The sequence below is a fragment of the Macaca mulatta genome, chromosome 12 (assembly GCF_049350105.2).
Source record: "Macaca mulatta isolate MMU2019108-1 chromosome 12, T2T-MMU8v2.0, whole genome shotgun sequence".
Lineage (NCBI taxonomy): Eukaryota > Metazoa > Chordata > Mammalia > Primates > Cercopithecidae > Macaca > Macaca mulatta.
Genome location: NC_133417.1, coordinates 105,910,264 through 105,970,265, shown reverse-complemented (window position 1 = coordinate 105,970,265; position 60,002 = coordinate 105,910,264). Strand labels below are relative to the sequence as shown.

At 43.6% G+C, this 60,002-nt stretch overlaps 2 protein-coding genes, 1 long non-coding RNA gene and 1 pseudogene across 6 annotated transcripts; 2 read left to right on the top strand and 2 right to left on the bottom strand.

Annotated features, from left to right (window-relative positions):
- Positions 1-1,167: 1,167 nt before the first annotated feature.
- On the top strand, positions 1,168-14,255 carry CLK1 (CDC like kinase 1). Of its 3 annotated transcripts, none has more exon segments than NM_001261781.2 (13): positions 1,168-1,300; positions 3,557-3,717; positions 3,952-4,180; positions 5,206-5,296; positions 5,681-5,747; positions 7,308-7,424; positions 7,513-7,679; positions 8,445-8,539; positions 8,623-8,752; positions 10,625-10,707; positions 11,039-11,118; positions 11,433-11,523; positions 11,967-12,334. In NM_001261781.2, coding segments are annotated over 12 exon segments (1,455 nt in total). In that variant the 5' UTR covers positions 1,168-1,300; the 3' UTR covers positions 12,111-12,334.
- Positions 14,256-20,954: 6,699 nt separating this feature from the next.
- Positions 20,955-42,918, top strand: LOC144333453 (uncharacterized). The gene is made up of 2 exons (XR_013402109.1): positions 20,955-21,049; positions 42,015-42,918. It is a non-coding gene; the product is annotated as an uncharacterized LOC144333453 (long non-coding RNA).
- On the bottom strand, positions 22,930-36,395 carry LOC100429990 (protein bicaudal D homolog 2 pseudogene; annotated as a pseudogene).
- A 2,631-nt stretch (positions 42,919-45,549) lies between the features above and the next one.
- Positions 45,550-58,032, bottom strand: BZW1 (basic leucine zipper and W2 domains 1). 2 transcript variants are annotated; one of them, XM_015110702.3, is made up of 12 exons: positions 57,844-58,032; positions 56,311-56,384; positions 53,788-53,964; positions 53,544-53,638; positions 52,915-52,980; positions 52,075-52,210; positions 51,239-51,348; positions 50,943-51,113; positions 50,438-50,584; positions 49,222-49,360; positions 48,056-48,178; positions 45,550-47,214 (listed from the first exon to the last, which is right to left on the bottom strand). In XM_015110702.3, the coding sequence occupies exons 2-12, from the start codon at positions 56,372-56,374 to the stop codon at positions 47,183-47,185; spliced, it is 1,260 nt and encodes a 419-aa protein (XP_014966188.1). In that variant the 5' UTR covers positions 56,375-56,384; positions 57,844-58,032; the 3' UTR covers positions 45,550-47,182. The 2 variants fall into 2 exon arrangements, with proteins under 2 accessions (XP_014966188.1, XP_014966187.1); XM_015110701.3 differs by lacking the exon at positions 57,844-58,032 and adding an exon at positions 57,556-57,636.
- Between the last annotated feature and the right edge of the window lie 1,970 nt (positions 58,033-60,002).

Sequence of the window (60,002 nt, the reverse complement as noted above, 5' to 3'; positions counted from 1 at the left end):
GGCAAAACCCCGTCTCTACTAAAAATACAAAAATTAGCGGGTCGTGGTGGCGCGCGCCTGCAGTCCCAGCTACCGGGGAAGCTGAGACAGGAGAATCGCTTGAACTCAGGAGGCGGAGGTTGCCGTGAGCGGAGATCGCACCACTGCACTCCAGCCTGGGTGACAGAGCAAGGCTCCATCTCAAAACAAAAACAAAAAACAAAACAAAAAAACCCACCACCACCACATTCCGCGGGAACAAGGGCCAGAACCGCCTCGTTATGGGAACATCTTAACATCCTGCAGGGCAGCAAGCCAGTAAGCGTTATGGCCCAGGCCCCTCCCGCCCTTACCTAAAAGTATCCCACTGGTGGGCACCGGCATTAGGCTGGTCCCCCACTTCTGTAGATCTTAGGCTGGACATAAAGCCTGCATTTGCTGTAGAGCCGCCACTCTGTTTCTTTAACGCTGGCCTTCCCTTCAAAAACTTATCAAGGAGTTTTATTCTTAGAATGTGTACTCAGTTACAGCCATAAAAGCATCATAGGAGGTACGCTGGCTACCCACGGTGGGCCTAATGCAGGCACCATGAGGATCAAGGTGCAGAACATTGATTTCTGTTGGCTCACACTGAGCTGACACGTTCACTGATCCCATTAGTAATCTGAAGCCATCTGACGCTAGTGGTATAACATTTACTTATTTTTTAGAGACAGGGGTCTCCCTATGCTGCCCAGGCTGGTCTCGAAATCCTGGGCTCAAGCGATTCGCTCTCCTCGGCCTCCCAAAGTGCTAGGGTTACGCGCCAGACACATCGCGCCGTGAAGTATTATTTTTAAAGTAATTGTTTTAGTGGTCGCAATCAGGGCACGTGCTATTGTGTATCCTGAGTCCCTCACTTTTCCTTGTTCACAAGTTATTCCTTGTTCTAGCGTTCAAAAACAATTTTCAGTGAGTGGGGACGACACTCTCCCCCAAAACTGCAATGTTTTCTCGGTATCGGGAGATTAGAGACAACACAGCAAGCATCTACAACTTCCTTTCATCACCCACCTCTGGCTCCCGCCCCGGCGCCTGCGCCCACCGTGGTCACGCGTCCGCCAACGCTCCGGACGCCCGCCCCTTCCGCCTGCTCGCCCCGTGCATGCCCCGCCCCGCGGCGGAGACGCGCTCGTTGCGTCATCGGTGTTTTCGAGGCGAGTCCCGACGCAGCAGCTGTCAGCTCCATTTTGTTGTCGGTGCTCGTCGCAGTCAGCTGGGTGATTCCCGTGATTGCGTTACAAGCTTTGTCTCCTTCGACTTGGAGTCTTTGTCCAGGACGGTAAGACGCAGGAGGGAGCGGACTAGGTGACAGGGCCGTTCCTGTGAGCCTCGCGGGCGCCTGGCGATGCCACCACTTCCCGCTTGTTTGCTGCCCGCCGTCCCTGGCGCGACGACTGCCTGCTCCCTTCACTCCCAGGCTGCATAATGGCGGCGCGCCCCTCTTTCCTGCGCGGCCGAGCCCGTCGCCGCCGGATCCGGCCTGCGGGAGTAGTTACGGTGTTTGCTAGGCCGGCCGCCCTTTTGGAGTGTTCGCCCTCCGCTGAGGGAGCGGCGCCGCCTGACGTGGGAGGGTCGGGTGGGCGCCATGTTGTGGGCCGCCTCGGCCGAGCTGTAAGATGGCGGCTGGGCGGAGGCCGGCCTTGGCACTGTGGCCGGAAAGGCGAGGCTCCCTGTTGGGGGTGGGGTTTGCTGGGGTTCCGGAATGTGCTTGAAGCACGCAGCTGTGGGGAAATGTCGTCTGGAGCAAGTGGAGGAAGAGACGGAACCCGTAGGGGGTTACAGTTAATGTCTAGTGGTTAAAGGGTCGGCGTAAACGTCGCGAGTGGCTTTGTCCTCAGTGGTGTTAACAAAAACGAGACTTGGGAACCTAAGGAAAGAGAAATGCCGGGGTGTATTTGAAGGAGCGTTGTGACAAAAGTCTGGTGACCGAGCATTTTATGCGATGGCGTTTCAGCGTACTCCTCTTGGGTTAGCAGTTGGAGCTTTTGTTTCTTGGAGTGTCGCTCTGTCGCGCAGGCTAGAGTGTAGTGGCGCGATCTCGGGTCACTGCAGCCTCCGCCTCGCGGGTTCAAGCGATTCTCCTGCTGCCTCAGCCTCTCGAGTATCTGGGATTGCAGGCCCGCGCCACCACGTCCGGTTAATGTTTGTATTTTTAGTAGAGACGGAGTTTCATCGTATTAGACTGGCCTCAAACTCTTGACCTCAGGTGATCCATCCGCCTCGGCCTCCCAAAGTGCTGGGATTACAGGGGTGAGCCACCGCGCCCCGCCTCCCTTTTTTTTGGGGTGGGGGGAGAAGGTCTCGCCCCTGTCGCCCAGGCCGGAGTGCAAGTGGTGCAATGAGGGCTCACTGCAGCCTTGAAATCCGGGCTCAGGTGATCTTCCCACCTCAGCCTCCTGAGTAGTTGGGACTACAGGCGCGCGCTACCACCCCCCGGTTAATTTTTTATTTTTTGTAGAGTCAGGGTCTCGCTATGTTGCTCTGGCTGACCTCGAATTCCTGGGCTCAAGCAATCATCCTGCTTCAGCCTCCCAAAGTGCTGGGGTTACAGGCATAAGCCACGGCCCCCGACCCGGTTGGAGGGCTTTAGAAATTGTACTCAGGCTGGTCCAATGGTAATGGGTTATTGTAACTTAGTAGTTACTAGTGTCACAAAAATTAGTATACAACCCCTACAGCTAAATTTGACAGGCTTTAAAAAAAAAAAAAAAAATTGTAGCCAAAGACGCAGAGGGGTTCCACTTGGAAGAAAGAACGGCAGTTGATGAATTTCTATATAATGTCTTTTTCAAGTTGTTAGGTTAGAGATTTTCGATTTTGTTCGAAGGATTTCTGAAAAGAAGGTGGTTCTTACCATTCCCAAATTGATTGTGTTAACATTGCGTTTAGGATAAATTATGTCGTATGTGATTGGGAGTGGTACTGGAAAGATGGTGTTTTGTTGTTATATTCTGATGCCATCGTTGCCTTCGTGTGTAATTGAAGTCCTTGGTAGTTTCATTTATTCGTGTACAGAAATACTCTATAATGATGATTCTGTGTGATGATTCTGTCAGCAACTCAGATACAATTCTGATTATGTTTGCAGTAATCAGTAATGCGGTGTTGGTGAGGAACATTTATGATTGCATTTGAGTTGGAGACTAGTTTCTGGTACACGTTTAAAAGGGGAGAATGACGTGTGGACTTCTATAGTACATTTGTGCTACTGGTAGGGCAGGGGTAAAATTTACCAAAATTAGTAAATTGTGATTCCTCCCTCTGCTTTTTTCACTTTTTTTACATTCTTCCAATAAATCTGGGCATGATATGGCTAATGCAGAGTGCCTGTGAATAAAGTTCAAACTGCAGATCAAATTGCAGAAAATGGGACAACACAATCATTGGATTTATCAGTGATTTCAGATTGGGTGACAATGATTCTTAAATTTTGATTTTAAAAAAACGAGGTCACGAGGGGACCTTTGTAAATACGAATTTTAAACAGCTCAGTGTGGGATACAATTTAACTAGGAAAAACTTGCCTTTAATGTAGATGAGACACTCAAAGAGAACTTACTGTCCTGATTGGGATGACAAGGATTGGGATTATGGAAAATGGAGGAGCAGCAGCAGTCATAAAAGAAGGAAGAGATCACATAGCAGTGCCCGGGAGAACAAGCGCTGCAAATACACTCACTCTAAAATGTGTGATAGGTAAGGAGGATACTTAAAATATCTGAATATAAAAATAAATTATTAGACAAAACTAGTATCACTTAAAATAAGTACTTGATTACTACCATTCCTTTGTGTTTCTAATGAGAGATGGTTTGTAATGTTTGTAAAATTAAGGTGGTTGTGGGGGAGTCTTAAGTGCTGTGCTGTGTTGAGAATGTGAGGATATTTGGTCTTAGCATAAAACATTGAAAATAATTTTTATTTCTCTAGCCATTATTTGGAAAGCAGGTGTATAAATGAGAAAGATTATCATAGTCGACGCTACATTGATGAGTACAGAAATGACTACAATCAAGAATGTGAACCTGGGCATCGCCATAGAGACCATGAAAGCCGGTATCAGAACCATAGTAGCAAGTCTTCTGGTAGAAGTGGAAGAAGTAGTTATAAAAGCAAACACAGGATTCACCACAGTACTTCACATCGTCGTTCACATGGGGTATGAACGTTTTTAAAACATTTTGGAAATTTTATATCCCATGTGGAACAGGGAAACTTGAATTTTTGTGTTTGATTATTTGAGAAAGTTTTAAGATGAAATCATCTCAGTTTTAACCTACACGATTTTTTCTGTGTTTGTTCATTGGATAGGAAATTCTGGAAGTACAGTACACATTTAGCTCTATAATTTAGTTATTGGTTGGCTCTTAATTGATATTCCAGTGAAATGGTGGGAATTAATTGATTTAATTTAGATTAGTTGAAAATGATTACAAAATATTCTAAAAGGTTTTTTATGGTACTTCAAGAAATCTGATTAGTTTTGATATATTGAAACCTTATCACAAGAGTAGAACAGGCATTTTATTTTTGTATAATTTAGGATTAGGTATGCTTCTTTGTTCTAACAAGGCATGTTTTCTAACCCTTCTTTCACTAAGCAAACCAAAGCAGATTTGAACTGTTACGGGTTATATGTTAATTTGGAGATCAGTTCAGATGACATTAAAAATGCCGTAGTGTTATTCTTACATGCCAAATCTTTTTTTCCCCAAAATTAGCACTTTAATTTTATTTACTGTTATAATATTTGTTTTCTTAGATTAGTTAGGAAATCTTAATTTGGCCACCGTCTACTTTGACAAGTAAATATTACATCCTACAATTTTGCAACATTAAATTAGAACACTAGAAACTAAAAAATTATGTTTCAGTGAATGCTACAACTAAGCATTTTTTTTTTTTAAGAAAAACAATTGTATTATGTTTTGTTGCCTTGCCACTTTGAGTATCTTATCTGAAAATCTGTTCCTTGCCATGTTTTTCTCCTGTTAACATAAACTATGTGCCCTGTGAATTTCTGGGGACTGAATTTGAAATTGCTCCTGCCAACCGTTTGTGGCCTGGCGTGTATCTGAATGCCTGAATATCTCCCCGCTGAATGAATTTCGTATTCTGCCCTGAATTCACTCGGGTATATTGATTGGCTGGATGATCTTGGTGCCGCCCACTTGACGTTTCCAGAAGAGTCACCGAAGGAAAAGAACCAGGAGTGTAGAGGATGATGAGGAGGGTCACCTGATCTGTCAGAGTGGAGACGTACTAAGTGCAAGATGTATAGAATATTTTTCAACACTTATTAACTTTTCAGATAACATAATCTATATATAGATTAAGCTTTCAGGGATTTGGAAATCTTTTTTTCTTTCTCTCTTTTTTTTTTTTTTTTGTTTTATTTTTCCATTTCTTTTGGTGGGGGGGATTGTATTTTTGCTTTCTTTAGAAATGTAATGTTTGTTATACAGAACTTCCAGAACAGTAATCAAATTAATGAAATTAGACCTAATATGTTTTTTGCTGGTGTTGACCAATAAAATAAATATCTAGTGATAAGGAAATTTGTAGCATCAACTAGAATAATCTACATTGATAGCATTTATTGTGATAAGTACATTGTTTCCACTTCTTGATATGACTGAGATTTATTTCTCTCTTTTAGATGAAATTGTTGATACTTTAGGTGAAGGAGCTTTTGGAAAAGTTGTGGAGTGCATCGATCATAAAGCGTAAGTTTCCCATGTTGGGATTACATTTAGGGAAGTTGGCAATATGGGTAATTTGATTTACTTTTAGAAAATGGTCTGTGAGTTAGATACGTATCTTTATACCCTTTTTTACTTGGATATAAGAAACTTCCAGTTAGAGGTACTTATCCCTTCATATGTTTTAAACAGCTACTAATAGTATGTATAGTTTCTAATTTTAGGCTGAGAACACACTTTGTATTATTTTGAAAGTATTTTTTTGTTGTCCTACTAGACACTGTTGTTAGGCCACACTTTTTTCCCCCGCCATATTAGTGGTTCTCAGCCTTGGTTTTTTGAGAGGTTTGCCTACCCCCAGACCTTTTCAGGGTAGTTACCTGGGAATCTATATATTTAGAAACTGCCATAATTCATTCTGGTAACAGCCAGAGATAACTTAGTGTCCCAAGTTTAATTATGTATGTTTATCAAACTACTGATTGAATTTTTTTTGTTTTTTTTTCTCTCAAGACAGAGTCTTGCTCTGTCACCCAGGGTGGATGGAGTGCAGTGGCACAATCTCAGCTCACTGCACCCTCTGCCTCCTGGGTTCAGGTGGTTCCCCTACCTCAGCCTCCTGAGTAGGTGGAACTACAGACACATGCCACCCTGCCTAGCTATTTTTTGTTTTAGTAGAGACAGAGTTTGACTATGTTCGCCAGGCTGGTCTTGATCTCCTGACCTCAGGTGATCTGCCCACCTCAGCCTCCCAAAGTGCTGGGATTACAGGCATGAGTGCCCGGCTCCAGCCATGAAATTTCTTAAGATGGTATAGAATTTTTTCCGTTGCCTTTTTTTTTTTTTTAAGTTCCCTGTTTGTTGTTGTTATTCCTCTTCCTGAATGGCAAAGCAGTTTTGAGGAGGCTTCCTACTATTGATTGGTAAGGACATGAGAGCTAGAGTTCTTTTTTTGTTTTTGTTTTTTTTTCTTTTCCCTGAGATGGAGTGTTGGTCTGTCATCCAGGTTGGGGTGCAATGGTGCGATCTTGGCTCACTGCAACCTCCACCTTCTGGGTTCAAGTGATTCTCCTGCCTCAGCCTCCCAAGAAACTGGGATTACAGGCACACACCACCATGCCTGGCTAATTTTCGTGTTTTTGGTAGAGACAGGGTTCCACCATGTTAGCCAGGCTGGTCTCAAACTTCTGACCTCAACTGATTCACTACCTTCGGCTTCCCAAGGTGCTGGGATTATAGGCGTGAGCCACTGCACCTGGCCCTAGAGCTCTTTACTTTGTCCCCACTGTATCCTAACTCGTCTGGCAACCTGGACTAAAAGAACATTTGAGATAATGTTTGACAGTGACAGGTACCTAGGAAGAAGTTGTTTAGCTGAAATACCAAAAAATAACTCATGTGAGTGGTGGTTTGAGGAAAGAAATTTGTGTCATTCAGCATGTAATATAATCAGAACTGAACACTAAACCATAAATTAAAAAAAAAATACAGTGGGTCAGAGTAGTAGTAGTACAGTTTGAAGTCAGTGATAACTGTTGAGCATCATGTCTGTCATTCTGAAATTTGCATGCATCTTTCTAACAGGGGAGGTAGACATGTAGCAGTAAAAATAGTTAAAAATGTGGATAGATACTGTGAAGCTGCTCGCTCAGAAATACAAGTTCTGGAACACTTGAATACAACAGACCCCAACAGTACTTTGTAAGTATCAGATTAGAACTTGGGGAGTGGTGTCAGGTATATTTAAATTAGGAGCAACTATACTTAGCTATTTTTCTTGTGTTTATAGCCGCTGTGTCCAGATGTTGGAATGGTTTGAGCATCATGGTCACATTTGCATTGTTTTTGAACTACTGGGACTTAGTACTTACGACTTCATTAAAGAAAATGGTTTTCTACCATTTCGACTGGATCATATCAGAAAGATGGCATATCAGATATGCAAGTCTGTGAATTGTAAGTTCTTGGTGTATCTTTGTTAATTTGCTAGTTTTATCCATTCCACAAAATATATCAAAATGTACATCCTAAGTATGTACAATTTTTATTTGATTAAAAATAAAGGAGGGAGGAAGAGTAGGTATGGAAGAGATTTGATCACAGGCTGTTGATCAGTGGTGTACATTTGATTCAATAAGTAGGATATCCATCATATAACAATATACTGTGTTGCAGACTATAATTTAGACTTTTCTGGTGCATAAAAATAGTAACTTCAAATGCTGGCTAAAAATTAAGGCGTGGTGTATCATAAAAGAAAGCTTCATAAGAGGTAATGAGTTTTAGTTACTGGTGATTTTCTAGCAGACTGGAATGTTGTTGACCATTCTTCTTTGGGCATATGGGAAAGGAATCAGAGGTTTTTTGTTGGGTTTTTTTGTTTTGAGACGGAGTCTCACTTTGCTGCCCAGGCTGAAGTGCAGTGGCGCAGTCTTCACTCACTGGAAACTGCCTCCCTGGTTCAAGTGATTCTCCTACCACAGCGTTCCGAGTAGCTGGGACTACGCCACCATGCTCGGCCAATTTTTGTAATTTTAGTAGAGACAGGGTTTCACTGTAATGGTCTGGGTGGTCTCGAACTCCTGACCTCAAGTGATCCACGTGCCTCGGCCTTCCAAAGTGCTGGGATTACAGGTGTGAGCCACTGCACCTGGCCTATTGTGGGGTTTTGTGGTTTGGTTTGATGTTTTCTGATTACAGCAACTTTCTCTTTATTCTCAGTTTTGCACAGTAATAAGTTGACTCACACAGACTTAAAGCCTGAAAACATCTTATTTGTGCAGTCTGACTACACAGAGGCATATAATCCCAAAATAGTAAGTCTTCCAAAGTATTCATAAAGTGAATATTTTATACCTTAATAGCTTATGCCTTATTAACCATAATATATGATTTTCAGAAACGTGATGAACGCACCTTAATAAATCCAGATATTAAAGTTGTAGACTTTGGAAGTGCAACATACGATGATGAACATCACAGTACGTTGGTATCTACAAGACATTATAGAGCACCTGAAGTTATTTTAGGTGAGTATTAATTGTCCTTTGAGAACCTTTGTATTTCCTTATTGAGAGTTAAAATTTTTTTGCAGTTTTAGGTGTTACTTGTGGGGCTTTATCATTTTTTCTTTAAGGGATAAGTATCATGAAGTGCATTAAGGATTTTAAGCTCTCAATTGTACCAGATAATTAGTTCTGGGAATTTGAGCAAGTGGCTTAACCTTTCTGGAATTGTTTTCACATTTGTAGTTATGTGGTAGGGTTTTTTAATGTAATAGTTAATAGCCGAGTGGGGCGCAGTGGCTCACATCCGTAATTCCGAGCACTTTGGGAGGCCGAGGCAGGCACATCACGAGGTCAGGAGATCGAGACCATCCTGGCTAACACGATGAAACCCCATCTCTACAAAAAAATGTGCTGGGTGTGGTTGTACGCATCAGTAGTTCCAGCTACTCAGGAGGCTGAGGCAGGAGAATTGCTTGAACCACCCAGGAGGCAGAGGTTGCAGTGAGCCAAGATCGTGCCACTGCACTCCAGCCTGGGCAACAGAGCGAGACTCCGTCTCAGAGAATTGTTCAATGCCTATTATATTCCAGACTGTATGTAACACTATGTATTTTATTTATTTTTATCATTTATTTGTTTTTTAGATGGAGACTTGCTCTGTCACCCAGGCTGGAGTACAGTGGTGCGATCTTGGCTCACTGCAACTTCTGTCTCCTGGGTTCAAGCAATTCTCCTGCCTCAGCCTCCTGAGTTGCTGGGATTATAGGCACCCACCACTACGCCCAGCTAATTTTCTTATTTTTGGTAGAGATGGGGTTTCACCACATTGGCCAGGCTGGTCTCAAACTGCTGACCTAGAGCAATCTGCCGGCTTTGGCCTTGCAAAGTGCTGGGATTACAGGCATGAGCCACTGTGCCCGGCCATATATATTGTATTTAACCTTGGATTAAGTTATTGCTTTAGTATCATCCAGCTCAAACATCACATTGCATATATGTGTGTGTGTGTGTATATATATAAATTTGTTGTTGTTGTTGTTGTTGTTTTGGAGACAGAGTCTCCTGTCTTTTTGGAGACAGTCTCGCTCTGTCACCCAGGCTGGAGTGCAGTGGTGCGATCTTGGCTCACTGCAAGCTCTGCCTCCTGGGTTCATGCCATTCTCCCACCTCAGCCTCCTGAGTAGCTGGGACTACAGGCACCTGCCACCACGCCCGGCTAATTTTGTTTTTGTGTTTTTAGTAGAGGCGGGATTTCACCATGTTAGCCAGGATGATTTCAATCTCCTGACCTCGTGCTCCACCCGCCTCGGCCTTCCAAAAGGTTGGGATTACAGGCGTGAGCCACCGTGCCCAGCCAATTCATTATATGTATATATTTTAATAGAGATGAGATCTCACTAGGTTGCCCAGGCTGGTCTTGAACTCCTGAGCTCAAGCAGTTCTCCCATCTTGGCCTCCCAAAGCACTGGGATTACAGGCGTGAGCCACTTGTGCCCAGCCTACATTACATATGCTTTTTTAAAAAAGTATTACTGTTGACCGGGCGCAGTGGCTCATGCCTGTAATCGCAGCACTTTGGGAGGCCGAGGCGGGCGGATCATGGGGTCAGGAGATCGAGACCACGGTGAAACCCCGTCTCTACTAAAAACACAAAAAATTAGCCAGGCGCAGTGGTGGGCACCTGTAGTCCCAGCTACTTGGGAGGCTGAGGCAGGAGAATGGCATGAACCCGGGAGGCAGAGCTTGCATTAAGCCAAGATCACACCACTGCTCTCCAGCCTGGGTGATAGAGGAGACTGTCTAAAAGAAAAAAAAAAGTATTACTCTTAACATTTTAATTTCTTTAACAAATATTGAGGATTTTTTTCCCTTACATTTTGCTTTGCTTTGCAGCCCTAGGGTGGTCCCAACCATGTGATGTCTGGAGTATAGGATGCATTCTTATTGAATACTATCTTGGGTTTACCGTATTTCCAGTAAGTGACAATGATGTATTCAACCTTGCTTTGCACAAGAAAAGTGCCTGTTTATATGAAGAAATAAAGTATACGTACACATTTAGATAGCTGCTTCTCCCATTATAGACTATTAATTGTAGATAATCATAAATTAAAATGAAACTAATTCATATTTCTTTCATAATTGTTTTATTTAAAACACCTTTAAGTATATAAGCAATTATCCGTGTCCATGTAGGAAATCATTGGCAAGTTTGTTCTGCAAGCATTAATGTTAGTTTTTTGCTGTCAGCTTTTAACTATGTTTTGGTGGTCATCTTCCTCAAGTTTGTTTTTATTTTATTTCTAGACACACGATAGTAAGGAGCACTTAGCAATGATGGAAAGGATTCTTGGACCTCTACCAAAACATATGATACAGAAAACCAGGTACGTTTTAAGAGTTAGTGACATCTTTAGTATCATTTGATCACATCTTCTGATTAGAACTTAATTTTAAAAAAATTTTCACTCTACCAAGTCTCAGGAGCTGATTAGAACTTTATAAATAATGAAGTCAGACTAATATTTTTATCGGTTAAATAGTAGATTACCTTGGTGCAAAGCAGCTAACGTTTTTATCCCATGGCTGCCATTTAAGTCTCTAGAAAAGTGATCTGGGAAAGCATAGTGATTGATAACCTTTGCTAGCTGTTTTAAGTTTTCAGTGTTATAAACATGAATGGATATTGACTTATTTTTAGGAAACGTAAATATTTTCACCATGATCGATTAGACTGGGATGAACACAGTTCTGCTGGCAGATATGTTTCAAGGCGCTGCAAACCTCTGAAGGTAAGCCTTTGAGACATTGCTCAAATAGTCGAAACTTTGAGTTTCTTCTGTTTGTCTTTTGAGACAGAGCCTTGCTTCGTTGCCCAGGCTGGAGTAGAGTGGCACGATCTTGGCCCAGCTCATTGCAACCTCTGCATCCCAGGCCCAAGCGAGTCTCAGCTTCCCAAGTAGCTGGGATTACAGATACACGCCACCATGCTTTTTTTTTTTTTTTTTTTTAATAGTAAAGACAGGGTTTTACTATGTTAGCCAGGCTGGTCTTGAACTCCTGCCCTCAAGTGATCCGCCTGCCTTGGCCTCCCAGAGTGCTGGGATTATAGGTGTGAGTGACCATGCCTGGCCTCTTTTCTGTTTTTATGGTGGTTATATATATGTGGTTTACTGTTACACAGTATAGTAAATGGTAGTGGAAAAGGCTGTTGATTTTCTTTTTTTTCTTCCAGGAATTTATGCTTTCTCAGGATGTTGAACATGAGTGTCTCTTTGACCTCATTCAGAAAATGTTGGAGTATGATCCAGCCAAAAGAATTACTCTCAAAGAAGCCTTAAAGCATCCTTTCTTTGACCTTCTGAAGAAAACTCTGTAGATCTGTAATTGGACAGCTCTCTTGAAGAGATCTTATAGACTGTATCAGTCTAATTTTTAAATTTTAAGTTATTTTGTACAGCTTTGTAAATTCTTAACATTTTTGTATTGCCATGTTTATTTTGTTTGGGTAATTTGATTTGTTAAGTACATAGCTAAGTAATGAACATCTTTTTCAGTAATTGTAAAGTGATTTATTCAGAATAAATTTTTTGTGCTTATGAAGTTGATATGTATCAGAACAGTTTGTTCTAAGTACCGTTTTTCTTCCTACCTCAAAGAATGGACGTAGATTTCTGTTTTTGGAGATTTCCTCAGGTCTGGGAAAATTTAGCTTCATTTCCATTTTAGGGATTGTCAAGATTGAGACTTTACTGCCCCGTAAGTTAAATGTAATGAAACCAGGTTATGGGACACACAAAACTAAAGATCAGCCGAGAAGAGTTCTGTCTTTCATCCTACTCAAACTTAGTTTTGCGGTTTGCTGTTAATTGTTGCACAGGATCTGAAGTCATTTGCAGAATCCCACTGTGGTGGAGCCTTCATTCCTTTGCAGCCTAGTCTGAATTTATCAAGTGAGTGTGTGTAATACAGCAAATTTTTGTCTGGTTTCATCTGTTTGATCCATTTGGGATCCTGAGGCTTAGATCTTTACGTAGTTTTTTTGGTTTGGGAGGTTTTCTTCCTTCCTTTCCTTTCCTTTCTTTCCTTCCTTTCCTCCCTCCCTCCCTCCCTCCCCCTCCCTCCCCCCCTCCCCCTCCCTCCCCCTCCCTCCCTCCCCCTCCCTCCCCCTCCCTCCCTCCCTCCCTCCCTCCCTCCCTTCCTTCCTTCCTTCCTTCCTTCCTTCCTTCCTTCCTTCCTTTTCTTCCTTTTCTTTTTTTTCTGTCTTTTCTTTCTTTCAGAAATTTTTAAATGCTGTCGAGGTGTGGGGTGGCTCACGACTATAATCCTAGCATTTTGGTAGGCAGATCGTTTGAGGCCAGGAGTTTGAGACCAACATGGTGAAACCCCATCTCTACTAAAAACAAAAATTAGCCAGGCGTGGTGGCAAGCACTTGTAATCCCAGCTACTTGGTGATGCTGAAGCTCGAGAATAGCTTGAACCCGAGAGGCAGAGTTTGCAGTGCGTCCAGATGGCACCACTGCACTCGGGCTTGGGTAACAATGAGGCTATCAAAAAAAAAATGCAGTTAGGCTTCAGAGATTTTAAGCAGATGGAGTCTCTTGCTCAGGCTAGAGCAATCTCAGCTCACTGCAACATCTGCCTCCCGGGTTCAAGCAATTCTTGAGCCTCAGCCTCCTGAGTAGCCAGGATTACATGTGTGAGCCACCAGGCCTGACTGATTTTTGTGTTTTTTAGTAGAGACCGGGTTTCGCCATGTTTGCCAGGCCAGTCTCAAACTCCTGGCCTCAAGTGATCCACCCGCCTCATCCTCCCAAATGCCGGGATTATAAGCCTCAGTCATGGCACCTGGCCTGAATCCTAAATTTTGTGTTATGTAAATTGACATTGTAAGTGGTGGTGTGGATAGTCATTTGTACCAATGAGAATCAAAAGTACGGTAGTTACATGTTTGACTAAAATGTGTTAGATTGGATTGACTTAAACTAAACCTTAAGGGCCTATATTTTCTTAGTTTTAAAAGGCAGTTCCAGAATTTGAGGCTTGTTCCTCAGGAATGGTGTCCAAAGCAAATTTGCTAACATCCCATTTGTCGAAGAAGTCGCACAGCTCCATCCAGAATCATGGTACTGCAAGGTTGTAGGGCAAAAGAGGTGGAGAATTTGGGCCATCAAGGCAATCAGTTCACCCACCCTACCTATCCCCAGTCTATTAACATAGCCAGAGTGAGCCTGTTAAAACTGTTAAATCACTCATGTCAAAATCTCCAATCATTTCATCCAGCAGTCTGACTACTGGGTATCCACCCAGAGGAAAATAAGTCATTATATGAACAAGATGGGTATAACAGCATGATTTGCATTTGCAGAAATACGGAACCAGCCTAAATGCCCATCAACAAGTGGATAAAGAAAATGTATAGCAGGCACATGTTCTCAAGACCTCCTGAGCGCTGTGTCACCAAAAAAAAAAAAAAAAATGTATACACCAGGGAATACTACTCAGCCATAAAAAAGAACAAAATACGGTATTCATAGCAACCTGGATGGAGTTGGAGACCATTATTCTAAGTAAAGTAACTCAGGAATGGAGAACCAAATATTGTATGTTTTCACTTGCAAGTGGGAGCTAAGCTATGAGGACGGAAAGGCATAAGAATCACGGACTTTTGGGACTTGGGGAAGGGTGGGAGGGAGGTGAGGGATAAACAACTACACATTGGGTACAGTGTACACTGCTTGGATGACAGGTGCACCAAAATCTCAGAAATTACCACTAAATAACTTATCCATGTAACCAAAAACCACCTGTTTCCCCAAAACTATTGAAGAAAAAGAAACAGAAGGGGGAAAAAAATCAATGGCTTCAGATCCTGCTTTTGGGGAGAAAATGAAAATTTAAAAAAAAAAATCCTCTAATGGCTTCCATGTCAGTTTCACCGAAGTATTTACAGTCATCTTTAAAAAGGTCTACAATATAGCCTGTACCACTCCACTTTCCTGACCACGTGTCTACTTTTCCCCCACATGCAGCGCTGTAGCCTCACCAAGTATAGTCCATCCTCTTAGGTATCTACATCTCCTTCCCTTCCCCTCCTGGCATTCAAGAGTTTATTCATTTCAGTGAAGTATCCTCTGACTGCATTACTTAAAATTGCAATACCCTCCCTTGTCAACTCCATTTACATCCTCTTCTCTGCTTCCCCCCACCCCTACTCGTAAGAGTTTTTACTGGGGCGGGGCGCAGTGGCTCTTTCCTGTAATCCCAGCACTTTGGGAGGCTGTGGCAGACTGATTGCTTAAATCCACGAGTTCAAGTCCAGCCTGGGCAACATGGCGAAACCCCCTCCCTACAAAAAACAAAAATTGGCTGGGTGTGGTGGCATGCACCTGTAGTCTCAACTGGTTGGTGAGGCTGAGGTGGGAGGATCGCTTGAGCCTGGTGGAGGTTGCAGTGAGCTGGGACCATGCTACTGCATTCCAGCCTGGGTGACACAGTGGGACCCCATCTCCAAAAATAAAAGTGTTTACTACCCAGATGCAGTGGCTCATGCCTATAATCCCAACACTTTGGGAGCCCCAAAACATTGCTTGAGTCCAGGAGTTCGAAACCAGCTTGGGCAATATAGGGAGATCCTGTCTCTGCAAAAAATTTAAAAATAGTCAAGTGTGGTGGCATGCTTCTGTAGTCTCAGCTACTTGGGACTTGAATTCATGGGTTCAAGCAATTCACCTGGGGGTGGGGGCTCACACCTCTAATCCCAATACTTTGGGATGCCAAGGCAGGCAGATTGCTTGAGTCCAGGAGTTCAAGACCTGACTAGGCAACATGGTGAAACCTCACTTCTATTAACACAAAAATTAGCCAGGCATAGTGGTGCTTACCTGTAGTCTCAGCTACTTGGGAGGCTGAGGTGGGAGGATCACTTGAGCCCAGGAGGCAGAGGTTGCAGTGAGCTTAGATCATGTCATTGGACTCCAGCCTGAGTGACAGAGTGAGAGACCCTGTCTCAAAAAAGCTATTTGGCCAGGCATGGTGGCTCACGCCTCTAATCCCAGCACTTTGGGAGGCTGAGGCAGGCAGGTCACCTGAAGTCAGGAGTTCAAGACCTGTCTGGCCAACATGGTGAAACCCCATCTCTAAAAAAATACAAAAATTAGCCAGGCAGGCATGATGGCAGGTGCCTGTAATCCCAGTTACTCGGGAGAATTGCTTGAACCTGGGAGGCGGAGGTTGCAGTGAGCTGAGATCGCCCCACCGCACTCCAGCCTGGACGGCAGAGTGAGACTCTTGTCTCAAAAAAAAAAAAGCAATTCACCAGCCTCAGCTTCTCCAGTAGCTGGGACTACAGGTGCATACCACTACGCCTGGCTTTGAGAATATGTGTCTTAAAATTATTCCACCTAAGGGGCCAGAAATAGAGCTATTTATACACCAACTCCTGTCAGTCACTGAGTTAGGCTGCTATGGCTTCATACCAGGGGATGTTAATCTTACGCATGGTGCATTCACATTGGGCTCACGCAGGCAAAGAAAGCCTCAGCCAAAAAGACACAAGTGGCTGGGCATGGTGGCTCACATTGTAATCCCAGCACTTTGGGAGGCCAAGGTGGGTGGATCACCTGAGGACATGAGTTCAAGACTAGCCTGGCCAACATTGTGAAACCCCATCTCTACAAAAATACAAAAATTAGCTGGGGATGATGGCAGGTGCCTGTAATCCCAGCTACTCGGTAGGCTGAGTTGGGAGAATCACTTGAACCCAGGAGGCGGATGTTGCAGTGAGCAAAAAAAAAAAAAAAACTCAGGTGCTGGCAGGAGACATTGGACCTGTATGTACTAAGTAAGGCCTAATAAGATCAGGGAGGGAGCCAAAAATGTCTGCTAAGGCCACACCTTGCACTGCTGAGATCCACTCAAGCCCTATGTTAAACTTACCATGTCCTTGGCACTGGTCTTTCTAAAAAAAAAAAAAAATATATATATATATATATATATATATATATGGCTGGGTGTGGTGGCTCATGTCTGTAATCCCAGCACTTTGGGAGGCCAGGTAGGAGGATCACCTGAGGTCAAGAGTTCAAGACAAGCCTGGCCAACATGGTGAAACCCCGTCAAAAATACAAAAATTATCTGGGCATGGTGATGGGTGCCTGTAATCCCAGCTACTCAGGAGGCTGAGGCAGGAGAATCACATGAACCCAGGAGGCAGAGGTTGCAGTGAGCTGAGATCGAGTTACTGTGCTTCAACCTGGTTGACAGAGCAAGACCCTGTCTCCAAAAAAAAAAAAAAAAAAAAAAAAAGATTTTTATAACAGGAGGATGAATGGAATAAGCTATAAAGTCTCCACTGTGGTACTTGGTCCTGAGGTCAATAAAGATAACACCTCTGTACTGTACCACACATTGAAGATTTTCATCTTGCTGGTCTGGAATGCTCGTCCCTGATGAGGTACAATGATATGGCAACATAATATGAAATCCATATTTGAGACCAGGCACAGAGGCTCACATCTGTAATTCTAGCACTTTGGGAGGCCAAGGCAGGTGGATTGTCTGAGCTCAGGAGTTCGAGACCAGACTAGGCAACATGGTGAAACCCTGTCTCTACTAAAATACAAAAAATTAGCCAGATGTGGTGGCACACACCTGTAATCCCAGCTACTTGGGAGGCTGAGGCACGAGAATCGCTTGAATGCAGGAGGCGGAGATTACAGCGAGCCAAGATTGCACCACTACACTCCAGCCTGGGTCACAGCAAGAGACTCTGTCTCAAAAAAAAAAAAAAAAAAGGAAATACATATTTGATCTTTGTCCCCAGTTCAGACCTTTTAAATCCCTTGAAGTTGCCTAGGAGACAAGAGGTGAGATAAGAGGGAGATGAAGGTAAAATCTGGAGATTGACTGAATCACTAATGGCGGATGATTTAATCAGTCATGCCTGCCTAATGGAACCTCCTTCAAACCTGCAAATGATGGGGTGTGGGGAGCTTTTGGGTTGGTGAACACATAGAGGTGCTGGGAGGGTGGGGGATCTGGAGATGGCCTGGAAGCTCCACGCACTTCCATTGTACCTTGCCCTAGGCAGCTCTTCCACCTGGCTGTTCTTGAGTTGTATCCTTTATAATAAACTGGTAATCTAGAAGTAAACTGCTTTCCTGAGTTCTGTGAGCTTTTCTACCAAATTACTGAACCCAAAGAGGAAGTCATGGGAACTACAAACCTCCAATTTATAGCCAGTCAGCTCTCAGCTGCCATTTGTAAATTCTCCCAATACTTTGAATAGTTGACCCCTATGGACCCTTTTCCTTTCTCAGGGATCTTAGCCCCTCGAGTCATCACTGCCTTGGTAACTGCTGGGGTTTTTTAACTTAAGTATTTTACATTTTGTCCAGGTTTTCTAGTTATTTTTAGTGAGAGGGTTTGTTGGAATAAGTGATCCTGCCATAGCTAGAAGCAGAACTCCCAGGCATGCAATACTGAAGGAAGAAAAGTGAGCATAAAAAGAGTCCCTTGGGCTTTGTTAACAAAGACCAACCAAATCAAAACCAAACAGTCTATAGCCCTACCACCCTGAATGCACCTGAACTCAGAAGCTAAGCAAGCTCAGGCCTGGTTAGTACTTGGGTGGGATTCTTACCGGGTGCTGTAAGCTTTTGACCCCTGACTCACTCTTGCCAGGTACAGTGACTTGCACCTATAGTCCCAGCTACTCAGGAGGATCGCTTGAGCCCAAGTATTGGAGTCCAGCTTAGGCAACATAGTGGGACCCTGTCTCTAAAAACAAAAACTTGGCGTTTTATCCTAATAGCAAGACTCTGGTTTTTCATTTTGTATGTCAATTGGCAACTAAGACATTTGTCAATCTACATTCTCACCATAAGCTTTGTTTTCTTGCACCTTGTGAAATTCACTGTACTTGCTAGGTTTATAAATTTGGCAAATGCCAACCATCGAATAACTCCCAATACATTGCCTTCATAGAGCACTTGTTTTTTTTTTTCAAGCTCACCCCTGGCCACAAAGCACTTTGGATTGTAGGTTCTAGAAGATTTCTCCTTGTGTGTCTCACATCTCTCTCTGAAAACCCCTGTGTTTCTTTGTTTTTTTTTTTCCTCCCTAACACACCACCTCCCTGGGTCAAACCCCTGTGTTTCTAATCCCTGGACCTTAATTATTGGCATTGTGTAAATTCATGCATGTTGCCTTAAATTTTTCTTTTGCTTGGGAATTTGAAGGCATCCGTAGCTTATATTATTTCTTGAGAACTGATGTTTTCAACATTTTGATAATTTTAAAATCAGCCTTCTTTAGGTGTGATTTACATACAATAAGTTTACCCATCTTAAGCACATGGTACAATATTTTGACAGATGTACACGTAGCCACCATCCCCAATAATATTCAGTTACAATATTTTCTTAGCATATGGCTGATTAAAAAGAAGAAAAGAAAGAACATCTCCACAATGCCCATACGTTTCCTCATACTGCTTTTCTGGCAATCTCTATCCCACCTTCAGCAGCTGGCACCTTAACAGTTTTGTCTTTTCCAGAATGTCACGTAAATGGAATCATACAATATGGAAACTTTGGAGTCTGGTTTCCTTCCTTCCTTCCTTCCTTCCTTCCTTCCTTCCTTCCTTCCTTCCTTCCTTCCTTCCTTCCCTCTCTCTCTCTCCCTTTCTTTCTTTTCTTTCTTTTTTCCCTTCCTTCTTTCCTTCCTTCCTTCCCTCCCTCCCTCTCTGTCCCTCTTTCTTTCTTCCCTTCCCTTCCCCTCCCTCCCTCCCTCCCTTCCTTCCCCTCCCTCCCTCCGTCCCTCCCTCCCTCCCTCCCTTCCTTCCTTCCTTCCTTCCTTCCTTCCTTCCTTCCTTCCCTCCCTCCCTCCCTCTCTCCCTCTTTCTTTCTTCCCTTCTCTTCCCTTCCCTTCCCCTCCCCTCCCTTCCCCTCCCTTCCCCTTCCCTTCCCTACCCTTCCCCTCCCCTCCCTTCTCCTCCCTTCCCCTCCCCTCCCTTCTCCTCCCTTCCCCTCCCTTCCCCTCCCCTCCCCTCCCTCCCCTCCCCTTCTCTTCTCTTCTCTTCTCTTCTCCTCTCTTCTCCTTCCTTCCTTCCTTCCCTTCCTTCCTTTTCTTTCTTTGAGACAGGCTCTCACTCTTTTTACCAGGCTGGAGTGTAGTGGTGCAATCATGGCTTACTCAGACTTGACTTCTCCGGCTCCCATCTCAGCCTCTCGAGTAGTGTGCGCTACCATGCCTAGCTAATTAAAAACATTTTTTTTTTTTTTTGTAGAGACGGGGTCCCACTATGTTGCCCAAGCTGGTCTTGAACTCCTTGGCCCAAGCGATTCTCTTGCCTTGGCCTCCCAAAGTGCTGGGATTACAGGCATAAGTCACTGAGGCTGGCCCGGTTTCTTTCACTTGGCATATATGCTTTGGAGATTTATCCATATTGTTGCATGCATCAGTAGTTGGTTCCTTTTTATTGACGACTATGGATTCAACATTGATATTTTATTACTCAAATAAAAAATAATTTTCATATAATACAAAAGAATGTAGATCAAAATGTGAAAGTCCCACTTTACCTATCTCCCTATTCCCCGTTACAGAGATAATCAGTATGAAAATCCCGGCCGGGCACGGTGGCTCACACCTGTAATTCCAGCACTTTGGGAGGCTGAGGCAGGCAGATCACCTGAGGTCAGGAGTTCGAGACCAGCCTGACCAATATGATGAAACCCCGTTTCTACTAAAAATACAAAAATTAGCCAGGCATAGTGGCATGTGCCTGTAATCCAAGCTTCTCAAGAGGCTGAGACAGAATTGCTTGAACCCGCGAGGCAGAGGTTGCAGTGAGCCTAGTCACGCTATTGCACTCCAACCTGGACAACAGGAGCGAAACTGGGTCTCAAAAAAAAAAAAAAGAAAAGAAAATCCCATTACTTTCTGGTTCTCTCTCTATGCATTTGCACCTGCCCATATGTACACATTGTAAAACTTTGTGAATGAGACTGCTGTAGTTATTGTTCTGCCTCCCTTTTTACACTTAACAAATACAAGTATTTGTGTAAAAAGTCTGACAGACTGTATCTCCCAGAAATGTCCACAACAATATCTCCCACTTCACATGCTCTTTGGAACTAGTAACTGCTTCAAATAATGGACTGTGGGAGACATCATTCTAGATCATAAAAGGTCATGCGACTTCCATCTGGTCTTCACAGAACACCTGCTCTCTGGCAGCTCCCTCTTGGAGGGCTACCTTTTGGAATCTAGTCACCATGCCATGAGAAGCCTATCACATAGAAAGACTACATGTAAGTAACTTTTGGAAAGCCCTGGTCTTCAAGTCATCTTAAGTCAGATGCTAATGACTCCAAGCCACTGTCATTTGAGTTGCTTCCCTTCCCAAGTGTTTGGATTTTCTCAGATTAGGGCCCAGACATGTGGGATGGAGGCAATCTATCTCCACTGTTCCCTACCTGAATTATTGAACCACAGAATCTGTGAGCATAATAACATGGTTATTGTTTTATGCCACTGAACTTCAGCATATGGCAACATATAACTGAAATAAGTTCTTGGGATTGGAACTGCTGAATCAAAAAATATGTTCATTTTGGTCAGGCATGGTGGCTCACACCTATAATCCTAGCACTTTGGGAGGCTGAGGCGGGTGGAATGCTTGAGCCTGGGCAACATGGTGAAACCCTATTAGCTGGGCGTGGTGGCGGACGCCTGTAGTCCCAGCTACTTGGGAGGCTGAGGCACGAGAATAGCTTGAACCCAGGAGGCGGAGGCTGCAGTGAGCTGAGATTGTCCCACTGTGCTCCAGCCTGGGCAACGAAGTGAGACTCTGTCTCCAAGAAACAAAAAAAAATTTTTTTCATTTAAAATTCTGACCCAATGCCAATTGCTTCTCATCAATCATTGATTCAAAAATAAATAAGAAATCTGGCTAGGCATGGTGGCTCATGTCTGTAATCCCAGCTTTGGGAGGCTGAGGTGGGCTGATCACCTGAGGTCAGGAATTTGAGACCAGCCTGGCCAACATGGCGAAACCCTGTCTCTACTAAAAATACAACAAATTAGACAGGCATAGTGGCACACACCTGTAATCCCAGCTACTCGGGAGGCTGAGGCACAAGAATTGCTTGAACCCAGGAGGTGTAGGTTGCAGTGAGCCGAGACTGCACTACTGTACTCCAGCCTGGGTGACAGAGTGAGACTTCGTCTCAAAAAAAAAAAAAAAAAAAAAAAGGCTGGGTGCGGTGGCTTACACCTGTAGTCCCAGCACTTTGGAAGGCCAAGACGGGTGGATCACCTGAGGTCAAGAGTTCAAGACCAGCCAGTCTCTACTAAAAATACAAAAATTAGAATGGTGTCATTGCACATGCCTGTAATCCCAGCTACTTGGGAGGCTGAGGCAGGAGAATTGCTTGAACCTGGGAGACAGCAGTGAGCCAAGGCTGCGCCATTGCACTCCATCTTGGGCAACAGAGTGAGATGCCACCTCAAAAAATAATAATAAGTAAAATAAAAATAAAAAAATAAATAGAAAATCTGAATAGACCTATAACAAGAAATTGAATTTATAATACAAAAATTTTGCACAAAGAGAAACTCAGGCCTAGATGCCTTCTCTGGTGAATTCTCTGGTCAAAGCCCTAATCTCCACAGTCTAGAGCTACGTGCTACAGAGCACACAGCTCTTCCTCGTGCTGACACCAGACCAACAGAGAGGGAGCTGGGGCAGGCAGCGACAGGCCCATGGGTACAGACCACGGCATCTGAGGCTGTCAGTGCATGAGGAATTAAGGAAGCAAATATAGTATCAAAATATCAAAAGTGCACAGGTTGATCAGATTAAAAAAAGAACATTGTAACAAATAGCCCCGCGGTGGGCATTTCTAGAGGGCTCTTGGCAAGCCTGGCAGCCAGGGAAGGTTCTTCACTCTGTACAGAGGCCTTTCCACGCAGCAGCTCTCGACATCCTCAACATTTTAAAGTGTTTTTTTTTTTTTTTACTCTATTGCCCAGGCTGAGTGCAGCGGCCTGATGATGACTCACTGCAGTCTTGATTTGCAGGGCTCAAGTGATCCTCCCACCTGAGCCGCCCAAGAAGCTGGGACCACGGGTGCATGCCACCATGCCCCACTACTTTTTTGTAGAGACATGGTCTCAGTCTCGCTGTGTTGCCCAGGTTGGTCTCCAACTCCTGAGCTCAAGCCATCCTCCTGCCTTGGCCTCACAAAGTGTTGGGATTACAGGCGTGAGCCATCACTCTGGCCAACATTAAAGCTTTTCTTCCCTCCCATTAAAAACTCAGGGACTGGGCCAGGCACGGTTGCTTACACCTGTAATGTGGAACACCTGGTTGGCCAGCCCAGTGCTCTTGGCCCTGTCACGGGCGCAGGGGCAGGCATAACTTAAGCTTGGGGTGGCTGGCTTGGCCTTGGGGGCAGCTTTGGTGGGGTCACATCAGGTCTGTGTGATCCAGCTTGAGCAGCTCCAGCCACTGGGTCAGTGCCAGCTTCTGCAGGATGACCATGTGCAGCAGCGAGTTCAGCGCCTTCTCATCCTCTACAGCTGACAGCTGCTGCTGCGTCTCATCCAGCTGTGATGTACTCGTTGCACGTGGCAAACGTGGCACACAGTGAGGAGAAGGCGGCCACGTCCTCCTCAGAGGCGAGCACCTGGAGCTCATTGCACAGCTTCCTCCTGGTCTTGGTAACCATGGTCTTCTCCTTCGCATTCTTGCCCTTCAGCTTGGTGAGGGCCACCTTGGCTGCCTGCTGGCTGGCCTGCAGCACAGTGCGCAGCCTGGTGAGCTGCTCCCGCTTGGTGCTGAGCAGAGACTTCAACCTGAGGATCTCTTCCATGACAGCCTCCTTGAACTTGTCCATGGTTGGGCCCAGCTCTTGCGAGGGGATGCGCCGCCACAATAGCTCCATTATGTGGTTCACAGCTGCCTGCAGGTGCTTGATCTGGTGGCAGATGATACCAATCAGGCGGTAGATATCCATGGGCTCCCAGCGTGGGTCACCCAGGGGCGATAGCAGCGAGGAGCTACGTGAGGGGCTGATGTCCCTGGTCCTGCTGTGTGCTTGGCCTGCCTCTGCAGCCAGCAGCCCCTTGGGTAGGAGGATGGAGGAGTTGCCCGCGGGGCTGGTGCAGCTGGCCCCGCCCTGGCCCTCAGGTAGTAGTCCCCCGTGACAGAGCTGGGCCTCCAGTTGTTTCACATGCACACATGATGGTAGAGGTGGGCCAGCTCCTCACTGAAGGTCACCAGCTCATCCTGGGCCAGCCTCAGGCTGGCCCTGCATCTCACCGGCAATGTCGCTCACCTTCAGCAAATTCTCCAGCTGGTCCAGCTCTGGCCTGATCCTGGCTCACTGCAACCTCTTACTCCCTGGTTCAAGCGATTCTCCTGCCTCAGCCTCCCTGAGTCGCTGGGATTACAGGCATGTGCCAGCACGCCCGGCTAATTTTTGTATTTTTAGTAGAGGTGGAGTTTCACCATATTGGTCAGGCTGGTCTTGAACTCCTGACCTTAGTTGATCTACCCTCCTCAGCCTCCCAAAGTGCTGGGATTACAGGTGTGAGTCACTGCAACTGGCTTTTTAAACGATTTTTTAAGATCCTGCTTGTGCTCTATTCTGTATCTATTTACTTTTTTCCACTTATGTATATAGCAATTTTTGAATGTTTTAAGACTTTTTTGTTGTTTTGTTTTGTTTTGTTTTTTGAGATGGAGTCTTGCTCTGTCGCCCAGGCTGGAGTGCAGTGGTGCAATCTTGGCTCACTGCAAGCTCCACCTCCCGGGTTCACTCCATTCTTCTGCTTCAGCCTCCTGAGTAGCTGGGACTACAGGCGCCCGCCACCACGCCTGGCTAATTTTTTGTATTTTTAGTAGAGACGGGGTTTCACCATGTTAGCCAGGATGGTCTCAATCTCCTGACCTCATGATCCACCCGCCTCAGCCTCCCAAAGTGTTGGGATTAGAGGCGTAAGCCACTGTGCCCAGCCTAAAATTTGTTTTGTTACCTAACACATGGTCTATCTTTGAGAATGATCCATGTGTCGAGTAGAAGAATGTGTATTCTGCAGCTGTTGGATAAAATGTTCTGTGAATATCTATTAGGTCTATTCGGTTTATAGTACAGATTAAGTCTGACATTTCTTTGTTAATTTTTTGTCTGGATGATCTGTCCAATGCTGAAAGTGAGGTGTTAAAGCCTCTAGCTATTATTGTATTGGGGTTTATTTCTCTCTTCAACTCTAATAATATTGGCTTTATATGTCTGGGTGCCCCAGTTGGGTACATATATATTTACAATTGTTAAATACTCTTGTTGAATTGACCCCTTTATCACTATGTAATCACCTTCTTTGTCTCTTTTTATAGTTTTTGTCTTAAAATCTATGTTGTTTGGCCAGGCATGATGGTTCATGCCTGTAATCCCAGCACTTTGGGAGGCTGAGGTGGGCGGATCATTTGAGGTCAGGAGTTTGAGACCAGCCAGGCTAACATGGTGAAACCCTGTCTCTACTAAAAATACAAAATTTAGCTGGGTGTGGTGGTGCGTGCCTATAATCGCAGCTACTCAGGAGGCTGAGGCATGAGAATCACTTGAACCTGGGAGGCGGAGGTTTCAGTGAGCTGAGATTGCACCACTGCCCTCCAGCCTGGGTGACAGAGCAAAACTGTCTCAAAAAAAGAACCTATGCTGTCTGGCCGGGTGAAGTGGCTCATCTCTATAATCCCAGCACTTTGGGAGGCTGAGGCGGGCAGATCACTTGAGATCAGGAGTTGGAGACCAGCCTGGCCAACATGGCGAAACCCCATCTCTACTGAAAATACAAAAGTTAGCCAGGCGTGGTGGCGGACACCTGTAGTCCCAGCTGCTGAGGAAGCTGAGGTGGGAGAATCGTTTGAACTCGGGAGGCAGAGGTTGCAGTGAGCCAAGATCATGCCACTGCACTCCAGCCTGGATGACAGAGCGAGACTCTGTCTAAAAAAAAACCCTCTATGTTGTCTGGTATAAGTATAGCTACTCTTGCTCTTTTTTGATTTCTATTTGCATACAATATCTTTTTCCATCTCTTTATTTCCTGTCTATAAGTGTCTTTATAGGTGAAGTGTGTCTCTTGTAGTAATAGATCACTGGGTCTAATTTCTTTTTTTTTCTTTTTTTTTTTTAGACAGAGTCTCGCTGCGTCCCCCAGGCTGGAGTGCGGTGGCGCGATCTCGGCTCACTGCAAGCTCCGCCTCCCGGGTTCACGCCATTCTCCTGCCTCAGCCTCCCGAGTAGCTGGGACTACAGGCGCCCGCCACCGCGCCCGGCTAATTTTTTGTATTTTTTAGTAGAGACGGGGTTTCACCGTGGTCTCGATCTCCTGACCTTGTGATCCACCCGCCTCGGCCTCCCAAAGTGCTGGGATTACAGGCGTGAGCCACCGCGCCCGGCCACTGGGTCTTATTTCTAATCCATTCGGCTACTCTATGTCTTTTGATTGGAGAGTTTAGTCTATTTACATTCAATGTTATTATTAATAATATGGACTTACTCCTGCCATTCTTTATTTGTTTTCTGGTTGTTTTGTAGTCTTCCCTCCCTTCCTGTTTTCCTTTCAGTGAAGGTAATTTTTCTCTGGTGGTATGTATTAATTTTTTGCTTTTTATTTTTTGTGTATCTGTTGTATGCTTTTAGATTTGAGGTTACCATGAGACTTGCAAATAATATCTTATAACACTTTATTTTAAACTAATGACAACACTGTTTGCATAAACTAAAAAACAAGCAAAAAGAAAGTTAATATAAACTCTAACTTTGTCTCCCCACTTTTAAACTTTGTTTGTATTTATATATTATTGTACTGTCTGTGTCTTTAAAAGTTGTTGTAGTTATTATTTTTGATTAGTTTACCTTTCTATCTTTCTACTTAAGATATGAGTAGCTTATACATCATAATCACTGTGTTATAATATTCTGTGTTTCTGTGTCTTTCTTTGTACTTACTATTATCAGAGAGTTTTGTACCTTCAGATGATTTTGTATTGTTCATTAATGTTCTTTTCTTTGAAACTGAAGAACTCCCTTTAGCATTTCTTATAGGACAGGTCTGGTGTTGATGAAATCCCTCAGCTTTTGTTTGGGAAAGTCTTTATTTCTCCTTCATGTTTGAAGGATATTTTCACCAGACACACTATGTTAGTATTACAGACATTTTTTTCTCCTTCTGCACTTTAGATATGTCAAGTCAGTCTCTCTTGCCCTGTAAGGTTTCCACTGAAAAGTTTGCTGCCAAATGTATTGGAGCTCCATTCTGTGTTATTTGTTTCTTTTCTCTTGCTGCTTTTAGGATCCTTTCTTTATCCTTGGTCTTTGGAAATTGACTATTAAATGCCTTGAAGTAGTGGCCGGGCGCGGTGGCTCATGCCTGTAATCCCAGCACTTTGGGAGGCTGAGGCGGGCAGATCACAAGGTCAGGAGATCGAGACCATCCTGGCTAACATGGTGAAACCTCGTCTCTACTAAAAAGAATACAAAAAATTAGACAGGCGTGGCGGCGGGTGCCTGTAGTCCCAGCTTCTTGGGAGGCTGAGGCAGGAGAATGGCGTGAACCCGGGAGATGGAGCTTGCAGTGAGCCGAGATTGCACCACTGCACTCCAGCCTGGATGACAAAGCGAGACTCTGTTTCAAAAAAAAAAAAAAGCCTTGAAGTAGTCTTTGGGTTAAATCTGCTTGGTGTTCTAGAACTTTCTGGTGCTTGAATATTTATATCTTTTTCTAGGTTTGGGAAGTTCTCTCTTATTATCCCTTCGAATAAATGTTCTACCTCTGTCTCTAACCTCCTCTTTAAGGCCAGTAACTTAGATTTGCCCTTTTTTTTTTTTTTTGAGATGGAGTCTTGCTCTGTCATCCAGGCTGGCGTGCATGGCACAATCTTGGCTCACTGCAACCTCCACCTCCCAGGTTCAAGCGATTCTTCTGCCTCAGTCCCAAGTAGCTGGGACTACAGGTGTGTGCCACCATGCCTGGTTAATTTTTCTATTTTTGGTAGAGACAGGGTTTCACCATGTTGGCCAGGCTGGTCTTGAACTCCTGACCTCAGGTGATCCACCTGCCTCGGCCTCCCAAAGTGTTGGGATTATAGGTGTGAGCCACCACACCCAGCCAGATTTGCCCTTTTGAGATTCTATTCTTTCTTTTTTTTTTTTTTTTTTGAGATGGAGTCTCGCTGTCACCCAGGCTGGAGTGTAATGGCGCAATCTCAGCCCACTGCAACCTCTGCCTCCTGAGTTGAAGTGATTCTCCTGCTTTAGCCTCCTGAGTAGCTGGGACTACTAGCTCTCACAGGTATGCTTCATTCTGTTTCATTTTTCTTATGTCTTCCCTGTGTGACTTCAAATAACCTGTCCTCAAGCTCACCAATTCTTTCTTCTGTTAATCAGTTTTGCTATTAAAAGACTCTGATACATTCTTCAGTTTGTCTGTTACATTTTTTAAGACTAGAATTTCTGCTTGATTATTTTTAATTATTTCAATCTTGGATAGGTGCAGTGGCTCATGCCTGTAATCCTGGCACCTGGGAAGCTGAGGTGGGCAGATTCCTTGAGCTCAGGAGTTCAACAACGGCCTGGACAACCTGGAGAAATCTCATCTCTACAAAAAATACCAAAAAATCAGCTGGGCATGGTGGCACGTGCCTGCAGTCCCAGCTACTCAGGGGCCTGAGCTGGGAGCATCGCTTCAGCCCGGGACATTGAGGCTGCAGTGAGCCAAGATTGTGCCACCGCATTCCAGCCTGAGTGACAAAGTGAGACCGTGTCTCAAAAAAATAATAGTTATTGGGCCAGGCGCAGTGACTCACGCCTGTAATCCCAGCACTTTGGGAGGCCAAGGCAGACAGATCACAGGGTCAGGAAATCGAGACCATCCTGGTTAACGTGGTGAAACCCCTTCTCTACTAAAAATACAAAAATTAGCTGGGCGTGGTGGCAGGCGCCTGTAGTCCCAGCTACTCGGGAGGCTGAGGCAGGAGAATGGCGTGAACCCAGGAGGCGGAGCTTGCAGTGAGCCGAGATCGCGCCACTGTACTCCAGCCTGGGCGACAGAGCGGGACTCCATTTCAAAAAAATAAAAATAAAAATAAAAGGGCCAGGCACGGTGGCTCACGCCTATAATCCCAGCACTTTGGGAGGCCAAGGCGGGTGGATCACCTGAAGTTGGGATTTTGAGACCAGCCTGACCAACATGGAGAAACCCTGTCTCCACTAAAAATACAAAATTAGCTGGGCGTGGTGGTGCATGCCTGTAATCCCAGCTACTCAGGAGGCTGAGGCAGGAGCATCGCTTGAACCTGGGAGATGGAGGTTGCCATGAGCCGAGATTGCACCATTGCACTCCAGCCTGGGCAATAAGAGCGAAACTCTGTCTCAAAAACAAAACAAAACAAAACAAATTTTTAAAAAGTTATTATTTCAATGCCTTTTTAAAATTTCTCTGAAGGATTCTGAAATCCTTCTCTGTGTTATCTTGAATTTCTTTGAGTTTCCTCAAAACAGCTATATTGAATTATTTGCCTGAAAGATCACATATCTCTGTCCCTCTAGCATCGATCCCTGGTGCCTTATTTAGTTCATTTGGTGAGGTCATGCATTCCTGGATGATCTTGATGCTTATAGGTGGTTGTTGGTGTCTGGGCATTGAAGAGTTATGTATTTTTAAAATTATTTTTTATTTTTTGTTAATAGTTAGGTATTGATTGGGTGTAGTGGCTCGTGCCTGTAATCCCAGCACTTTGGGAGGCCAAGGTGGTGTATCGCTAAGCCCAAGAGTTTGAGACCCGCCTGGGCAATGTGGTGAAACCCCATCTCTAGTAAAAATACAGAAAACTAGCCAGGCATGGTGGTGTGCTCCTGTAGCCCCAGCTGCTCAGGAGGTTGAGGTGGATCACCTGAGCCTGGGAGATTGAGGCTGCGGTGAGCTGTGACTGTGCCACAGCACTCCAGCACTCCAGCACTCCAACCTTGGTAACAGAGTGAGACCCTGTCTCAAAAAAAAAAAAAAAACAAAAGAGAAGAGATAAGAAAAAAAGAGTTAGGTGTATATTGCAGTCTGGACTTATTTGTATCTGTCCTTCCTGGGAAGGCTCTCCAGGTATTTGAAGTGACTTGGGTGTTATGCTCTAAGTTTTTGGTCACTGTAACTATATCTGCATCTTGGTAACCCAAGCCCAATAACACTGTGGTTCTTGCAGACTTGTAGACGTACTGCCTTGGTGGCCTTGGATAAGATCTGGAAGAATTCTCAGGATTACCAGGCAGAGACTCCCGTTCTTTTCCCTTACTTTCTCCCAGACAAATGGAGTCTCTCTGTCTGTGCTGAGTTGCCTGGAGCTGGGGGAGGGGTGACACAAGCACCCCTGTGGCCACTATCACTATTGGGACTGTGCTGGGTGAGACCTGAAACCAGCATTGCACTGGGTCTCAGCCAAGGCCAGCTGTACCCACTACCTGGCTATCACCTATGTTCACTCAAGGCCTTAGAGCTCTACAGTCAGCAGGTGATAAAGCCGGTCCGTCCTTCCCTTTAGGGAGGCAAGCTCCCTTGGGCCCCAGGCAGGTCCAGAGATGCTGTCCAGAAGCCAGGGTCTGGAGTCAGAAACCTTAGAAATCTACCTGGTGCTCTATTCTACTGTGGCTAAGCTGGCACCGAAACCACAAGACAAAGTCCTTCCCTCTCTTCCTTCCCCTTTCCCTGGGCAGAGGAGTCTCTTCCCATGTCCACCACTACCACCAAAGGTGAAGGGGGCCGGCCCCTCCACACCTGTGGGTATTTCTTGTCAGGTGGGAAGAGAGACTGAGAAAAGAAAGAAGACACAGAATCAAAGTATAGAGAAAGAACAGTGGGCCCAGGGGACTGGCGCTCAGCATACGGAGGACCTGCACCAGCCCCGGTCTCTGAGTTCCCTCAATATTTATTGGTTACTATTTTCACTATCTTGGCAAGGGGAATGCAGCAGGAGAACAGGGTGATAGTGGGGAGAAGATCAGCAGGAAAACATGGGAGCAAAGGAATCTGTGTCACAAATAAGTTCAAGGAAAGGTACTATGCCGGGATGTGCACATAGGCCAGATTTATGCTTCTCTCCACCCAAACATCTCAGTGTAGCAAAGAGTAACAGAGCAGTGTTGCCGCCAGCATATCTTTCCTCCAGCCACAGGGCGGTTTTCTCCTATCTCAGAATAGAACAAATGTACGATCGGGTTTTACACTGAGACATTTGTTCCCAGGGACATGCAGGAGACGGAGGCCTTCCTCTTGTCTCAACCGCAAGAGGCCTTCCTCTTTTATTAATCCTCCTCAGCATAGACCCTTTACGGGTGTTGGGCTAGGGGGCAGTCAGGTCTTTCCCTTCCCATAAGGCCATATCTCAGGCTGTCTCAGAGAGGAGAAACCTTGGACAATACCTGGCTTTCTTGGGCAGAGGTCCCTGTGGCTTTCCGCAGTGCATTGTGCCCCTGGTTTATCGAGAATGGAGAATGGCGATGACTGTTAGCAAGCACACTGCCTGTAAACATATTGTTAACAAGGCACATCCTGCACAGCCCTAGATCCCTTAAACCTTGATTCCATACAGCACATGTTTCTGTGAGCACAGGGTTGGAGCTAAAGTTACAGATTAACAGCATCTCGAGGCAAAACAATTTTTCTTAGTGCAGATCAAAATGGAGTTTCTTATGTCTTGCTTTTCCACATAGACACAGTAAGAGTCTGATCTCTCTTTTCCCTACACAAAGGCCCACGGGGAGCACTGCCAGTGTACCACCAATGTTTACTTAAGGCCCAAGGGCTCTTCAGTCAGCTTTTGGTGAATGTTGCCAGGCTTGGGACTCATCCTTCAGGGTAGTGGGCTTCCCTCTGTCTCAGGGTAGGTCTAGAAATGCCATCCAAGAGCTAAGGCCTGGAACTGGGAACCCCAATAACTCACTTGCTACACTTCCCCACTGTGCCTAAGCTGGTACCTAATTTGCAACACAAAGTTCCCTTGATTTTTCCCTCTGTATTGCTCAAGCAAGCGTCTCCTCACAGTCACCACAGCTGTGAATATGCTGGGTCACACCTGAAGTCTGTCTCAGCGTCTCACCCAAGGCTCACGGCAGGTATTACCTGACTACCACTGCTGATTATTTAGGGTCTAAGGGCTCTTTAGTCAGCAGGTGATAATTCCTGTGAGAACTGGGTTCTTCCCTTCAAGGCAATAGGTTTCCTTCAGGCTCAGGGTGTGTCTAGTAATGTCATCCAGGAGCTAGGGCCTGGTATGGGGACTTCATGGCTCTGCCTGGTGCCCTACCTTACTGTGGCTGAGCTGGTATCCAAGCTGCAAAACAAAGTGCTCTTTACTCTTCCCTTTCCTCTCCTCAAGTGGAAGGAAGGAGTCTCTTCTGGAGCTGTGAGCTGCACTACCTGGTGTTAGGGGAGGGATGAGGCAAGCACTCTTTTGGCTGCCCTGGCTGGTATCCCACGGGGTTGCATGCCCTCCAAGTCCACTGGCCCTGAACCCAGCACAGCACTAGAACTTGCCTAGGAGTTGCAGTCCCTGTGGCCAAGATAGGCTTTCCAGTTTATTTTGGACCCCAGAGTACTGTAGCCCATGGTGGTGAGGCTGACTGAAACTCAAGTTCAAGTTCTGACTGTTGGGATGGGCAATTCCCCTCTGGCTAGGGCTGTTCTTTATTTTATTTTATTTTATTTTTAGAGGCGGAGTCTCGCTCTGTCACCCACGCTGGAGTGCAATGATGTGATCACAGTTCGCTGCAACCTCCACCTCCTGGGTTCAAGCGATTCTCCTGCCTCAGCCTCCTGAGTAGCTGGGACTACAGGTGTCCACTACCACACCCAGCTAATTTTTGTATTTTTAGTAGAAACAGGGTTTCACCATGTTGGCCAGGCACTAGAACTTGCCTAGGAGTTGCAGTCCTGCCTGACCTCAGGCAATCCACCTGCCCTGTCCTCCCAAAGTGCTGGAATTATAGGTGTGAGCCACCATGCCTGGCTGACTAGGGCTGTTCTAAATGCTTTCTCTATGGACATTGGCTGTTTTGCCCGGTGTTGTCATCACTGAGTTCCAATATAAAGTCCCACAAACTCTGCACCCTCTTTCCCCCAAGTTCACAGATTACCTCTCCATACCCTGGGCCAGTGGCATGTGGCCACTGTTGGGAGATGGGGGTGGGGTGGTGTCAGCAATTCAATACCGTCTTTCCTATTCTCTTCATTGCCTCTTCCAGCAATAATTTGAAGTTAAAACCAGATACTATGATCACTCACCTGATTTTTTGTTCTTAGGAAGGTGCTTTTTTGTGTAGATAGTTGTCAAATTTGGTGTTCCTGCAGGGAGGATGATCAGTGGAGCCTTCTATTTGGCCATCTTACTCTGTCTCCTTCCTCTGTTTAATACATTTTTGCTATTTGTTTTTTATACATATTTCTTGTTTCATTATGTCTTCTTTTACGTTAGATATTTTTTAGGGTGCCATTTTAGTTCTGTAATTTTTTGAATGATGAATGATTTTCTTAGCAGTTGTCATAGTATTACCTTTAGCATCTTAATTTTTAACAATCTAGTATATATGAAATAATGCTAGCCTAATCTCAATAGTATGCAAAAACTTCTTATATAGCTCTGCTCCCTCCCTGCTTCTTTGTGCTATTATTGTCATACAAATTACATCTTTACAAATTATAAGCCCATCAAAACTGTTTTCTAATTTAATTGGCTTATGTATTATCTTTTTAATCAGATAAAAGAAAGAATTACGAACAAAAAATAATTCCTCATGTAAATTTGAGTTACTGTCTACTGGATTTGAGTTGTATCCTTTTGTTTCAGCCTGAAAGACTCTCTTTTGTATTTGCTATAGTCTGAATGTGTTCCCCTCAAGTTCATATGTTGTAATCTTGACTACTGGGGTGATGGTATTAAGAACTGGGACCGGCCAGGTGTGGTGGCTCACACCTGTAATCCCAGCACTTTGGGAGGCCGAGGCGGGCAGATCATGAGGTCAGGAGATCAAGACCATCCTGGTTAACACGGTGAAACCCCGTCTCCACAAAAAATACAAAAATTAGCCAGGCGTGGTGGCAGGTGCCTGTAGTCCCAGCTACTCAGGAGGTTGAGGCAGGAGAATGGCGTGAACCCGGGAAGTGGAGTTTGCAATGTGCCGAGACCACGCCACTGCACTCCAGCCTGGGTTACAGAGTGAGACTCCATCTCAGGAAAAAAAGAAAAAAAAAAAAAAGAATTGGGACCTTTTGTATATTGACTAAGTCGTGAAGGTTCCACCCTCATATTTGGGATTAGTGTCTTATAAAAGAGGCTGAAAGAACGTGTTTACTTGTTCTGCCATTTGAGGACACATAGAAGGTGACTTCCATGAGGAATAGTCTCTCACTAGACGTCAAATCTGCTGGTGCCTTGATCTTGGACTTTCCAACCTCCAGAACTGTGAGCAATAAATTTCTGTTGTTTATACATTTATTGGTCTAAGATACTTTGTTATAGCATCATGAATGCACAAAGACAAAAATTGGTACCAGAAGTGGGGTGTTTCTGTAACAAATATCTAAAAATGTGGGCCAAGTGTGGTGGCTCATGCCTGTAATCCCAGCACTTTGGGAGGCTGAGGCAGGTGGATTGTTTGAGGTCAGGAGTTCAAGACCAGCCTGACCAACATGGTGAAACCCCATCTCTACTAAAAATACAAAAATTAGCTGGGCTTGGTGGAGGGTTCCTGTAGTCCCAGCTACTAGGGTGGCTAAGGCAGGAGAATTGCTTGAACCCAGGAGGTGGAGGTTGCAGTGAGCCAAGATTACCCCACTGCACTCCAGCCTGGGCAACAAAGTGAGACTCCATTTCAAAAACAAAACAAAACAAAACAAAACAAAAAAACAAACAAATAAAAATGTGGAAGTGGCTTTAGGATTGGGCAATGGGTAGAGGTTAGAAGAGTTTTAAAGCGCGTGATAGAAAAAGGCTACCTTGCTGGGAATGGAGTGCTAAGGACAATTCTAGTGAGGGCTCAGAAGAAGAGGAGTGCCATGAGGAAATCCTCAATCTTTCTAGAGATTACCTAAGTGGTACAAACATGGACAATAAAGGCTATTCTGATGAGATGTCATACAGAAATGATGAACATCCTTTTGGAAACTGGAGGAAAGGCCATCCTTTTTATAAAGTGGTAAAGGGCTTGGCTGAATTGTGTTTATGTCCTAGTGTTTTGTGGAAAATAGAACTTTTTTTTTTTTTTGAGATAGTCTCACTCTGTCATCCAGGCTGGAGTGCATGGCATGCTCAGCTAATTTTTGTATTTTTTGTAGAGATGAAGTTTCACCATCTTGCCCAGGCTGGTCTCAAACTCCTGGGCTGAAGAGATCCACCTGTCTCAGCCTCTCAAAGTGCTGAGATTATATGTATGTGCCATTGCACCTGACCCAGAAGAGAGAATTTATAAGTAATTAAATAGAATACTTGGCAGGCAAAATATGTAAGCCAAGTGTTGAGGGTGCAGTATGGCTCTCTTGACTGCTTATAGTAAAATGTGAGAAGAGAGAAACAAAGATTTTTAAAGTTATATAGTTTTCCTCTTTTTTTTTTTTGAGACAGAGTCTCACTCTGTCGCCCAGGCTGGAGTGCAGTGGCACTATCTCGGCTCACTGCAAACTCCGCCTCCCGAGTTCACACCATTCTCCTGCCTCAGCCTCCCTAGTGGCTAGGACTACAGCTGCCCACCACCACACCCAGGCTAATTTTTTTGTATTTTTTAGTAGAGACAGGGTTTCACCATGTTAGCCAGGATGGTCTTGATCTCTTGACCTTGTGATCCACCTGCCTTGGCCTCCCAAAGTGCTGGGATTACAGGCATGAGCCACTGCGCCCAGCCCCCCCGCTTTTTTTTTTTGAGACAGAGTCTTGCTGTTACCCAGGCTGGAGTACAGTGGCGGGATCATAACTGACTGCAGCTCCAAACTCCTGGGATCAAGCAATCTTACAGCCTTGTCCTCCTGAGTAGTTGGGACTACAGGTGCATACCACCGTGCCTGGCTATTTTTTTAAGAAATGGGGTCTTGCTATGTTGTCCAGGATGGTCTTGAACTCCTGAACTCAAGCAATCTTCCCACCCTAGCTTCTCAAGTACCCGGGATTACAAGAGTGTACCATTTGTCCTAAAGATGGAATTTGTAATCAAAAAGGAAGCAGAAGTTAAATATTTGGGAAATTCTCAGCCTGGCCAAGTTATAAAGATGAAAAAGTATGTTTAGGAGACAACATCAAGGACATGGCCAAAGCAACCATGTGATAAGAAAATTAGTATGGTTTAGAGGAAGCCAGGTGCCATTCATCAAAACAGTGGAAGATTGATCCTAGATGTTTCAGTGGTCTTCAGGGCCTACCCTGCCCATCACAGGCCCAGAATGCCAGGGCCTTGAGGGCAGAACATTTCAAATGATGGTTTCCCCAAAGTCATATGTTGAAATCTTAACTGCCCATCACTAAATTGTGGGGCCTTTTGGGAAGTGATTAAGTCATGAGGATTTCACCCTCATGAATGGGATTAATGCCCTTACCTTAGAAGAGTCGTAAGTTAGCATTTTTGCCACTTCCACTATGTGAGAACATATAGGAAGTACCGTCCATGACAACGGGCTCAGCAGAGACTGGATCTGCTGGCTGACATCTTGATTGTGGACTTGATTGTGTATAAAGTTACTAAGTCTAAGGCATTTTGTTATAGTAGCAGGAACGGACTAAGTATATGTTAGTGACAAATTTACAGTTTTTGTTTGAGTAGGAATGTCTTAATTATTTTCATGTTTGAAATACAGGTTTGCAGGATATAGAATTCCTTTTTTTTTTTTTTGAGATGGAGTCTTGCTCTGTTGCCCAGGCTGGAGAGCAGTGGCGCGATCTGGGCTCACTGCAAGCTCTGCCTCCCAGGTTCATGCCATTCTGCTGCCTCAGCCTCCCGAGTAGCTGGGACTACAGGCGCCCACCACCACGCCTGGCTAATTTTTTTTTTTCTTTCTTTTTTTTTTTTTTTTTTTTTTTTTAGTAGAGACGGGGTTTCACCGTGTTAGCCAGGATGGGCTCAATCTCCTGACTTCGTGATCCACCCGCCTCGGCCTCCCAAAGTGCTGGGATTACAGGCTGAGCCACTGCGCCCGGCCTTGCAGGACATAGAATTCTTGTTTGGCATTCTGTTTCTTTCAGCATTTTGAATATGTCATCCCATTCATTGCTTTCTGGCCTCCATCGTTTCTGATGAGAAACCAGCTTTAAATATTATTGAGGATCCCTTGTACATGATGAGTCACTTCTCTATTGCTGCTTTCATGAGTTTTCCTTTGTGTTTGGTTTTTGACTTTTTGATTATAACGGAATATAGGTGTGGACCTCTTTGAGTTTATCCTTCTTGAGTTGGCTTATCTTCTTAGGTGTGCACGTTAACGTTTTTCATCAAATTTAGAAAGTTTTAACTACTATTCCTTTTAGTATTCTTTCTGCCCATTTCTCTCTCTCCTTCTGAGACTTCAAATGTGCATGTTTGTATCCTTAATGGTGTTCCACAGGTCTCTGAGACTCTCATCTTTCTTTTTCTTTTATCTATTTATCAGACTGGATAATCTCAACTGATACAGCTTCTCTCATTCACCTTCTCTCTTCTGCCAGCTTAAAATCTGATATTGAGCCTCTCTAGTGAATTATTTTAGTTATTGCAATTTTCAACCTGGAAATTTTTTTTTTTTTTTTTTTTTTTTGAGATGGGGTCTTGCTCTTGTCGCCCAGGCTGGAGGGCACTGGCGTGATCTTGGCTTACTGCAACCTCCGCCTCCCAAGTTCGATTCTCCTGCCTCAGCCTCCTGAGTAACTGGGATTATAGGCATCTGCCACCATGCCTGGCTAATTTTTATATTTTTAGTAGAGATGGGGTTTCACCATGTTGGCCAGGCTGGTCTCGAACTCCTGACCTCAGGTGATCTGCCCGCCTTGGCCTCCCAAAGTGCTGGGATTACAGGCATGAGACAACACACCCGGCCTCAACCAGGAAATTTCTATTTGGTTCTTTTTGCAATTTCTCTCTCTTTAATGCTTATTCTGTTTGGTGAAACATCATTATCTTTCTTTCAGTTCTTTAGACTGTTTCTTTTAGTTATTGGAACATATTTGGAATAGCTGATTTCAAATTTGTCTGGCTGGGCATGGTTAAATTTTGTATCTATCAGCTGGTCCTGAGGCTACACAAAATAAGATTCTTTTAGGGCAATCACAGAAGCTCTCTGGTCTTATAAGCACGTCTTGAGTTGAAAGTTTAGAGACCTGAGCTTGTTATCTTCTTTCCATAGGTGCTCTTGTGTACTTGGATGCAACCATTCCAAGTCCTTGTAGTCATCATTACTGCAATAATGGCCAAATGCAGCAGCCACTTGATCCCCCAAAGCACTTAATTCATTGTGTCATTGATAATTTGATTAATTATGTGGTATTCCACACCATGAATTCCTAGCATGCCACTTCCCACTGGCAAAAATCTCAGCAGTGCATTTAAGTTCAAATCAAACCCCAAATACCCTCTTTGAGAGTCTTTTTTATAGGACCAGTCCTGGTACCAATTCTTCCCAGTCAGGAAAGAGGCGAAACCTAATTATAACAAGGAGATCTAATAGAAAGTATTTAAAAACACGTACTGGAGAACTGGAAAGGCCCAGAGGGGATACTGACATATTACAGAGGTACTAACTGCAAGATGCAGCAATCATCTCTATAGCTGGTGGTGAAAAAGGGAAAGCGTTAGGATTATTCAAATTTTAAGCTTGGAGAGAGTCCAAAGATGTGGAATTTAACTTAGGGAGGGGCCCTTTCTTGGCTGATACTGGAGCCTTGAACTCAGAATAAACCTCACAGACCTGGGAATAGACTTTTTGTCTTTTTTGAGACAGAGTCTAACTCTGTCTCAAGGCTGGAGCGCAGTGGCACAATCTCGGCTCACTGCAACCTCCAACTCCCTGGTTCAAGCGATTCTCCTGTCTCAGCCTTTCGAGTAGCTGAGATTACAGGCACGTGCCACCATGCTCAGCTAATTTTTGTATTTTTAGTAGAGACAGGGTTTCACCATGTTGGCCGGGATGGTTGCTATCTCCTGACCTCGTGATCCGCCAGCCTTGGCCTCCCAAAGTGCTGAGATTATAGGCGTGAGCCACCATGCCCGGCCTACATGACCTCTCCTTTTAAGGGCACTAGAAGCGGCCCGTCCCAGTCTTTTTTCCTTTTTTTTTTTGAGACAGAGTTTTACTCTGTCACCCAGGCTGGAGTGCAATGGCGCAATCTTGGCTCACTGCAACCTCTGCCTCCCGGGTTCAAGCGATTCTCCTGCCTCAGCCTCCCGAGTAGCTGGGATTGCAGGTGCCTGCCACCATGCCCAGCTAATTTTCGTACTTTTAGTTTCGCCATGTTGGCCAGGTTGGTCTCGAACTCCTGACCTCAGGTGATCCACCTGCCTCGGCCTTCCAAAGTGCTGGGCATGAACCACCATCCCCAGCATTTTTTTAAGAGACAAGGTCTTACTCTGTCACTCAGGTTGGAGTTCAGTAGTGTGATCATAGTTCGCTGCAGCCTTGAATTCCTGGGATCAAGCAATCCTCCCTCCTCAGCCTCCAAGTAGCTCACTTGGCTTTATTACTTTTTTTGTAGAGATGGGGGTCTCTGTTGCCCAAGCTGGTCTTGAACTCCTGGCTTCAGGCAACTCTTGCCTTGGCCTCCCAAAGTGCTGACTTTATTTTAATTTTTATTATTTATTTATTCTTTGAGACAGACTTTCGCTTTTGTTGCCGAGGCTGGAGTGCAATGGCGCGATCTCAGCTCACCGCAACCTGTGCCTCCCGGGTTCAAGCGATTCTCCTGCCTCAGCCTCCTGAGTAGCTGGGATTACAGGCATGCGCCCCCACGACCGGGTCATTTTGTGTTTTTAGTAGAGACGGGGTTTCTCCATGTTGGTCAGGCTGGTCTCAAACTCCCGACCTCAGGTGATCTGCCCGCCTTGGCCTCCCAAAGTGCTGGGATTACCGGTGTGAGCCACCGCGTCTGGCCATTATTTTTATTTTTGATACAGTGCTTTTTTACTCTTATCTGTCTGGTATCCCCAGTACGTTATCACCCTCTCCTCACCTTTTCCCAACTTTTGCAGATGGTGAAACTTCTGTTTTCTGCTGAATTTGTGTAGGGGCACTCACCTGCCAGCATAAGGGGAAAGGATGGCCTAAGACATTCAATAAACTTGTTTTCAGCTCCACTCTACTCACTCCCATTCTCAGAAGAAACTAGCATCCCTGACTCCCAAGACCTTGCTGAGTTTTGCAGTTCCAATCAACTTCTTGGGTTGTTGTTAGCAACCTGCGGCACCACAGGGGCTTGGCAGAACAGAGAAAGCTAAAACCAAGCTGGGCTGTTGGTCATATCTGCTTGCCTTCTTCCATTAGTTGGATATTTTTCACCTGCCATTAACTCTTCTCTCTTGTTCTTAGAAGTTGATAATATTTATACTGTTATTACAAAGGATTTTGTGAGATTGACTGAATACTTGACCAGTCATACAAAGCATGATTATCATTCACTACTGGGCTATGAGGATTTCAGCTACTATCTTGCTTCTCCGTTTTTATAGTTGCTAAAGCAGGCATCATAATGATGGCTGCTGGAACTTAAATTACCTTCCACCAGTTCCTATCGAACATAAAAACTTGTATTTAGGGCTGGGCACGGTGGCTCACATCTATATCCCAGCACTTTGGGAGGCCGAGGCAGGTGGATCACCTGAGGTTGGGAGTTCGAGACCAGCCTGACCAACATGGAGAAACCCCATCTCTACTAAAAATACAAACAAAATTAGCCGGGCATGGTGGCATATGCCTGTAATCCCAGCTACTAGGGAGGCTGAGGCAGGAGAATCGCTTGAACCCAGTAGGCGGAGGTTGCAGTGAGCCGAGATCGTGCTATTGTACTCCAGCCTGGGCAACGAGTGAAACTCAGTCTCAAAACAAAACAACAAAACCCCCTGTATTTAGGACTTTGGCACACTGCCCACAGCTCTTGGCTTTTCCATGCACCCATCCTTGGTGAACATAAAAACAGTCACCATTCACTGAGCGAATATGTGCCAGGTTAAGCACCTTTAAGTAGAACTTCTCAACTGCCCCATGTAGTTGAGACTGTCATTTTATCACTGGGTAAAATGATACAAGTTTTTTTTTTTTTTTTTGCTATGTTGCCCAGGCTGGAGGGCAGTGGCTATTATCACATATGATCATAGCTCACTATATCCTCAAACTCCTGGACTCAAGCAATCCTTTATCTCAGCCTCCCCAGTAGCTGAAATTACAGGTGTGTGCCACTGTGCCCAGCAATGATATCATTTAATCAAAATTGGATTGCTGTTCTCATTTTACAGGTTTATGAAACAAGATTCAGACGCTAAATTATTTGCCCAGTCACACAGCTAATAGATGGAGACAGATCTTTCTCCATTAGACTATAGCTATGCACTGTTTTGTTCAGATATTAGGGGCTTGCAAACCATATTTTATCAGCAAGTGCAATTTGTCTTTCATGGTATCCTAATAATTTACAGATTATATCCTTGAGATTGGACTCTCCAATTTGCCAGTCCCTCCCACATCCTTTTGTTTTGCATTCAGTCTGCTCTTCATTTCCTATCTCCTCCTATAGGCTTGAATCTTGGGGTCCAGTGCTGTTCATTACTATAGTCCTAAAGCTCAGCAGAGGGCCTGACAGTATATGTTTCACATTTGTGGACTGCCAGCTTCTCATTCTGTCTTGGTCACATCAGTCATAGCAATACTAACCACAGGACACAAATAGCTTGCATCTAATCTTGCCAAGAAAAGTTGCTTCCTAATACTTGGAATTCACTAAGTTTTCATTCTACAAGCAAACATCCCTCCTAGTTGTCTTTTTAATAACAGTATTAAGCGTGACACCTGCAGTCCCAGCCACTGAGATGCGAGGATTGCTTGAGCCCAGGAGTTTGAGGCTGCACTCGGCTGTGATCATGTCAGCCCGGGCGACAGGGCAAGGCCAGCTCAAAACACAAAACACAAATGGTATTAACTGATGGGCTTTATAATCTCCTTTTTCCTATCTTCACTATTCCCTGGATACTAATCCAGTTAGTAATCAGCTTGTTCAATTACCTGCAGGTTTGGATGGGATAAGCTCTGCCAACTACACAACACATAGTGATGAAGAGGAAAAGGCAGATGAAGCTGAATAGTTCATGAAAGACCACCTAGGCAAAGACAAAGATTTTAAACTGGTAAACTACATCCAAAGACAACTCTTGCTGTTAAAAGATGAGATGCACAAAAGTGGATGCAAAAATCACTTAGTAACTAGGTGAGATGCTGGTGGCCTGAATTGCGGTGACATTTGAGATTATTTTGGAGTTACAGTGGACAGGACTCGAAGCATTCTGGAGTAGATTGCATTCGTCTCTTTTGAATTAAACACTGGCATTTTTGGAACATGTACAAACAGTTTGAAGTACATGTGAGTCTTACAAATGTAAAACTTTGAGTCTGGAGGAAAAATATCTGGAAACAGGCCTTTACGTCGTATTTAAAACACTGAGCAAAATGGGGAAGGTCAAGGACTGAGGCCTTAGTGTACAACCAACTCAACAGTCATTGCTTTTCTCTACATTAACAAGGAGTCTCATGAAATTTTATTCAATTTCAAGGGTACAGACAAGCAGCAAGTTTCACAGTTAAACACAGAAATAATGCAGCAATAGAATTACTGGCTTGGATGGCCGTATTTGAGGTTGTTCAGAGTGCCAAGAGCTAAGTGAGTTACCAGCTATCCAGTTTTCTCCATTGTGTGTGCTGTGCTGGGCGCCATTACTCCTAACTAGAATGGAAATGAGGTGTATTTACAGAGAAAATATTTTGTCCTTCAAATGCCAGAGACTGCAGAGTATCTTTTTGAAGTCATAGAGGCTTCAGTCTATAAATGAATCACTTATTTCCAACAGGTTTATCTCTAAGTTAACTTTTAAGCACAGCCTTCAGGATTTCAGATTAAAAAAAAAAAAAAAAAAAAAAAGAAGCTGTTGTCCTTAAGAATATTAGCATGAACTAGCTCCTAGCTTGTTTTGCCAAGGTATTTTTAAATGGTTACACTGACTGGAAACAGAACAGCTCAATTATGTTTGATTAACGCTGTAGCACCCTAAATGCACTACACAACCACAAACATTCTAATCATATCACAGTTTAACAAGGTATCAGTCCTTCTGGATGAAGATGACAAAGCAAGGGATTCTGCAGATTTTAACCACTGTCCTCTCTAGGGCACTACAGTAGTCGCCACAAGCAGTTAAGCCTTTAACAACTGAGGTTCTGATTCAGGGTTACTAAAATGACAGTGATTGAGTACATTTAAAAGTATCTTCATCCCATCAACTCATTAAGAAGTGAGACTATACTCCTAGCATAAAGATAAAAGGATAATAAATACACTGGAAAATAAAAATAACTAGATTTAAAATGACTGTTAATTGCCTATAGTTAAGTTGGGAGAAAAAAAGTGAAGAGAAAGGAGTCAGGAAGCCTTTCTGATCCAGTTTCATATAATTGTGTCAAAGATTGTTAAGATATTAATCCACTTAAAGTTCTTGGACAAAAGCCAATTATAAACTCATTACTCTGAAGACAAAAGTACTTATCACATCATCCAGATTCCACTTAAATCAAATTAAGCCCATTGAAAACCTTTTTATTACTGGCATTTTAACCTTAGGCCTTAGTAGGCTGGGGAATAGAAAAACTTCATATTGATACTAGGGGACTAATACTGAACATGAAAAATCATAGCAAGGCAATTTACCAGAATTTGCAAATACCTATTAACCTATTTTACATGGCACCTGTAGACAGTATCTGAGGAATATTTGTACAAAGGTAATTTGGTAGTTGAAATTAACACTGTACACTAAAACTTTGGCATCTACATTACATTTAAAGCCAACCAATAGTTGGCAGTTTCTGCAAGCAGCCTACTTGAGTATGAGAGCAGAGGTTTCTCAGTGAAATTTCAATACCGTTTATCAGTGTTATGCCTACAACTTTAATTCATTCATCTAGAGGATTTTCACTGATTTTTATAAAAGGAACCCAAATGATTCTACTTAGTGATACATTTACAATCAGGTAAGAATCTGTTAAGACCTTGAAAGATAGTGGGAAATGCTTTGTTGTTGCCTGTGGTGGGTTAAGGTACAAAGCACAACCGGTGAAAGATTGGCTGAAAATGAATCTCATCTATTTTCTATTGACCCTGACAGAAAAACTACTACTTCACAGTATAGACATGCTTGCCAATGCAAAGGCTTATCACTAGGTCTTCTTCCCTTTTAAAAAAAACTAGAGCATGCATTCTCAATGGGGGTCAATCACTACCAAGAAGGATTAAAAAAAAATTTTTGGTTGGGCGCAGTGGCTCACGCCTGTAATCCCAGCACTTTGGGAGGCCAAGGCGGGCAGATCATGACGTCAGGAGTTTGAGACCAGCCTGACGAACATGGTGAAACCCCATCTCTACTAAAAATACAAAAATTAGCCAGGGGTGGTGGTAGCCGCCTGTAATCCCAGCTACTCAGGAAGCTGAGGCAGGAAAATTGCTTGAACCTGGGAGGCAGAGATTGCAGTGAACTGACGTCATGCCACTGCACTCCAGCCTGGGCAACAGAGACTCTGTCTCAAAAAAAAAAAAAAAAAAAAAAAAAAAAAAAAAAAAAAATTACTCTTTGCATGTATAAAGCAGAGATACGGTACATATGCAGCATATCTATGGTATTAAAATTTATGGGGGACTCTATTAGAAAAAAAGTCTAAAAAGGCTGGGGATATAATGGAAAAAAGCTTTCGAAAAACAATTAGAAGTCCAACCTCTTGGTCCCATGCATTTCCCCTAACTAAAATCATTATGCTATTTCAAAATATCCTGTAGCATTTTTGGTATATGGAAGGAAGCTTTTTTTTTTGTTAAATAAGAATGGAATAAACATCTATATATATAATGAAATAACATCTATAACTCAGAGTAAGGCTAACAAACTTATGACCAGCTCTAAAAACTCATTTAGTTTCCAAGAGGAGACATCCTTAGAAACTGACACTGTTAGAAAAATCAACATTTATCCAATCATAATTAAAAGTATAATTTAACATCTATATTAAGAATTACGTATTTGAGGCCATAGGCTGGCACTGGCACCTGAATTCTAAAATTACCACTTAAGATTCAGAATAGAATCTTTTTATATGGAATAGAATCTGCAGTCTTTTTATAAAGCATTCCCTTTGTTTACACTATTACTGTCACAGTGATACCCACTTACTATATTGTACTAAGAAACACTACTCTGTCATTATGAAGAAACAAACGATCAAAGATTATAATGTAGTTCTGGAAGATGACACTTTTTCACTATACACAGTATAAAATGGCACTTTATACGGCAGAAACATGCAATGAATTGGCTGTAGAAATATTAATGTAGTTTTAGCTACATCAGAATTCTGTGTAGGTGGTTTACAGTTTGGGAGTCTAATTATTACTCAATGGTATACAGATACAGTAAAGACATCTGAACACACAACATACAATACCACTAGGTAATAACATGGAATTTACAAAAAAAAAAAAAAAAAAAAAAGACTGATGTATAAAGCCTAAGTGTAAGTATGGACTTTATTTTTTAAAAAAAAAGTCTTTTGAGAACTACAAATTACAAAGTAAAAGCAGATCACTACGTAGAAATCTAGTGAATACACATTTTGTCTGTGCATGAAAAACTTTATCAAAGTTATTCATTTAACAAATTCACCCCATTCACAACAATCAGTTATAATATTCTTTTTAAGGTTCTATACCTTTATTTCAAATTATATTACATGTTATTCCCTCAAAATGAACTTTTAAATGACAAACTTTTGGCTCATAAGAATGGCACCTTCAAAAGGGGCGATTTCCACTCAGTCTCTGGTGGCATTATTCCAGGCTAGTTTCACCAGTTAAAAACTTTCAAAATGTTCACTTTTAACACAAAGTCTTCCCATAAAAAATGTGGCTACATTTTCCCCCCAATGACTACATACATAGATGGGTAGCAGCAAGAAAAGATGAAAATGAAAAGGCAGCCATTAAAATAAATGGATCAATTGTATACCAAGAAGTATCTGGCTCATGGCAATTAAAAAATGGCAACTAGGGTATGTTAATAGCCAGAGGCTTGAGTCATTACTGAGTATGTTAAGAGAACGAAGCCAGTCCAGTATGACCGAGTAGGAATATATAATTGTCATTGCACTTCATTTGTTATAGCAAATACTCTAAGACAATAGGAAATCTAAGCTATATCTAGATTCCCAATTAGAACATGCTGACCTTTAACATTTTCAACAATTTCTACTGGGTTTAGTACATCAGTCCTTTTCTTCACTCAAACTCCGTTATGAGTTCTTTCCCATCAATCTAAGTGTATTCTGTGCATAAAATACCTTAAATGTTAAGACTTTTCTAAGGTTCATTTGAAAATGGCTGTATGAAAAGAATACCCATTTGTTTTGCCTGGAAAGATACAAACTAAATGCATAAGTTTCTCAAGGGGAAAAAGCTCAACTTTCTTCTTCCCATTATGATTTCCTAAACTTCTCAAGTCTGTTCTCCATGGCTTCTCTAAGGATGAAACCCAGAGAGCAAACAATTGAGCTTTAGGACATCTGGAGTTAAAAATGCAAAAAAAAAAAAAAAAAAGTTAACATGCAAGCAATGGTCCACATACTCAAGATTCATGTTAAATGAATTCGATTATTACATATGGGGTTTTCATTGATGAGTAGGGCTCCGGGCATGCCATATTATCACACAAATCATTGCCTTTTGAGACTTTGGATACTTTTCCAGTTTAATTTGCAAACAGAATTTTTTTAACAAATTATTTTTTAACCAAATCATATCTTGAAAACTGTTTATAGAAAACCCAGGGAATAAAGTGAACTGTTCATTGTGGAAGTCCTTAAATTACATTATTACAGTAGAAAATACAGGAGGTAGAAGATAACTGAAAAGACTAATGCAACATTAGATTCAAATCTATAGCTCCTGTAGCTACTTAAAACATGGTTTTAGAAACTAAACCCAACATTTCCAGCAACCATAGAAACAGTTAAAATAAAATTTGCCATGAAAGCCCTTATATCATGCTTGATACAGGGAGGTAGGAAGATGTAAGAACCAGGACACATGAGACATGACATTTTATCTACAACTCCTGTTTGCTTTACTGAGGGTGTAGTTTCAAAATTCAGTCACCTTCTTCAGTTTCAGATTCAGATTCTAGAATAGGGGAAAAAAGCAAACATTATATATCAGAAAGCAAAGTACCCATTTATAACTTCAAAGCTTTTTTAAGATAAGAGTCTCCCTCTTTCCCACAGGTCACAGTGCAGTGGTACCCTCTTGGCTCACTGCAACCTCTGCCTCCAGGGTTCAAGTGATCCTCCCACTTCAGCTTCTCGAGTAGCTGGGACTACAGGCGCCCACCACCAAAACTGGCTAATTTTTAAATTTTTAGTAGAGACAGGGTTTCCCATGTTGGCCAGGCTGGCCTCAAACTTCTGCCTTCAAGTGACCTGAATGCCTCAGCCTCCCAAAATGCTAGGATTACAGGTGTGAGACACCACACCCAGCCTCCATATAACTTTGAAGCTGTTAAGGAATTTTATTAATACCCTATTTAGATGAGGGAGATATTCAAAAGCATTCACTTGGAAATCCCAAAATCTGGCTGGGTGCAGTAACATCTGTGATCCCTGCACTTTGTGAGGCTGAGGCAGGAGGGCTGCTTGAGCCCACGAGTTCAAGACCAGCCTCGGCAACATAGTGAGACCCTGTCTCTATATTTTTAATTACAGAAAAGTAAAAAAAAAGAAATCCACAAATTTATAAACATTAAATATTCTCAAAAATTTCCATTTCACCAAAAACATTTACTATTATGGCTGAGCCATAAATATACTATAATAATTAAACTCTAGCTTTTGCCACCTGCCTTATAAGTTAACAAAAATCTCTACTCCAGGTACAAAGTCGCATTAGAAAGAAGGAAGCACATGTGAAGATATATTATGGCCACATTAAAATTAGCATTATCAAACAAACACAGGAAAATCCTTACCTTCTTCTGCATTTTTGAGCCATTCTACAAACTTTTTCATTTGCTCAAGGAAAACACTCTTCCCCTTCGCAACATGTGCATCTTTATACCACTTCAAAATGGGCTCTTCACTCAGGACTTCAGCTGGAAAGAAAACTCACTGCATTAGGGGAGTTTTAATATACTCTACTCAGACAGAGTTAGAACAATCACCTAATGTGCAAATGCCTGCTTAGCAAACAAACTGCTGAAAAGTTAAAAACATCCACGAGAACTGGAGGATAGAATAATGCATGTGTGCACACCAACTACACTCAACAGGATCAAGGCTGGTCTGATTAGTGCAGAATTTCAAAGTGTTATGACCAACTGCAATGGATTTTCTCCCAACAGAGGTCTCGTCTTTACTAACCACTAGACCAGGTTTCTAAAATTGGGATCAAGAGAAAAGGGAACGATAACTGAAATTGGGGTTGCTATAGAAGCACTCTGAACTGGTCTTGAAGGACTACTGAAAGTCAACACTGGGTGGGAGGGTAAGATGAACAGAAGCAGGATTCACACAGGCTGAAAACTCCAGAGCTATGACTATACAGAGCTAAGACTACAGGACCCGGTTTTTGTTTTTTTTTGGAAACAGGGTCTCACTTGTTCCCCAGGCTGCTGGAGTGCAGTGGCACAATCTTGGTTCACTGCAGCCTTGACCTCCTAGGCTCAAGCGATCCTCCTACCTCAGCCTTCTGAGTTGCTGGGACTACAGGCTTGCGCCACCATTGCCTGGCTAATTTTCTAATAGAGACGAGGTCTCCTTATGTAGTCCAGGCCGGTCTTGAACTCCTGGGCTCAAGCGATCCTCCTGCCTCAGGCTCCCAAAGTGTTAGGATCACAAGTGTGAGCCATCGAATCTAGCTGAACTTTGGGGAACATACAGCTGGTTAGAGTATGAGGCAAAGTTTGAGGACGCATAATGATGGCTTTGGATTTCATACTTTAACTTGTGAATAGGGTTTAGATGTTTTAAACAAATACCAGTGCACTAAAAAGCACCCAATTTAATCAGGGGTGACTCATAACTAGAAGTAAAATATTTCAGGCAGCTGATGTCCAGATAACTCATCATTTGGATCATTTTGTATTTACAAGGATTTTTATTAAATGTTATTTACAAAATTCAAAATCTAAATTACCTTTATAAAAAAGCACCACTATTTTCTGGAAGGCTTTCATGAAATGAATGTTGTCATAGCAATACTCCTGAATCTTCAGTAACAGAGTCAGCTCAGACTGACCTTGAGTAGTAAAGGCAGCAAGTAGAGGGCTGTATTGCTGTTAAAGGAAGGGAGAGAAGATTCAGTCATTAATTACAAATAACCGTCCATTACAAAACTCCTACAATACAGACAATACAGAACTTAACTCATCTTTTATAATCACTACAAACTATAGCTCATTTACCAGAAATTTTAAAAAGACGTGAGCCGCAGTGGCTTACATCTGTAATCCCAACACTTTGGGAGGCCAAGGAGGTGGATCACTTGAGGTCAGGAGTTTGACAGCAGCCTGGCCAACATGGTAAAACCTTGTCTCTACTAAAAATACAAAAATTAGCCAGGCACTACTTGGGAGGCTGAGGAGGCAGAACCGCTTGAACCGAGGAGATGGAGACTGCAGTGAGCTAAGATCACATCACTGCACTCCAGCCTGGGTGACAGAGTGAGACTGTCAAAAAAAAAAAAAAAAAAAAAAAAAAAAAAAAAAACCCAAAAAAACCAGAAAATTGACTTAAGTAGCTAAGTAAAATAAACAATACTATACCAAGTAGTCCAAGTAAATGTCAAACAATATTAGTATTTTCCAATACCTGCTTCAAAAACAAACGTCTAATTACAGGCTTAAGTTCCTTTTCATCATGTTTTTTTTTTGAGACAGGATCTCGCCGTCACCCAGGCTCTGTCTGACAAAACCATCGTAAGCTCACTGCAGTCTTGATCTTAAGGGCTCAAGCGATCCTCTGCCTCAGCCTCCTGAGTAGCTGGAACTACAGGCATGTGCCACTATGACTGGCTTTTTGTGATTTTTAGTAGAGATGAGGTCTCACTATGTTGCCAGGCAGGTCTTAAACTGAGCTCAAGCAATCCTCCCGCACTGGCTTCCCAAAGTGCTGGTTTTACAGGTGTGAGCCATTATGCCTGGCCAGGCCATATTCTTGTTTTTAATCTGTGAACCACAGACCAATTCAGAGGATTATCCTCAATAGTTAATGTTACTATTTGTCTATTTACTGGTGGGCCATCCCCAGGAACCACAGGATGCAATAAATCCTCTTTAAAAAGTATAGTCACAGTTCACTGATCCCCACATAAAAGCAGAATAGTTTGTTTTGTCAAGGCATGGTTCTAATACCTTCAAGTGCTTGATGGCTTGCTCTGCTACAAGCTCCTCTTTTTTGTTCCATTCCACAGTGCTCATTACACTTGACCAGACTATTCCAATGACAACTGGTTCTGGGATGTTGTTTTTTTTCATCTCCTCCTTGACATATAAAATTATCTGCAAAATAATCCAAATTTAGTAACAGAAGTCAGTTTTGATTATGTACATACTTCACACATCAAGTTTAGACCTTTAAGAAAAACGTAACAACTCCTTTTCCATGCAACTGGCAACCACATGTGTACCACATAGAAAGAGACCTTTAGAACTGAAAGATGCCCTGAGCTCCAGTCCCTTACATTTCTGGGCCTCAGTCAGGCACTAAAGAAGCATATGCAAAAGACTGAGGCAAAGTTCCAGTATAACATCCTTACTATTAACTCAATCTCATCCTAGTGAAATAAGTTCCTCAAATTAGTGAAAATCTCTATGCTAGAAGCTTAGCCATAAAAAGACAGTTTAAACAAAAACTTACATCCTTAAATGGATCACCACGGGACATCTGTTCTTGAAGTTCTTTCTGGAGCTCCTTACGAGCTCCAATGGTTTGCTGATTCCGAACATATTCTGAAAGCTCTTTCAAGCCTGCCTCAGTAAAATACTTTGTAAAGTGTTCAACACTTTGCTTATTGGCAGGAAAGAGTTCCTAAAAGAAGAATTTATCTGGTTAAACTTTCTTTAAATCAGATTTAACACTTTCTTTTCAGTCTTAAAATGAGAAATTTCTCTCATTTACACCTGCTGGCAAGAATGGGAAGAAAAGTTACAAACCATCAGTCTGTTATCCATGCTGACTTTCCGAAGACTTGCAGCTACTGCATTGATATCTTTTTCGTTTATCCATGATTTAAAGAGCTTTACAGCAAAAGCTGCTGAAACTCCTGTAAAAGAAAATAGCTTACTTAACAGAAGTACCTTCCTGGTTTCAATCACTGTATCCCCCTCTATATCCTTCCCTTCATACTTCAATCACATGGGATTACGGACTTTCCTCACAAACTTAACCCTGAACTTTCCTGGGCCACAGTTTTATCACTTCTCCAATTTCCCTAGTCTACACCATTTGCGAATTGTATATTCTTGGCCAAGTTACTTAAAGTGTTTTCTAAAGTATAAATTGAGGGCAATAGTCTCTACACTTGACAAGGCTGTTGTGAGAATTACACTAAGGCAACTTAAATACTACTGTAAGCAGTTTAAAAAAAGCTTCAAAAAAAAAATTACTGTACAGAATAATCTGACAATTGGAGCCAAACAGGGAGTTGATTTTCCCTTCCAGCTTGACATTTTCCCCAACATCATTTTCTCCAAGTCTCCCTATTGGTATTAATCTCTTCTGGAGTTCCCACAACATTTCTCATTGTATTCGCATTACATGTAACAACATTTTGTCTAAATCTGGTTATCTATTGTATTCCTAAAGAAAACCATTAAACCTGGATGCCAAAGGTATTCATTAAATGTCTAGTGAATTAGACTGAACTTATTAAATTTAAGGCTGGTTAATAAACGAAGACTTTCACAGAAGTCACATCTATGAACAGTAAACCATGCTCTTACCCACCCCACTCTGAGTCAACTAAAGACCATCCTTTAAGGTTGATTACCTTCTTTAACCAAATTCTCATTATAAAGGCTATTAAGAATGGACGCATTAAGTGTTCCATTAGCCAGAAGAACACCAGTCAACATAGCCAGCTTGTTCCTCTCCGACTCTGAAAAACCCTTTAAGAACAGCAGCAGCTGTAAAAAGTAAAACAGTTAAGGGTTAAAACAGCAATTACATTACATTAAGAGAAACAGTAAAGCATGTTACACTGGCTACTGGTTCAACACGTGGGCTCTGGGATCTAACCATCCAAGTTTACATCTAAGCTACAATACTCATTAGCTGAATGATCGGCAAGTTACTCAACCTCTGCACCTCACATGTAAAATGTGGATGATAAAACTTGCCTCACAGGGTTTTTATAAACATTAAGTGAATTAGTATCGAACAGTGCCTGGTCATTGATAAACGCATCAGGTTTTCTGGGCATCTATATGCAATATTGGGCCAGGCGTGCTGGCTCATGCCGATAATCCTAGCACTTTGGGAGGCCGAGGGCAGATAACTTGAGGCCAGAAGTTCAAGGCCAGCCTAGCCAACACGGTGAAACCCTGTCTCTACTAAAAATAGAAAATTAGCCAGGCATGGTGGTACATGCCTGTAATCCCAGCTACTCAGGAGGCTAAGGAACGAGAATTGCTTGAACCCAGCAGGCGAAGGCTGCAGTGAGCAGAGACTGAGCCACTGCACTCCCAGCCTGGGAAACAGAGTGACACTCCAAAAAACCAACCAACCAACCAAACAAAATTACCCCAAATCTGTGGGAGAATTAGGATTTAACATTCCCTCCTTCTAACCCTATTTTTTTCTTTTCCACAAAGTACCTTATTCCTCATACCTTTTTTACTTCATCTTCAAAACCTTTCTCCAGGTATTTGTAGCGCCTGATTAACTTGTTAAAAACCTATGAAGAACATGAAATGAATTCAGTAACTTCATATACTTCTAGAATAGCAAAGTAGTAAACCTTTCACTGGATATAAGTTTATGAGCTGTTTATACCAGCTTGAGAAGAATTTCTAGTGACACATAAGAATGTCCAGGTTAGATGTACTTTAATTCTTTGCTTAAAATAATACAAACATAACTACATATGAAACTTTCCAATGAGATCTTGATTAAAAAGCTAATCAGCTCACAACTTATTTAACTTTAAAAATAAATATATGCAGATAAACTAGAGAAATCACAATACGAAAATGACTTTTTTAGCTTGACATTTTTCTTAAAAATTGAGTAATTTCAGGACAAATAGGAACAGGAGAGTTAATTTCATTTTTCCCTATTTTATTCACCTTAACACATCTTAAGTTTCTAATTCATCCCGTTGCACCAAGAACAGTCTCCCTAAAATTTAAAATCAAATTCCTTCAACTTTCTAACCACAACTCTTAAAAGTAGAATATTCCTCAAATATACCACATGGATAGTAGCTAACTGAAAACAATTATGTTAAGTTTCATTTACCTGAGCAAATGCTTGCATGGTCTCTAGGTCTTCTTGGGCTGCAAACACGCAGACATCTGTACGCATCATGTCATCTGCCAGTGTACCACCTGGGGCTAAAGTTGGATAAAATCAAAATACAACACAAGGAAAAAAATCACTCCATTTTAACAAGTTTGCCAAATAGTTCATATTCTAGAGTCTCCATAATCTCCATACACTATACCTTTCTAAATTATTAAGCCCACAAACCCCAGACACTTACCCAGCATTCCACCAGCCACCAGAATGTCAAAGAGTGTTTCTGCATATCGACGGTAATCAAGTTTTGCTCCAGAAGCATCAAGAAACTTAGCTACTGCTTCCAAATCAGTACCGGTTTCAGTTAAGCCTTGAATAATACAGTCTTGAAACTGAGTAGGGTCAAACCTCTCTTTTTCATCTGGGGAGACAGGAGACCCAAAACATTTAGTTTTAAAAGATTTACCAAAATGTCACAAAACTATCACCTTATGAAGATGTAATTGTTAAACAAGTTAAATTCACATCCTTTACATGTTTCCCCTCTGCAAGTGCAAGACAAGATGGCCCACTCACAAGAACTGTGCAACTTTTCAAACAATTTCACAAGTGAGCTAAATGTGCTAGTGTCTTGTGCTCCTACTGCCATGAGGCAATTTCTACTGGGAATGCCCTCCTACTGCCTCTTGGCTTTTCCAAAATTTAGGCCATCCTCTAACAGATAAATTTTATTACTTTCAGTTTTCCCTGGACACTGGAGCTCTTGATCCTTTTCTTTAAATGTTCATAACAATAAACAACAAAAAAATTGAACCACTCCTTTGGCATTTATGAAGGTGAGCTTTACAAAGTACATTTAATGAACACCCAATATGACAGAAACTATATTAAGCATTTACTTTAATCCTGTTAACAACTTTGTGAGGCAGATTTTTCCTATTATTCAGAAGGAAAACTGAGAGAGAAATTAGGTAATCGAGAGATGATACTGTGTTGTGTAGTAGTTCAGAGCATGGGCTCTGGAGTTAAACTGCCTGATTCAAATCCTGATCACCATTTAACCGCTTGAATTCCAGCAAACAGTCTCATTCGCCATGCCAGAATCCCCCTACTGTAAAATGGGGATAAGAACAGCTATCCCATAAAGCTGTTGTGAATACTACATGACATTAATAAAACAGAAAGCTCCCAGACCATAGCCTTGTGCACATACCTGACCTTTACTGAGTTGCTTTCACACACTCCATAATAGGGTTTTGCTTTCCCAATCTAGGCTAGATGGTATCTTAATTTTCACACAGTACTAGGGTGACAAATACCTCTGTGTGTCCAGCACTTTCCTGGTTTTAGCACTGAAAGTCTTGTGTCTGGAAACTCCCTCAGTCCCAGACAGGGATTGCTGTATACCCTACCCAGTACCCTAACCATCAACAGCCAGGCCATGAATGATCTGTATCTGGAACTGGGGAAGCGACATCTCCCCCAATGCTAATAATAATAATAATGATAAAGCTACTTGCTATTATTTATATCAAGGCAACATCAGTAATCCACATATTCAAGAGATACACTTTCCCATTTTACTGTCAAACTGTTCTAGTTTACAACTGCTCCTTAAGAAAATTTACCAACTAAGGTCGGGCGTGGTGGCTCACACCTGTAATCCCAGCACTCTAGGAGCCCGAGGCGGGCGGATCATAAGGTCAGGAAATCGAGACCATCCTGGCTAACACAGTGAAACCCCGTCTCTACTAAAAAAAAAAATACAAAAAACTAGCCGGATGTAGTGGCGGGCGCCTGCAGTACCAGCCATTCGCGAGGCTGAGGGAGGAGTGGCCTGAATCCGGGAGGCGAAGCTTGCAGTGAGCCGAGATCCCGCCACTGCACTCCAGCACTCTAGCCTGGGCGACAGAGGCAGACTCTGTCTCAAAAAAGAAAGAAAATTTACCAGCTAAATCTAAATGAATCTGCAAAGACTAGAATCAAATCACACTTTGGTCTCCCCACCACTACTACAAGGGGACAGACAGCCTATGATTAGCGATTTTAAAATTCTACAATATATATCTCAAAATGTCTGCTACTTAACACAACTTATAACCAGTAGCTGACCCAGTTCTTCATTTCCTCAAAACCACCTGTAAAATAAGGTTAATATGCTTTTGACCAATAACATTAAAAATATATGAGACTACATCTTATTTAACTTTATATCACTAGCACAGCACTTTGCTACAGAATTCAACATTCAGCTAAGTACACCCGAATGCAAAAAAAATAGTAATATAATTCTAATACTTTTCTAAGTCTGTATTTCAAAAGACATTACAATGTGAATCCTGTTCCACAATTAACTTCCATGGGTGAAGTCTGAGTTTTCTCTCACAAATCTTCACAAAATCTGGGTGACTACATTAGGAGTTCTCCTTTTATAAATTAACATCTTTGCTCATTTTAGTTTGCTTAAATAAGACTGCTTGCTAGTGAAAACAGAGCCCTTATTTTTGTTTTAAAAAGTATTTTACCTTCACACTAAAAAGAATATTCATTAACCGGCTTAGAGATACATTGATACTAAAAATTAAGGCTTGAGCAGTAAAGCAGTAGAAATACTAAAGGTGTATGTGAATGGCAGTCAACGAGAAATTCAAGTTTCTTTCTGGTGTCTTCTCTTGAGGCTTTAGTACTATGCAAGTGCCCGTCAGAGGAGGCAAGATACACAAGATATTCTGGAGGTTTGAAGAGACATCGAAACATAAATATTTACCTCTTTTTCTAGTTTTAAAACGCTGGCCTGATAGCGTTGGCTTTTGCTGCTTTTGATTATTCATAAAAGACACCCTAGGAAAGGAGAAATAAAGCCTTAATTTCAGTGCCATAATATTAATTTTTAAAATAAAGCATCAAACCTTAGTATAATCACTTATGAATCAAATGGAACACGCACTCTCAGCTTGGTGAAAGCACAAAGAATTACCCTCACTTGAATCAAATGTACGCCAAAATCTGCATTTCTCTCTACAAGAAACCCTTCAAATTAGTATTGCGAACTACACTTTTAGGCGACATTGTAATGCTACAGTGATCACCCATCATAAACCTAATTGTTCAGTTTCCTCCACATTCTTCTTTACATTCACTTACGTCTTCCACGACCACTAGGCATCGCAGAACGCAAAGGGAGATTACCACCATAGTCAGGAGGCATCCAAAATGTGTATGCCAATTCTAAAACACTGTCAAAAGGTGAACCCCTTCTTCTGATGGGCCTGGTTATATATAGGCAGCACCACCCTGCCCTAGGTCATGCCTGTGACCGCAACAGCGGCCGCCTTGCACCACTCAGGCCTGCAAAATTAACAGCCAGCCCAGCCTCCTTCGCCCATATCCCACAGTCCCAGCCTCCTCCCTGGGCACGTGTCTCCCAATCCGCACCCTTCCCATGCCTCCCGCCCAGGACCCCATTGGCCACAGCGGGGCGCCGTAGGGTCCCGGGGCTCCTTCTCCACTGACCCTGCCGCCTGCGGTGGCGGCCGCCGCAACGAGTGGACCACAGGTACTGAGGCGCTTTGCGCCGGGGCCCCAGCCGCCCCGTACATCCGCCCGCCCTCCAGCGAAAGCAGCGGCGGAGGCGGCGGCCGCAGTGGTGGTGGCAGCCCCTCCGCCCCGCCCGCCGGAAGCCCCCACGCGTACATCACCCAACAGAGGCCACGGTGGCTTTGTTAGCTAGGCCGGGCACGGCCCGGAGGGAGCCCGGCTCGGCCACTGCCTTCGCCACCAGCGCCGCGGCGAGCACCCGCACCCCACTTCCCGACCCGGGCCGCCGCCGCCCCTCGGCCTCCCTGCCGAAGCGGCGGCCTTTCAGGCCCTGGATCCGGCCCGGCCTCAAGTGGCGGCCTCCGTTCGGGCCCATCCAAGCCGGGCCGCATTCAGCCCGCCGCCTCCCTCGCCCTCTGCCCAGCCTCCACGGCCCGCAGCGTCCGCCCGGGGTGAGCGGGGCGCCGCGTCTCACCGAATTTAAGGCGAAGAAGAAAGAGCCAGAAATCCCCGATGTAGCGGCAACTGCGGCGGTGTCTCCTCTGCGACCGGAACTAACGCCAGGAGGAGGAGGGAGAGGTGCCACCCCCGCCCGGACCGCTGTCCTATCGCGAGATTTCTTCCCCTTGCCCCACCCCCCCCCCCGCCCCGCCCCGCCCTCATCGTGGCCTGTCGCTTCCGTCTTTTCCATTCCGCGCGGATTAGGGTGAGGGACCGGGAGAGGGGAGGGGAGAGACGTTTCAAGGCTTCTTTATTCCCTTACTGGGTTCCACGTCTCCTGGACAGGTGTCCTAGACTAGCTTATTTTTCTTCCGCCGCTGCGTCGTCCGCCCTCCTAACACACGGAGGGGTTGGAAGAGCGGAGCCGGCCCCCACCGGTCTCGAAGTTGGACGCGTCCTCCTGGAGTCACTCCCCGCCGGCCCCCTCCTCCAGCGCCGGAAGTCGAAGCCCGAGGGCGGGGGCGCTCGGGTTGTGCGGGGGCGGAGGCCGGTGGCTGGCATGGGGGCGTGGCTTGGGGAAGGAAGTCACACCTCGCCTCCGCCCTGACCGGGATGGGCGGAGCTCGCTCCAGCTGAGTTGCCTGCAGGGCGACTTTGCATTGAGGGGCTGTCTCGTTGTTCACCGCCTCCTGTAGGAGTGAAGAGGACACAGGCCGAGGATTCAGAAGGGGAAATTCTGTCCTCCAGCCGCGGTCCCCGTGCCCTGCAGCGGTTGTGTCCCGAGTGTGGTGGCTATGGGGACTTGGAGAGCATCAGAATCCCTTGGAGGGCTTGTTAGAACAGACTGCTGGGCACCTCCCGTGGTTTCTCATTCTGTGGGCCTGGTGTGGAACCCATGAATGTGCATTTCCAACAAGTTCTCTGTGATGCTGCTGCTGGTCCACACCTTGAGAACCCCTCAGAACAGGCTATGTCATCAGGGAGCTGGGGTACGATCAGATAAGATAGTGCGTGTGAAAAACACTGGACGTGTGCAGATAGAGATGCACAGCGCCTCCAGGATGTAGCCCCATGTTTTTATTCACTGTACGGTAGTTTACTTCTCTCCAGTTGCTTCCTCACTGGTAGGAGGAGAGTGGCTTCTCTTCCCTAAACTTTTTGATAAAATAGTTTACTTCTTTTCCTTAATTAACTATATGACCTCTACCCCCACCCACCCCCCACAACTTCATGGAAGATTACTTTCTCAGCGTTCTTTCCTGAAATTATTGCCAAACCCAGTGATTCTTTCATTCTTCACCCTCTTTGCCTCCTCTGAGCATTGAGTGTTACGTCTCTCCTTGAATCCTGGCTCCAGCTATCCTGGTTACGCTCTGAATGTGGCTTCGCACGGTATTTGCTGATCTTTTTTCTACTGACACCTTTTCTCTCTGCATACTTTCTTCCGTGGCAGTCTTATACATTCTCAAGGATTTAACATTTACTCCACTTAAAAGAGTTCCAAGATCATCTACTGAATCATTAAGCAAATATTTGTTAACTCCAGGCTCTATGCCCTTCCAAGTTCAGGCAACAGCAGTGGGAAGGAGGCAGGAAACAAACTGATCTGTTGGAGGAACCTCAAGAAGCTGGTGTGACTGGGAGGGCAGTGGGGAGCAGAGGGAAGTGGCCGGAGTCGGATCTCTTAAGTGTCTAGCCCCATCCTTTCTCCCAAGGCTCCAGTCCACACTATCTGGCATCTTCACTTCATGGCTGGTTTAACACTATCAGTGCTGTCGATTGCTCTTCCCCGAGAACTGTATTTTTCACATCTGAAGTTCTGTTAAAGGACAACGTTTCACAAATAAAAATGATAACTAATATGCACCTGTATGTATCAGGCACTCTTCTAAGCACTTTATATAGTAACCCCATTTGATCCTGAAAACTACCCTATAATCTAGACACTATTATTAGTCCCATTTTACAGATGGAAAAAACCGAGGCATCGAGGTCAAGTAACTTGTCTTAAGATCATAGAGCTAGTAAATGGAAGAGCTCCAGTTGAAGCCAGGCAGTCTAGCTTCACCATTATAATGCACTGCCTCACCACCAAGATCTTATTTATTCATTCAGCAAATATTTATTCAGCTAGAGGCCAGTAGAGATAGTGACACGTCAGGCCTATGGCCTCACAAAGCTTATCTTCTATTTTTGCCACGTTTTAAAATTGCATCATCTTTCCCCAGTACCACCTTGATTTAGGCATCTATTACCCCTAACTTAATGGGACTTTTGCAATAACTTCCTAACTCTACCATCCCCTTTCTCAACATTGCCAGAACAATCTTCTCAACTGCAACCTGAATCATTTCTCTTCACTGTTTAAATGCCTCTGTTTATACCCAGGGATAGCTCTGACCAATGTTTTTTGCCTTTACTTCCCATCACATTTTTGGTTCTTAACCTGCTATTACCATCCATTGTGGGGTATGTAGCAAA

Bases quoted from the DNA above. Each gene is read 5' to 3' on its own strand.
- CLK1 (XM_077956319.1), top strand. From the start codon at position 3,557: ATGAGACACTCAAAGAGAACTTACTGTCCTGATTGGGATGACAAGGAT. The intron at 5,748-7,307 runs GTAAGTTTCCCA...TCTTTCTAACAG, and splicing joins GAGTGCATCGATCATAAAGC to GGGAGGTAGACATGTAGCAG. The intron at 8,753-10,624 runs GTGAGTATTAAT...TTTGCTTTGCAG, and splicing joins AGCACCTGAAGTTATTTTAG to CCCTAGGGTGGTCCCAACCA.
- BZW1 (XM_015110702.3), bottom strand. From the start codon at position 56,374: ATGAATAATCAAAAGCAGCAAAAGCCAACGCTATCAGGCCAGCGTTTT. The intron at 52,981-53,543 runs GTAAATGAAACT...TGTTCTTCATAG, and splicing joins CCATGCAAGCATTTGCTCAG to GTTTTTAACAAGTTAATCAG. The intron at 49,361-50,437 runs GTATTAGAACCA...TTCCTTTAACAG, and splicing joins AAGCCATCAAGCACTTGAAG to CAATACAGCCCTCTACTTGC.